Below are 72,089 nucleotides of genomic sequence, written 5' to 3'. Positions count from 1 at the left end.
CATTGTGCCCACTCACCTACATTCCAAATTCCACCAGCTGAGCACCCCAAAAAAACACAACCTTGAAATAAAACCAGCAATATTTAGAGCGAGGATGTGGCGTAACATCCTGTGCTGCCCCCTTTGGAACTGGGGAGCCGGGTTTGAGTCTCAGCATCAGTTCTCCTGTTCCTAAATAAATGTTTTAAATACATTGCAATTGTTAATGAAACAGAAACAAAATGACAAATGTACAATGCTTGCAAACAAACTCATGTCAGCAAAGAGGAAGAAAAGGGACATTTCAAAAACAGGGGCAGGAACACACACATCAGAACATGAGCCAAGGTAGGACACAATTAAAAATAGAGTTCCCCCAAACAATAGATAAACAATTAAAGTGTAAGGAAACTGTACTTGGCCGGTGCTCCTCAGCCAAGAACAAAAGTGAGGTATCGGCTGCAGGAACCAGTTAGGAGGTGGTAACGCGTCCCTTTATGATAATTTATTTCTCATCAGGACTCGTTTTAGGTCAATGAATCTTTTGACCCAGTTGAGAGACACCTTAGGACGAGATAGCTAATCAATATGTCAATCAATACCTCAATAATGTCATCAATATTTATCACGACAATACATTTCACTTTAGTCAAAGTCATTAATCAATTCAAGATTCTACCATGACCTTGCAGCCATGAATAACCACACCAGTTTAGTAGAATTGTATGAGTTTGATTCCCTATTGATTACAGATCTAAAAGCAGATACGTTAATCTCAACACCAAGAAACATATTAGCATAGTCACGATATGGCAACTTTGGAAAGAATTCATTACTGCGAGAATCATAAACATCAGAACATAACAAGGCGTGAACATAGATCAATTTAGCAGAGTGTCAATAACGCGTCAGTTCAACAAAGCATAGATTCGATTGTTTGTCTATTTGCGTCAGTTTAGTGAACACCTGTCCTAACCAATGATTAGCATTAGCATGTTGGGCTTCATGCAAAACAATTTAGAACACCAATTTGGAAAAACATCTAACTATGGTCTCTGTCAAAAGTAAGCAGTTGGTACCTAGAAAGGAAAAGCAAACAGACAAATCACAAATGTATTGTCATAATTACCCTCCAAAGTTTAGGTCAGCGCACAGGTTCAGTCTTCGTCTTCAGGACATCAGTCAAATCACCATCTGTCAGAACTCAGCTCCGTGGCAAAAGGGCACTTCCCTCATAAGGAGGTAAAGTGTAAAATGGACAAATCTAAGGGCGAGGATGGTTTTAAGTAAACCAACTTGTCACCAAACAGAGTGACAGAGTTTCTGGATAAAATCAATAGCATTCCCTAACCCACCTAAATGACTCCCCTGACATGGGTTTTTATCCCTTTTTCGTTGTACATTCCCCCAAAATTTTATTGGACATTTGTTATACCCCACTATCTTTAACCCATCAGAAAACACATTAGGTCACCTACTCTTTCACCCCATATTGATTTACAAGTCTCTGATTGGTTGTCCTGTTCGGTATCTTCAGAGGTGGCACGTCCGGTATGATTTCATCTTTCTGTAATTCTTTGCACATCTTTTGGTCAGTAGCTCCATTGTCTTCACCGGTTTGAATGACCTTGTACATTACATTAATCTACACTGTTTCATTTTGTTTTAACATTATTCTACAAGCAATGGAAAACTACATGGGAACGGATCTAGCATGGTTACATTCGTCTTCTAGTTTGAAGAAAAAAAGAAAAAGGTTGTGTCCTTTGTGAGTCAGCACACTGCAAGATAGGAAAAATACATTTAATATTAGAGCCAAGCAGTTAAACTTCGGCTCATGCTAACTTAAGGCCTATAAGGATTTCAGCATAAGTTCAAAAATGTAATCATTAATAATTAGTATAAATTTATTTGATATAATAGTAATACATAAACATTTTAGTCATCATTATTAATCCACGTATACATTGGCGGCCATTCCCCGTGGTCACATTTCAAGTGCACGTTTAAGCAAAATTATTATTATTACAGTTTCTATACAGCATTATCACACATTAATTCATAGACATTTCATGTTAATATAGATTATATAAGCTACGCTCTCTCAGTCCCTCCTCTGATGACGTTCGTCATCACACAAACCTTTCCCTTTTGACCTTTCACTTAATTTTTCACCTTGCGCATAATGCGCATTTCAACATCTTGTCCCTTGTGTGAACTCTCCCAAATTTCATGAAACATTTTCTCCCTTTCACTTTCTTCATTCTTTTTATTCCTCTTTGTCCAATTTCTTTTAAGTTTGTCATTGATTTTGCATGCCCCCCATAAACCTAATAAACAGGCCAGAACAATTAATAAACCCCCTAGTGTTTTTGCAAGTACCCCATTCCAAATGTTCCTAAACCAGCTCCCTACTCTGGCAATTCCTTTTCCCACTTTCTCCCACACTCCAGGTTCCTTCAAATCCTTCAAATCTGCACTATCTTTAGTCAGGTTAGTAAGCATACCTCTAATCTTTTTACTATTGTCAGGTATAAATGAGCAGCAATGACGCTCGTTGAGCATTTTGCAGACTCCGCCGCTCTTTGCTAAAAGAATGTCTAAAGCAAGCCGATTTTGAAGAGTCATAGCTCTTTCCGCAACAAGTTCAGTATCCATCAGGAGTATAGCCCCTGTAAAATTTGTCAGCATGTTATCCACAATAGTAGACAACTTTCGAATGTTTATGGAGTTTAAGATAATCCCTACTGAAGGAATTATGGCTCCAAATATGTCACCAACGACAGCAGCCGCTGTCTCTCGTTTTTGTCTAGCATGTTGTAATTCAGACGTTTTAGGTATTTGCTTTAAGTCATCAATCTGGTAAATCTTTGGGAAAACTATTCCCAAATAACATGTCCCATACCAACCCTTAGGGAGACGGTAATAAGCATTAAGTCCACAAATATAATAGATCCCAGGGATTGCTGGATCCTGTCCATTTAACATGAATGTCTATTTACTCTGAAACAAAAACACATGCCTGCATTCACTCGTTCCCACAAATAAAGTGTAATGTTCAGATTTTGGCCTATATATACAGAGCCTTCCTACATGTAATGCATCTATAGCTAGTTTGCCTTGCGCTTTTATTGCAGTGTAAGCATAATCATTTGCATATGTGTGTTTCTCTAACCCCTTTTCTAGTCGCTCTTTCAATGCTTTGCGTCTATCATCCGTGTGATCTAAGAAGCTTTTCTCTACAGGTTTCAATAAGCAAGTCAGATTGTTGCGGTGTGCAGAAGCTGTCCCAAATGTAAGCGTCGGTTCAAAGAAACCTCTAACTAATTTTATAGTATGCTCTTTAGCTAATTTGTTCAGAAACTCAATCACAGGCACAAAAGAAAACACTACATCCAAATTTGAATAAAACTATTGCACATGCTCTTGATTATAGAATCTTGTTAGTAGCAAACTACAGCTTATCCCGTATGTTAGTGGCAAGCTATGGTAGGTGACCCCTTCTTGCAGTGATGAAGGAATCTTTGTGCACACATAGCAGTTTTTCGCATCCATTGTTTCAACATACTCATTCAGCAAGTGATAGAAGACATTAGTGGAAAGTTCCCCTTTTGAGTTAGTTCCCTCATGCAGGTGTCTTGCATCCTGCTCAAACTTTTCCCACGGTGTTAGTGTTGTAGTTTCAGGTTTTGAAGCATTGTTAGTTGCTTTCTTATCCAACCACGGCATTCCCACAATCACTCCTAGAATTATTATCGCACACACAATACCTAGTATAAGACTTAACCAACCACACACTTTACCCTTTTTATTGCTACCTCTATTATAAGCCATGTCTGTAAAGAATCAGTTAGCAGAACAATAATCAACTTGAGGATGATATAAAAACTCTCTTTCTTGATTCAAAAGTCTCTTTTTCTCTGCGTGTATTTACAGCGTTTCACTCACTCCAGGACCCTTTTGTCAAATCAGGTTAGCAGCTTGTCATAATCAGGTTTTCAAAGTCAATTCCGATTTTCAGTGTCACATCCGGTAGTTTATAAGTCTCTTTCTTAGCTTTTCAGCTTTCTATTTTCCATTTCAATTTCAGTTTCAACACAGTCTCTTTCTCTGATTGAATTCAGGTACCGTAGTATTGACCTGGTACTTCTCGATCAAAACAGAAGGCTAAGAATTCTTGTTGCCATTGCGTACCTTCTGTTTGCGGTTCTCTTTCTTTTCAATCTGCGTTCGCTTTGCAATTCTCCTTCACTTAGGTCCTCTATTCGGGATGTATCAGTTTCTTCTGTTGTTGTTTCACCTGGTACGACCCTTTCTTTTGCAGCCTGCTTCTCTGGCCAGTTATCTCCATTATGCGTCTTTTTCCTGCTTGTCCTTTCAGGAAGCTGAACAGCACCCTCCTCTTGTGCTATGGTGTTTTCTCTTGATGGACCTGCAACTGGCTCCGGGGATGTCGGTGTACTTTGATCTCTCTCTACTATTTCTCCTTCTTCTTCTTCTGGATCTGTAACGGGTTCAAGCTCTAACCCGTATCCGTCTGCTTCTGGGAGAACCTCTCCTTGATTTAGTTCTCCTGCTGCCTCTACTGAGATAGGCACACTGTCACCTCTCTCGAACTTGTTTACTGTTTGAGGGACTAGGCTGTTCTCAGTGGGCTCTCCTACAGTCTCAGTTCCTCTTTGGCTATTTTCAGGCCCTGAGACTTCCTTCTCTGTAACTGTTGAGTCAGATACTTCAAGTTCCTCATCAGTTGGACACATTACCTTCTTTGTGTGACTGGCATGTATCCAGTTTGGAATGCCTGCACATTTCACAGCAGTGGTTGCTGTCAGTATTACTTGATATGGCCCCTTCCAGCGCGGCTCCAAACACAACTTTCTTACATGCTTCTTGACAACCACCCAGTCACCGGCTTGCAGGTTGTGACCTGGATCACTGATCGGTGGTAATGTGTTGGCCTCCACCTGGTGGGAAAAAGAGCGAACCACATCAGCCAAACCTTTGCAGTAGTCCAACACCATATCATCCATGATATTCACAAGAGCATTAGCAGGCACTGCAGGCAGCCTCATAGCTCTACCCATAAGGATCTCATGGGGTGATAGACCTGTCTTCTTATCAGGGGTGTTCCTCATCGACATCAGCACTAAGGGCAATGCATCTGGCCATTTCATATTGGTAGCTGCGCACATCTTTGCCATTCTCGACTTCAAGGTACCATTCATTTGTTCTACTAGTCCTGATGCTTCAGGGCCGTAGCTACAATGCAGTTTCTGTTCAATGTCTAATGCAGCACACAAGAGCTTAATCACCTCATTGTCGAAGTGTCTGCCCCTATCTGATTCTATAAAGACAAGGAAACCCGAACCTGGGTATTAGTTCCCTAAGCAGCAGCTTTGCAACTGTGAGACTGTCATTTCCACGTGTGGGGTAAGCTTCAATCCAGTGGCTGAAAACACACACAATCACCAACACATATTTCAATCCTCCACAAACAGGCATCTCAATGAAATCCATTTGCATCTTGCCAAATGGACCGCCAGCTCTCCCTATGTGGCTCAAAGTTACCACAATACCTTTCCTGGCATTCATCTGTTGACAGATGATGCACCTGTGACAAGTAACCTCTGCGGCATGTCTGAATTTTGGGTTAAACCAGTCAATTTGAATGACCTGATCATTGAATCTCTCCCAAGATGTGCCTGTCCATGATAAAGCCTTGCAAATTGCGATAAAAGACTGTTTGGCAAAACCAATTTCCCCTCCTCTGAAACCCATAAGTCGTCAGCTCTTTGTACACATGGCATTCTCTGCCAGGAGCGTTTCTCCTCTCTGCTACCACGACCCTGTAGTGTTTTGAGCTCATCTAGTGTATCAACCACCCTTAATTGAAAATTCAAGCATGTGTCATTTTCAGTTTGTGGTAACAATCCCCACTGATCCTTGAACGATATACAGTTCAATGTGCAAAACCTCGCGACTTGATCTGCATAGCCGTTTCCCATGGATACAAAGTCTTGTGACTTAGCATGAGCATTACATTTCACCACGGCAATTTCAAGAGGCAACTGAATCGCATGTAACAAATCCTTAATTTTTTCACCATTTTTCACAGGAGAACCAGAAGAGAGAGGTCATGAAACCTCTCTGTGACCAAAATTGCCCAAAATCATGTACAATTCCAAATCTGTATCTGCTGTCAGTATAGATAGTGACTTTCAGATTTTCAGCTGCGTGGCATGCCTTAGTAAGGGCAATTAGCTCTGCCACTTGTGCGGAATACACTCTCTCGAGCCAGGAAGCTTCAATGATACCAGCTATGGTACACACAGCGTAACCGGCTCTCAGCATTCCGACTGAGTCTCTCAAACAGGATCTATCAACAAACATAATACAGTAATTTTCTTTTAACTGCGTATCTTGAATATCAGGTCGGGGCTTGGTACATAGTTCTGTTACCTCAAGACAATCATGCTCCACTTCCTCTTCATTATTAATCTCAGTACTTTCAACTGGAAGTAGAGTTGCCGGGTTTAATACAGTACATCGCTTCAGTGAGACATTAGGCGACCCTAAAATAATTGTCTCATATTGTGTGAGTCGGGCATTTGTCATGTGCTGGGTTTTGGTTCGAGTTAACAGAATTTCAACTGAATGTGGAACTATTACTGTTAGGGGATGTCCCATCACTATGCCTTCACACTGCATGAGGCTTTGACCAACTGCTGCGACTGCGCGCAAACAACCCGGTAAGGCTGCTGTGACGGGGTCCAAGGTAGCTGAAAAATATGCTACAGGGCGGTTTGCACCTCCATGGACCTGTGTCAAGACAGACAAGAACAAGCATCACGTTCATGACAAAACAGTAGAAACTATTTTGTGTAATCAGGCATACCCAAAGCTGGTGCCCTGCACATGCACTCTCTAAATTCCATGAATGATTCAAGCTCTTCCTTGGATAAAGCTATGGTATATGGCTCATCCTTAATCTCTTTACCTGTCAGCTTTATCAAGGGTTTTGAGATAATCGAAAAGTTGGGTATCCACTGGCGACAGTAGCCCACCATTCCTAAAGACATCCTGACGTCTCTTTTTGTTGTTGGGGGGTTCATCTGCAAAATAGCTGTCACTCTTTCCTTTGATATTCTCCTGGACCCTTTCTCAATCAAGTGTCCTAAGTACTTCACCTCTTTCTGACAGTACTGCAGCTTCTTTGGCGATACTTTATGTCCGTTCTTTCCCAAATGGTTCAGTAAGGCAATTGTGTCATACTTATAGTCATCTTTTGTCCTGGACGCAATCAGTAAGTCGTCAATGTACTGTACTAGAGTCAAATTGAAAGCCAGTACTAAGGATTCTAAGTCCTTTTTCAATATCTGATTGAAGATGGACGGTGACTCAGAAAACCCTTGAGGAATTCTGCACCAACTGTACACCTTGTCCAGGAATTTGAAACTGAATAAAAACTGGCTGTCCTCATGAAGAGGCACCGAAAAGAAAGCTTGTGACAAGTCTACAACGGTGAACCATTCAGCATCACACGGAACCTGAAACATGATCACTGCTGGATTTGGCACTATGGGGCAACATTTTACCACAATCTCGTTTATTTTTCTCAAGTCCTGCACAATTCGAACCTTCCCACAAGGCTTTTTCAGACCCATTATCGGGGAATTACATGGGCTGCTCAATATTTCCTTCAGGACTCCTTGTTTTACAAAGTCCGCAATTATTTGTGACACCTGAATAAGGATATCTTGTGCCATGTGGTACTGCGGCACCTGGGGAAACACTGCATTTGGCTTTACTTGTACTTTGACTGGTTCCACTCCTTTTATCAGTCCCACTTCCTTTCCTGTCAAATCCCACACTTTCTCTGTCACCGTTCCCTGTAACTCGGCTGGTAAGTCAGTTACTGTAAGCATCAGGAATAAGGTTATCAAGGGGTAATCTTCATTCGCGGTTTCTGTTTCTAACTCTGAGAACTGACCATCTTCCCCTTCATCATCACTGTTTGTCTATACCTCAATTCCATCATTGGAACAGGTAATCGAGCATTTCGTTTTGCACAGTAAGTCTCTTCCCAGTAGGGACACAGGACTTGAATCGCAGACTACAAACTTATGCAGTCCCTGAAAGTTGCCAATCTCAACTTCGACCAGATCTGTAATCGGATTTGCCAAGTACTGGTTTGCTACTCCTACCACTCTTATGGCACGTCCTGAAAGTGGCAATTTTGGAACCTCTGCACTTCTGACTGTGGAGCATGTAGCTCCAGTATCAACCAAGAATGAAACCTTGTGACCCATTATCTTTCCCTCTACATAGGGTCCCCTCTGATCTACTTCTAGGGACGCTGCAAGTCTGCACTCTTCACTGTCTGAACTGTCATCCGACCATTCCTCATTCACTCCATCTTCACCACGCAATGGGAATTGCTGTACTGTATTATTTTGGCTCATCACTTGACCTGTGACCTGCTGAGGAAGCATCACCTGTTGCTGTCCCATTGGAGCCAATGGTAGTTGCATTTGCTGTCTAGGTACCATAGGAATCTGCTGTTGCACTTGCTGTATTTGCGCTGGTTGAACATGCAGCATTAGCATTTGCTGCATAGGCTGTAGCCCTTGCATCTGAACCATGTTATTTTGGAAGTTCGGATTTTGACTTCTCAATTTTGGACCTCTCATATTTTGTAATGTACCGACATTAGTGCTTTGTTTAACGACACCATCCTGCACCACATTTGGGCATTCTCACTTCCAATGCCCCACACCCCGCACGCGTGACATGGAGACATCTTTTTCATTCCTCGCGCATCATTTTGAATCACCACAGTGTTCAAGTCTGGACCGCGATTTACAAAACCTCGACCTCTCGGTTGTGCCTGAAACACACCATTCCCTTGCGGTTGCTGCTGTATCATCTGCTGAATTCCATTTCCCTGCATACCTGCCTGTGCAGCCCTTATCTGCATCACCATCACTTTCTCCTTTAGTTTTCTCTGTTTTAACTCAATCTCGTCACTACAGTACTTTGCGTACTGCAACACCTCATCAATCGGCTTAGCTTGCCAACAGATCAAATGATTCTTAATCATCTGGCTAACCTCTGGTCTCAGCCCTTCAACAAATCTGAAACCGAGATGGTTCATATCTTTCGGCTCAATAGTTTCAGTACCACTATTATGTTTGAACGCTTTTAACAACCTCTCATAGTAAGCATGGATCGATTCTTTAACCTCCTGTGAGGTCCGGTCGATTTTCTGCCAATCAGTCACTTTTGGCGACACTTTCTGCTTCAAAAACTCAATTACCTTGTGATATTACTTCATCACCTCCTCAGAGGTTGCTCCAGTCACCTTATCCCTTGCCGGCTCCTGTGTCGGCCAGTCTACCCCTCTTTTGCACTCAAGCCATAAGTCGGGCGGAACAATGATCTCAAACAAGGTATTTAAGTCTTCCCAGAGACACTTTGCAAGCTTCACAAACCTATCTGTTTGCTGATACCACTCTATCAGCTTCTCCCTCAACCTGGGATAATCATTTGTGAAAGATAGGATGTCTCCCCTGGACCACGGTACATGAATTAGAACCCCACCAGCTGTTTCTCTCATGGGTAACATCTTTACTGATTCCGTATTTGGTGAAGTTTTTGCTTTACTCGATCCCGGACTGTCACCTTTTTCCTTGTTTCTTTTCTTTGCCCATCTGCCTTCCCACTTTTCTAAAGCTCCCTAGATTTGCGCACTTTGCAATATTTCTTTTAAATGTGCTTTCATTCCGGCAGACCTCATATGCTCGAAGTCTTTTGAATCAAAGTCTAACCTGTAACTTCTTTTCAGATGTTTAGTATTCTCAGTATCAATATTGTATTCGTCTGCTAGGTTCGCTAATTTCTGATGTACCTTACCTACTTCTTTAGTGATTTTAGGGCACAGATATCTCAATTCTGCTTCTGTGTATGACTCTAATCGGTTTACCCCCATTGTTTCTTCTACTAATTCAGCAGCTTCCAAACCCAGTCTCACAAAGTTCAGGTACTCATCTCTTTGCAACCTTTCCGGTTCCACTTCAGTTACTGTAGTCTTTTGTGAAGCATAGGTCTTCTCTAACCATTCATTTAACTGTTGTACCGAAAAACTTTGCAGTGAAATGTTCCCTGCATGCATCATTGGTGACTGTGAAGCATTCGTACTTATTGTCTGTGGTGTTAGCACTCCTAGCCCTGCCTGTCTCATTGCCTCCAACGGTGCTTCAACCGGGTTAAGGTCTAACAAGGACCTTGGTCTTTCGACCGCTTGCTCTCCTGGGACCATTAACTGGGGAGTTCCTATGAACCCTCCTCTTATTACATCTTGGGTCATTACTCCCTGCTCACACATACCAGGCTTACCTTGCGCATACAATGGCACCGGTGGACCAACAGTAATTGGCAATGATATGGCAGCTAGTGTTTGACCTGGTCCCAAACCTCGTGGAGCAGCGACTCCAAAGGTCTGATCCACTGAAGCAGGGGCAGGTATTAATGGAGGTCCTGCTGCTGGGTTATATCCCGGTATCAGTTGTGGCTGCAGCTGGGGCAGCAATTGTGGAGTTGGCTCAATCTGCACTAACCTCAAATTTGTATGTATCGGGTCTGGCGGCACTATCAGATTTGTAGTAGTCTCTAGTACTGGGATGTCTGGATAGATTCTCTGTATCTGCGGTGGAGGTTGCAACTGTATCTGCATGTCTGGTGCAGTGGGTACACTGACACCATTCTGTATCGAACCCGTATCACTAGTCTGTGCTGTATTGGTAACTCCCTTCTCTTGCTTCTGGTTCCCAGGATCCGCACTAGTGCTCGGGACATTGTCGCTTACCGCATAAGGTGGCGGGCGATCATGCAATAGCTGATTTAGAAATTCTTTGTTATCTGAATCATCTTCTTCTTCCCAAGATCTCTTAGTTTCTTTAGGCTTACTAGAGTCTTTGTCTGTTTTACATGTGGCTTTCTTTCCCTGCGTCTCATCTCCCTGTGTTATTGCTGGGAACGATTTTAATCCGTCAACTATTCCCCGTCTCCACATTTTGCTCTCATTATCCCACCTAGCTTCCGCTGGAGTCTTTTCTGCCCTTTTCATTCTTCTTTGGAACTTCTCTTGTCTCTGTTTTAGAGCCATTAAATCCCAAATTGCTAAAGCCTCATACTGAGCTGGCCTCGGAGGTGGTTTCTGTACACTTAACATCCACCTTAAATTCTCTAGAACACTCGTATTGAACGTCCCGTGTTCTGGGAACGCCAAACATCCCTCTTTTTCTGTCAATTTGCGCCACTGTTTCATCCATAAACAAGGCGCAACACCTTTTTCCTCCATGACAATGTAGGCTGGAGTTCCCTCAGGCGGTGTAGGCTCCCCTTCACTCGCCATAATGTATGTGTCTCCTTTCAGAGCACTCTTAAAAGCTTTAACAAATTTCATCTTTACGTCTTTCTTTTGTTTGTATTTAATCAAGAAGTGACTTTAGTTCCCAGGACACTCTTCACCCACCTTTTTCAACCTATTGCCTCTCACGGACGGCAGCCAATCCGTGCGCGACCCCTCTCGACAACTGACCTATCTCAGCGCGGCACCACTGACGTCACACTCACACACTGCAGCTGACAAAGTCTCGCGGCTCGTCCGCCCCTCACTGGAGCCACACCAAACTAATGCAAAAATTACTGTGAGCACCTTAACAACAGCAACAACACAAATTTGCCGGTTTACTACAGGAAGGGTACACATTCGCTTCAGAACTTTACAGAGATTTCACTTGAAGCCTTGGCCGCTACTCTCTCCTTTTCAGTTCCCGCATACGCAAGCAGAATTCGACCTGCAAATCCTACTCTCGACTTGTCAATGGTTTGCTCCAGTGCACTTTAGAACTTGCCAAATCTCCATCGAAGGTTTTCACACATACAATTTTGACTCAAACTCGACTTGTCAACCACGCCCGATTGACTAAAACAACATTTACCTGGCCTAGATACACACAAACTTCCCAAATCACCTGCAAAATGCATAAGCTGAGCAAGTGCAAATCCTACATCACACATGCTAAACGCCGAGAACATTCCCAACTCACTTAGGCAGGCGCCGAGATCCCGGGAAAGTCATGGTGAATTTAGAAACATATCATACCTTCAATTTGCATTATCTCAGAAAAACAGTCTAAACAATAATTCTCCGTCCTAGGGCCCCCAAAGGGCCAAACCGTCGCTCTGCTACCAGAACTGGTAACGCGTCCCTTTTTGATAATTTATTTCACATCAGGACTCGTTTTAGGCCACTGAATCTTTTGACCCAGTTGAGAGACACCTTAGGACGAGATAGCTAATCAACATGTCAATCAATACGTCAATAATGTCATCAATATTTATCACGACAATACATTTCACTTTAGTCAAAGTCATTAATCAATTCAAGATTCTACCATGACCTTGCAGCCATGAATAACCACACCAGTTTAGTAGAATTTTATGAGTTTTATTCCCTATTGATTACAAATCTAAAAGCAGATACGTTAGTCTCAACACCAAGAAACATAATAGCATAGTCACGATATGGCAACTTTGGTAAAATTTCATTAATGCGAGAATCACAAACATCAGAACATAACAAGGCGTGAACATAGATCAATTTACGCATCAGTTCAACAAAGCATAGATTCAGTTGTTTGTCTATTTGCGTCAGTTTAGTGAACACCTGTCCTAACCACTAATTAGCATTAGCATGTTGGGCTTCATGCAAAACAATTTAGAACACCAATTTGGAAAAACATCTAACTATGGTCTCTGTCAAAAGTGAGCAGTTGGTACCTAGAAAGGAAAAGCAAACGGACAAATCACAAATGTATGGTCATAATTACCCTCCAAAGTTTAGGTCAGCGCACAGGTTCAGTCTTCGTCTTCAGCACATCAGTCAAATTGCCATCTGTCAGAACTCAGCTCCGTGGCAAAAGGGCACTTCCCTCATAAGGAGGTAAAGTGTAAAATGGACAAATCTAAGGGCGAGGATGGTTTTAAGTAAACCAACAAGTCACCAAACAGAGTGACAGTGTTTCTGGATAAAATCAATAGCATTCCCTAACCCACCTAAATGACTCCCCGTGACATGGGTTTTTATCCCTTTTTTGTTGTACATTCCCCCAAAATTTTATTGGACATTTGTTATACCCCACTATCTTTAACCTATCAGAAAACACATTAGGTCACCTACTCTTTCACCCCATATTGATTTACAAGTCTCTGATTGGTTGTCCTGTTCGGTATCTTCAGAGGTGGTACGTCCGGTATTATTTCATCTTTCTGTAATTCTTTGCACATCTTTTGGCCAGTAGCTCCATTGTCTTCACCGGTTTGAATGACCTTGTACATTACATTAATCTACACTGTTTCATTTTGTTTTAACATTATTCTACAAGCAATGGAAAATTGCATGGGAACGGATCTAGCATGGTTACATTTGTCTTCTAGTTTGAAGAAAAAAAGAAAAAGGTTGTGTCCTTTGTGAGTCAGCACTCTGCAAGATAGGAAAAATACATTTAATATGAGAGCCAAGCAGTTAAACTTCGGCTCATGCTAACTTAAGGCCTATAAGGATTTAAGCATAAATTCAATAATGTAATCATTAATAATTAGTATAAATTTATTTGATATAATAGTAATACATAAACATTTTAGTCATCATTATTAATCCACGTATACATTGGCGGCCATTCCCCGTGGTCACATTTCAAGTGCACGTTTAATAAGCAAAATTATTATTATTACAGTTTCTATGCAGCATTATCACACATTAATTCATAGACATTTCATGTTAATATAGATTATATAAGCTACGCTCTCTCAGAGGCATCAAGAAGAATGACACTGCATTTAACCTAGGGTAAGCAGCCAGCTGGATCAAAGTCCCTTTACTGAATACAGCCGGTCTTGTAGACAGTGCATGTGTGCTGCCCAGGGTTGACCTAAAAAAGTAAGCCAAGCCACATATGCAATGCAGAATAATAAAATGATAACATTATACTCTGTCTGGGCTTAAAATGAACAGGCCGACCTCTGCAGCAAGCCATTCAGAAAGGGCAGGGCAGTATGTATATGAGGGTGAAATCTACTGACAATCTGTGTGGTCTACAAATGGTGAGTTCACCTGTGAAACTGTCTTGTTTTTGTGCATTCATGGGCGAGGCAGGCAATCTGAGGTCCGTCCGATTTTGCGCTTCACCATAAGTTTGCAAATGATGGAATATGCCTGGATGTCCATTGCAGGTGGCAATGATTCACAACTCCCACTTCCTCTTGGGTATCCAGTCATAGCTCTGGTCATGGATCACTTACAAGGCACAGGGATCAGTGTGTGGAGGAGATAGGAGCACCCCCCATCCTCTCCTCTGGGCTTTGTAACAAGCCTGATTGCAAGTACCAGATAAAATCCTTTCTCTGGAATACCAGGTACCCTTGTGAGGTGGTTGATCAAGTGGGATGGGGCACAGCAAATTTCTAGCTTGCGGTTTCTGACACTAAGGGCCATATGTATAAAGTATTTTTCCAGCGCAAACGGCCCAATTTGGAAAACCTGGCAGTTTGTGACTGGAAAAATTATTTTTCAAATGTACAGATTGCGATTCAGTAAAATCACAATTTGCATTTCCAATTCGGTATTTGGAAGGGAAGTATTTTGGGCATCCCTTCCAAATAACAAATCAATATGGTATGTATTACTGTTTTGCATTCGGATTCCAGTTGCAAAACGGAAATACTTTACCACCATTTTAGAAGTGGTAGTAATCCATTTGCAAATGGGAAGCGGTCCCCAGGTACCCTTTCCTCCGTGAGAATGTTGTGAAAATATTTTTAAGAGCAAGAAGAGGTTCCACTCACCACTGCCTACTCCTAAAAAATGAAATTTTAAGTTTCAGTTTTTCTATTTAAACAGTCCGATATTCCCTTAAGGAATAAAAAAAAAAAGATAGCTTTCTTAAAAAGCCATCACAGACAAGGTGGTCTGCTGACCTCAGCCCCTTCCCTGTGAGGCCTGCGATTCTCAATGGAACGCAAATTGTGACCTACCTAAACAATATTAATTAGGCAGGTTCGTTTGTTACATGGTAGGAATCGCTATTTTGGAAAAAATGTATACATTAGGAATACTGATTTTCTAATTGTGATTCCGAGACAATCGCAATTTGGAAATCAGTATTCCTAATGTTTGTACTTCTGGCCCTATGTTCTTGCTACACTGATTTGGATTTTCTGGTTGCCAGGCTGTGTTTCCTCAGTAGAATAGCAGCTGCTGTGATAAGGGAGGCACACCAGTTATGTGTTGTTTTTTGTCCTGGCTTTCATTTGGCACTGCTTCCATTGCTGATGTGGGCTGTGGTGGCAATGCCAGTTGCTCTGTTTGCACCCTGTCAAGAGGAAGTATTGAGGGGGTTTATTATTGCCGTCCAGAAGTCTACTCATGTGTCTTTCTTCAGACAGATATAGACTGCGAGGTAGCCATGATGTTAGGGTAGATCTTTACTGAGTAAGTAATTGAACAAGGAAAGGGATGAAGAAGTAAGGGTCGGATTACTTATGGGCAGTCTTCATTACTCTGATTCTCCCTTCCTGTCCCAATTTTAATGTTAGGACAGCGTTTACCTGTGGTCCTGAGTGATAGCTTCAGTACTGGTAGGAAGTGTTGTTGGTGAGATGACTCTTTACAGACCCCAAAGGGATGGTATCTATTTTAGGGGCAATAAAGAAAAATCATGATTATTTGGAAACGCAAGCTGCTTTGGCAAAGGGATCTTGTCTTTTTGGAGGTATTCCCACCTCACAGAGTGCATACTGGGACAAGGAAGTGAGAATCATTGTATTGAAGATTGCCAATAAGTAATCCAACCATTATCTATCGTTTGTTACTTCTGCATTCCAATTAAGGACTTAAAATGCCTACAGCAGTTTAAATGAATCATATTTTAGGATGTGTTTGTAATGCTAATTCATGAGAAGTTGCCATTTACAAAGCAACACTTACTAGCCCATGCAATCAATGGAAACTATTAGGTGATTGCCTACTTATCTGGGAAACAGGCAATGCATGCTGTTGGTAAAGGAGGATTGTTTGTTGCAGCTGCATAGGAAATCTATGTCTTATATCAAAGTTCTATTTAGATAAATTTTACTAGGTGTTTCTTACCATAATGCAGTTTTTGAAAATTGCTTTTAGGATCAATGCTTATTTACCTCAGTGTGGGCAAATTCTGTATTACATCACATTCGCATCATTTAACTGCATTACAAAGCAACAATTCCTCTATGGTTGCACAGTATTAAACACCGCAATGCTTTAATTTGCAAGACGTTAATTGATTGATTTGTGGAGGTCCTGTTGCACCAAAAAGTCACTGGTAGGACCTTAATCAGTGGATAGGCTCCCATAACATGAGCCTCCAGGCCATAGCACTGATTATAATTTAGAGTTGTGTCAGGATTCACTGAGTTAATTTCATGATGAATTCATTAAATGTGGTACATTTCGAATGTTGTTTACATTTTCATCAGTGGCAAAAGTATCCACCTCAGAACATAAAAAATGTAGCACTTTCATCCCTTTTAATTTCTTTGACAAATCTCCTGTCCAGACCTAGGCCCTCATTATGACATTGGCAGTAAATACTGCTTAGCGTTGCGGTGACGGCTGCCAACATACCGTCGCGGAGGCGAACATCCGTCCGCCATATTATGACACACACACACTAAACCGACAAAATACTGCCACAAACACATATCCGCCAGACCAATGGTCAGTGTTAAACTGTCTGTACGAACATTACGATTATACCAATAAAACAACGCCCACCACATTATAACCCATGAATCAGCACAGCGGACATTCAATGGCAGTAAACCATTGGCGGTACACACTAGCGCAGTCAGAATGGCTAACCAAATACAAAACATAACATTGGCCAAAACTAAAATCACACACCTTATACTGATACACACACACCTACATTACCCACAACCCTTTACAAACACGAAAAGTGGCCAAGAGATAGCCATGCAAATCACAGCAACAACTACACTCACCACAAACACCCATCCATCCGCCACGCACCCCACACTTCACCACATTATTCAACACCCATTGCACAACATACACCACACAACACCCATGTCCACACAAAGGCACCCCTGTTTCACAGATGAGGAGTTGTGGGTCATGGTGGAGGAAATAGTTAGGGTAGAGTCACAGCTGTCTGGAGCACAGGTACAGTAAATCTCCATTGCCAGAAAGATGGAGCTATGACGGAGAATTGTGGACAGGGTGAATGCCATGGGACAGCATCGAAGAACAAGGGACGACATCAGGAAGAGGTGGAACGACCAACGGGGGAAGGTACATTCAATGTCAGCGTATGTTCCACGCACCAGCTTGCCATCCAGAGGACTGGCGGTGGACCCCCATCTCCTCCCCAAAAGCTGACAGCATGAGAGGAGCAAGTCTTGGCAATACTGCATCCTGAGGGACTCACTGGAGTAGCCGGAGGACTGGACACTGGTAAGTCAATATTTACAACCTATTACCCCAATACCTAAATGCCATCTCACCCCCTCACCCTGACTCCCATCACTCCACTCCACCCCACACAGTGCACCTACACATTTGACTAACCCCAATGCCAAGCCCTGCATGTACACCCACCACCAATGCATGCACAGCATGGAGAACAAACAATCCCACAATACATCACCATACACAAACAAAGGTGGTGGGGCAACAGAAACGATATAGGGGAAGCTAGGGATGTAGCATATGTCACAGACATGAAGCATAATACATCACTTACATCCCCACATGTGCCCCAGCTAATCCCAGCGGCAAGGAGGTGCCACAACTATCCAGTCCCCCAACAGAAGATGCTCCCAGTAATGACAGTAACTCTGGACCTCAGGATCTGGATGAACTACCTTGCCCATCAGGGACCACTGGTCAGTCGGCCACCCCAGCCCACTCCCAGTCCACCACAGAGCCTCCACCCTCAGTATCCAACACCACAGCACCCACCCAACGTCTCCACACCTCTGTCCCCAGGACATGTCAATCAGCAGTGTGCCACCTGTACAGTGACCCCGGTCCACACCTCACAGCCAAGACAATCAGGGTTCTGGGGTCAGTGGGCATATCGTTCAGTGGACAGAGGCACAGAGGGACAGAGACACTTGCAAATGCGGCTCTGTGCCAGGGGGAGGACAGGCCCAGGGAACCACCTGTCCAGAAGGCACTCACTAATGCCCTGGGGGCTTACCAACAATCCCAGGACAAGATGGGCCAGATTCTTAACATCATGCAGGCGATCCAGCGGCTGCAGGAGGTACACCATCAGGAGATCAGGAAAGATTTGCAGGCCCTCAACACCACCATGATCTCCATAGCAGGGGTGCCGGCAGATATGGCCAACATCATGAGGGAATATACAGCACACCAGCAGGCCCCTCACACTAGCCAGTCAACTGAACAGCCTACCACATCTGCTGCAGCTAGTGGACAGGAGGCCCTGCCACAGGACCCACAGGCCCCAGCACACCTCCCCCTGCAGAAGGTGAACCACCCCGCAAATGTTTCCTGAGACCCAAACAGATGCCAGAGACACTTGCCAAGACCAAGACCACCGCCAGGAAATGAGACCCTCCTGAATGCCCCCCTTGCATTCCACTGTCTCACCATGTCCACTTTGAAATGCCATTGCTCCCCTTCCTCTGGACCCTTGGACACTGGACCTCTGCTCCAAACAGACTGGGCCAATACCCTGGACTTACCTACCATCACCCCATTCCATTACACTATTCCTTCTATAAATGTCACTATAATAGACACCCTTCAACACAACTTGAGTGATAGTGCTTTATGTGATGAAAATGTGCAATTATGTTAACAGTGAAATCTTGTGCAATTGACATGAACTTTACTATAGTATTCAAATAATGAGCTATAGCTGTCTGTGGTCATCACATCAGTACACAGCTGTAATAACACCAATATCTGCAAATTAAGAAGCCATAGGTGACAGTCAGTTGAGATGCAAAGGAAGTGACTGCCATCCTGCTACAGCCACACTGAAAACATAATTAGAGGAATGGTCAGTTCAATTGTGTCATTGGAAGTACTGCCGTATTACTGATGTTCTGTTGTCCACATCCTCATCCTCTGCCTCCTCATCCTCAATGTCCTCAGTGTCCACTGCTGCCACAGGGGCATTTCCAATCTCCTCTTCCTGCAGATAAGGCACATGTCGTCTGAGGGCCAGGCTGTGCAACATGCAGCATACTACAACTATCTAGCAGACCTTCTCAGGGTAGTAGCACAGGTCAGATGAAGGCATCTGAACCTGGCCTTCAGGAGGCCGAAGGTACGTTCTATTTCTGTCTGGTTCACCCATGTGCATCATTATACTGATTCTCAACCCCTGTCCTGCATTCCTCACAGGGGCCAGGAGCCACGACAAGTTTGGGTAGCCAGAGTCACCTGCAAGAATTGAGACACAAACATTAGCCTTACACAATGGTATGGGGGATGACTCCAGAAGGCATGCACTGACATATTTTGGGTGGGGACTCAGACTCACCTATTAGCCACACCCTGTGCCTCTGTAATTGTGCCATCACATTTGGGATGCTGCTATTCCTCGGGACGAAGCGTCATACACTGATCCAGGATACTTGGCAGTGACGTGGGAGATGTACTGGTCCGCCAGGCACACCATTTGCACATTGAGTGAGTGGAAACTGTTCCGATTCCTGAACACCTCTTCATTGTGGCGGGGGGACAAATGCAATATGTGTTCCGTCAATTGCCCCAATAATATTAGGAATATGTCCCATTGCATAGAATACAGCCTTCACAGTGGCCAAATCTTCCACTTGGGGTAAAGCTATGTAGCTGCACATGTGTTTGAGCAAGGCAGACAAAAACCTTGCCAGCACTTGAGAACATTGGCTGTGACATTCCTGCTGCCAATCCCACTGTGACTTGGAAAGAACCAGTTGCCAGGAAATGGATCACTGATAGAACTTGCACAAGAGGGGGGAAACCCAGTGGGATGACGGATAGCTGATATCAGATCAGGCTCCAACTCAGTACATAGCTTTGTGATTGCGGCCCTGTCCAGTCTCTAGGTCAGTATTATATGCCTGTCCTCCAGTGTAGCCAAGTCAACAAGGGGTCTGTACACAGGGTCTTGTCTCCTCCTATTCCTCCACAGAGGTAAGTATCTAAGGGGCACAAGAGTGAGAAGGGTGTCACAAACTGAACAATTGAACCACCACCCCAGTGTAACTGAGCATGTATGTAATTGGACAATGTGAATGGCAATGTATGTACAATTCACAGCACTGACGCAGTTTCCAATTTCTGATTGTTGTCCATCACCATAAAATGTCGACCGCCTGTCCTGTAAATATGGACAGGTGGAAGTGATGTAACTCTGCCGGCGTTGGGCGTCATGGCAGAAGGCGTTCTTGCACCACCGTGCTATTCCTCATTGGCTAAAATGGGACTCTATGGAGTACAGTGTCCAATGGGGATCACTGGCTGTGGTGACGGTGTACACCGCCGTGGACATGACTGCCATTTTCTATCTATAACCTCACTTGATTCTTGACTTTCCATAGGACAAAACCTACACTGCGTGTGCTGCTGTAATCTGTGTCTGGATCCTGCCATGGCCCGTGTGACAGGGGAAAGGGCCCCTGCCTTCACTTCAGAGGAGTTAGATCATCTGGCGGATGGGGTCCTACCCTTGTAGGTACAGCTATATGGGCCTCCAGACCAACAGGTGAGTACACCATGGGGACGATGAATGCAACAAGGTTGCATGGAGATGTGTGTGCTGGCAGTGTGTCATTTGGGTGGGGGGTATGTCTGGTAGTACTGTACATGCAGGGCTCTGGGTGATGTGTGTGCCAATGGAGATGGAAATGTAATTTGTGGGCCATATGTGTGACAGGCTGGATTGTATAGGTAATGGTGTTCTCCTGTCTGTATTACCTCTGCAGGTCAGCGCACATCAGAAGAAGGGATTGTGGCGTGCCATCGCCAAGGAGATGCGGACCCTGGGGTTCTACAGCAGGCAGAGCACCCACTGCAGGAAAAGGTGGGAGGATCTGAGACGCTGGGCCCTGGAAGACTGCAGAGGCCCAGCTGGGATTGGCCTCCCAATGAGGACGGGGTGCCCGTCAGAACCTGACCCCCGTGATGGCCCACATACTGGCGGTGGCCTACCCAGAGCTGGATGGGTGCTTAAGAGCAGCACAGCAGCCACAAGGGGTGAGTACAGTGAGCGTGACAACCATTTTTGTTGCCTGGCATGGGATCCTGGTGGTGAGTTTCAGTTAGTGGGTGCCCCTTAATGCCAGCTCAGACATTGCTGCGTGGTCCAGCTCAAGGTAAATGGGTGTATAGTAAAATATTGTAACCTAGCTAGGTGGCATTCCATATCAGACAGGGCTTAGTGGGTCCCAGGAGGGGTGCAGTTGGCAGTGGTTGGCTCACATCTTGCTGTGGGACCTAGCCAATGGAATGCCACTGCGATGCTTAGTGCTTAATCCTGATCCCTGTGTGTGATGGTAATGTGTATTCCATCTGTGGTGTTGGTGCTGTAATTGACCCAGTGCTCCCTTTCTCCCTCCCCCCTTTTTTCTTCTGTCATCCTGTCCATGTGTGCATTAGCATCATCTGGCAGAGGAGCAGGGGCACCGGTGACTGAGGGAGCTGCATCCCATAGGACCCAGGAGGCATAGTCCATCGACGCCTAGGGGACCAGTGGGACGGAGGGCGAGGGGAACGCCACAGCAGAGACAGGAGGTGACAACACTGACTCTGATTCCTCCTCCGATGGGAGCTCCCTGGTGGTGGTGGACACCTTTGGAACCACCCCAACTACAGGTACACTTGCCACCCCTGTACCAGCACCACCCTCCCAGTAGCCCCCCACCGAGCTGCCCATGCCTGTTTCCTCAGGAGGGTGGGCATCAACTTCGCCCCGGGCACCTCAGGCCCTGCCCCAGTGAGCCCTGCTGCTCTCAGTGAGGAGGCTATTGATCTCCTGAGATCCATCTCTGTAGGGCAGTCAACCATAGTAAATGCCATCCAGGGGATGGCATCCCAGATGCAGCCTTGCAATGCATACCTGGAGGGCATCCACAGTGGGTTGGCGGCCCTACAGAGATCTTTTCAGGCTCTGGCCTCCTCTCCGCTGGCAGCCAGTGTCCCTGTTCCTACTGTCCCCACTCTAACTACCACTTCCCCAGTCCCCTCAACCTTAACCCATCGCATGCACACATACAGGCAAGCATGCACACAAAACATCACATAAGAGTAGCACAGTCAAACACATGCAGCACACTTCAGGCCACAAGCACTCACACATGCAACAGACAGTTGCACACACAACAACATCCACTGCCTCCACTGTCTCCACCTCCTCCTCCTCCTCTCTCACAGTCACATCCGCACTCACACCTGCATGCACTGCTTCAGCAGCCACCACCACCATCACCACATCAAGCAGCAAACACACCTCACTTGCAGACACCTCCACAACATCCATCCATGTGTCCCCTTTGTCCTTTCCCACCCTGTCTGCACCCTCCTAAGAGACACAAATGCACACACTGAGACTTCCAACAGCCATCCACCTCACACATGCACACTGCCCATGCACCTGCACCCAAGTCCAGCAGATGAACACCTCCCACAACCACTCCTTCAACCTCCACTCCCATCCCTCCTCCCACATCCCACCCCAACATCCCTAAGAAGCTTTCCTTGCATATCTTGACCTCTTCCCTCCCACAACACCCCCCCCCATCCTGCCTGTAAGTGCAGGGTCCCAACGACCTAGCAGAGCACCTCAGCCAAACAGTCTTCCACTGCTCCCATCAAATCATCAGCTACTGGCACAAAGGGGCCCCAGAGTGTGGCGGCTGCAACTCCTACTGTGAGCACACCTCCGCCGCAGAAAGGGAGCACTAGGGTAGTGAAAACCAAGGGACATGAGACTGGGACAGTAGTGGCACCTCCTAGTCCTGGAGGCAAGGACACAAGTGACATGTCAAAGGCCAAGGGGACCCATCACAAGAGGGGACACATGGGTCCCTCTCCACTACCAAAGAAAGGGAAAGTTCCAACTACACCACCACCAAAGAAAGGGAAGGTTCCCACTCCACCACCAAAGAGAGGCAAGAGGCACCCTCCACCAGCAGTGAGCAAGGAGCCCTCACCTCCAGCAGAGGCACAGCAGCCCTCACCTCCAGCAGAGGCCATTTAGGCCACCCTCCAGGGACTGTTGTTCAAGGAGCCTCCTCCAGAACCAGTGGGCATGTTCCCCACTTTAGAGACTGTGGCCTTCCACTCCCCACCAGAGAGAATTGGGCAAGGAGCCCCCTCCAGAACCAGTGGGCATGTTCCCCACTGCCTTACACTCCCCACCAGAGAGAATTGGACAAGGAGCCCCCTCCACAACCAGTGGGCATGTTCCCCACTTCAGTGACTGTGGCCTTACACTCCCGAGCAGAGACAATTGGGCAAGGAGCCCCCTCCAGAACCAGTGGGCATGTTCCCCACTTGAGTGACTGTGGCCTTACACTCCCCACCAGAGACAATTGGGCAAGGAACCCACTCCAGTCAGTGGGCATGTTCCCCACTTCAGCTGAGATGATCCCCACCCCTTACCTTCGCCTGTGGTTCCTGCCCATTTCCAACATGATGCCCCTGCACAGTGTATTTCGGATTGTGCCAGGTGTCAAGTTGGGGCTTGGACTGTGCCCTGTGGTCATGTGGGCCTTTTGTACATTGGACTGGCCACTGGCCCATTCTGGACATTGACACCTGCATTTGCTTCCGAATGGACAATGTGGTGGCTGTTGGCATCAAATTACAGTGTTCATTAATTCTCAATGTGGTCCTTGTTTTAATTATACGTGGGTCCTGTGACATTGCTTTTACTCTGCAGCTGGCTCTGTGTATGGTGTGTGTGTGTGAATGGTGTGTGTTGTGCGTGTGTGTGTCACTCTCCTTTTCCTCTCTGCCTCCCTTGTGTGCTATACCGCTGTACTCACTGTTTTTGTGACGCTGGTGTTCCAGGAGGGCCATAGCATAGAAGAGAATCGGGAAGACTTGAAGTTCTGGTTCCATGGTGGCGACAGCCTCCTCTGTGTCCCTGAAGCTGAGTCTTTTGTCCTGTGTGCAGTGTTTCCGCCAGGCTTTTGATGGTGTTGGTACCGCCCTGGCGGTTTGCTCTGTCATAATATGGTGTGTGGTACCTTGACTTCTGCCTGGCTGTTGATGGCTACCGCCAGAGGTCAGTGGTGTTAACGCCCTGGCGGTTGGTGTGGTACATTGGCTGTCTATGGGAGGTATCACCGCCATGGTCATAATTTGGCAGTAATTACTGCCAGGCTGTTGGTGGTATTACTGCCACTTTAACAGTCACCGCCGATGTCATAATGAGGGCCATAGTGCTTACAAGGCTGTGACTGGAGGAAGGGGGGGGCGCACGGAGGGCAGGAGTGGAGAAAGAGGGATGAGGGAAGAGTGGGCTCCGGTAGACGAGGTACATATTTCATGCAATTCCTATGAACATTTTTAGTGTTCCTTGGGGAAAACAGACTGTCTTACCACTGGTGACTGATAAGAGATTAATGAGAACCCTCGGGCTGTGAGAGGCAGCCCTGACAAGGTGCCTCCAGGCTCATTCTTGAATTATAAGGGCATTTCCATAGTGAAAGGGTGGAGTATAAAGTCGGGAAGGGGCATAAACTAGAAGAAAGCTTTCCTTGAAGGCAGATATAACAAGCATTGGCTAACACAGGCATTCACAAATGCTATTCACCTGTTTTGCATGCACAAATGCTGTTTATCAGAATAAAGTGTGCTAGATAGGCTTACGCAATGCTTAGAAACAAGTTGCGAAAAATTATCGCTTTCTGTATAGATCACACAGGAGATAATACATTTCACACAGCTTGATGGTTGAGTGTATTTCTAGGTGTAAAAAAGTCCTTCTTGCATGCCAGCAAAAGCAATATTTGAAAGGTGGAATGCCATAAGCATGACGTGAGAGGCTAATACTCCTCTGGGAGTTGGCCAAAGCCCACTTTATGTATATATTAAAGAATGTTATTGTCAATCTCTAGAACAGCTCAAAGCCAATTCTTTGCAATAAAGCGCTGCATTGCTTAATGTGTAATAAAAGACACCCAGGCTGCTGCATAAGAAGGCTGCCTAGTCTTGTTTTCACTTCACACCACCCTACGCTTCCTGCTCCTTAATTTCATTCTTGCAGGATCTTTTCATTCCTGTATTTCCCTTGGTCTCTATTTTCCTGCCTTTCCATCTCTCAATTTTCTGACTTTCTCCCTATCTGTGGGTCAAAGTATGATGATAAAAAAGGAGTCCTAGTCCCCAAACAATGAATGTCAGTCCCCACCACCAGAAATGGGCAAAGGAAATTAAGCACTGCAAAAGTGGGAATGGGGCAGGAAAAAGAGGAAGAACTAAAGAGAGGCGAGTAACCAGGGCAAAGTGATGTTCCACCCAGTGTACTCCTTTGTGGCAAGATTTAAACAAGAGCTGCTGTGGTTAAAGAAGTATAGTCAATAACACTGATTACTTCTGCCAAAAACTGACAAACATGGTGATGTTTTTGGAAGTGACTTTGGGGCATATTTACTAGAAATTAGCATAGGACAGCACCTCAAGCCTTTTTACTGCGCTGTCCCACGCCAATACGCAAGGGTAGAATTGCACCGTATTTTCAAAATACGAGCATTTCTGCCCTTTCCCCTTGCACTTGTGCATCATTTTCTGCCTAGTGCCAATGCAGGCACCCTTGCACCATAATGCAAGGGTGTCTGGGTTGTTGGCAGGATTGTTTTTGTGCAGGAGAAAGCACCTTCCTTCCTCCACAAAAAAAATCTATGGAGGCATTTTCCTCTTTCTATTTGTCCTGCATTATGCAGCACAAATAGAAAGAGGAAACAACAAGGAGACATAAAGGTATTTCTCCTTGTTGCGCCTCCCCTAGAGAGATGTACAGTTTCAATGCATTCCCAGGTTTACAGATTCTTGTAAAACTTGTAATGCATCAAAAACCATGGGTGTTGTGTGGGAACACCCACCACAACACCCATGGAGTGCCTTCCTGATGCAGTGTACGGCAATGCAGTGACTTGCGCTGTGTTGCCTTCCACCATATCTACGAGGCTTTGACAGCCACGCAAAGTGGCTTGCATGCCCTCGTAGATATGGGTCTGCACCCTGTGCTGCCAGCGCATTATAAAAAGTGATGGCACCAGCCACGCAAGGGGCTTGAAAATATGACCCACAGTTTCATAATGCATATGTTTATAAATTGGCAACAAAAGGTAGGGGGACAGCAAGACTGAAGCAAGAAAACTTAAGGAAATGCATCACAGGCCACCCTGATGCTGGTCCTCAGTTTCATGGCAGTTCTGGCAGCCACAATACCCACTGTTTTGCTATGGCTCAGATTAATTATTCCATCAATTTTGTAGTACTGTTTATTTAGTGTGTCCCCGTACTCTGAAACTGCCATAAGGAGGTAAGAATGCGCTACACAGAACATTTCGCCTTAGTTGTTAGCATTAGATAAACACTCTGGAAAATACATTCTTCTGAAACAGACCCAAAAAAATCACAATTGTTTTAAAATAAGGTCTCCTACAACTGTCCTATTTTTTTTATGTGTGGAAACTCCACAGTCGTAAAGATAATACTAATAAAATACCTGTTTGCAATGCACTAGATTTTCCCCATGGAAAAACCACTTAACCTCCCCCCATCCCTCCCATACACAATGTGGAGGTGTTCCATTCCCCTTTCCTCCATGGAAGAGCAGTTACATCCTCTCTTGGCTGAAGTTAAATATCAAACCATTTGCTTGGTGGAGAGGGTTTGCAGAAGAGTGAAGTTAAATATCCAACCATTTTCTTGGTGGAGAGGGTTTGGAGAAAAGTTTACGAATGCCAACAAACCGACAAGTTTGTAGGCGTTCACAAACCTTAATGTAAGCTACACCCCGAACCTTGAACTCTGCATCCACTGTGTGGAATTACTATTGCGTTATTGTATGCAGAAGTGACGTACAATTACACAACCGTCAACACAATATTGTAAGACATCCGTTTGTTTACAGTTGTTAGGAGTAAATGGAGCCATATTTGGTTAAAAAAAACATATTTATGCGGCCATAATTGGCTAAGTGAAAGGTGCCCAGTATTTATATTCTTGCAATCTAATCAAAGGGATGGCTGAAATTGACAGGTCTGTAAGCTTTAACATTAACCAGTGCACAGATCTAACTAAACATTGCAGTCTACAAATGAGGACATTCGAGGAATTAAAAAGATGTTATATTGTTAATTAGTGAATTTGAGACTACGTTGACATTGCATGGTCGGGAATTCTATTTCGTGGAAAATTAAATGATAACAAACTTCACACCCATTCGTTTTTTCAAATACTTTCACCTAATGTGACTCATGTTTTTATCGATTCAGTTTTCACCAATTGCTCGCTAATCAATTATTGTATAAGAATAACTGAGCATGCACAGAAAACGAATGCATATTTCTTTCTTTTCTGAAAAACGTATGTTTCATGTGCAAATGCGCATAGAGCAAGATGAACCTGAAAATGTTTGTGAATCAAGTGCCCAATTTGCACCCACCTGTGCGGTAACCGAGCATGGTTAATGTGCTCCCGGGCTGGGTACTATTGCGAAAAAGGACTGTTTGCAAAAATTAGTTTCATTGAGAGTGCATACCCGATTCATTTTGAAAATACATTTTTGATTTGTTTCTGCTAGGATCAAGGGCAAACCAGGGCTCCAGAACATTAAACTAAATGGTTTGTCCGAGATTTGTGAATCTTAAACTTTCTAATGTCCTTTCTCAATTTCTGGGTGTTTCTCTGATTTGAAGTAAATTCCCTTCTGCATTCTCACTTTGCATATGCATTGCTTTGAATATAGGGTGTACATCAAAGGTCCAGGAGGGGCAGATCAGTGTCCGAATTTTGGACGTCCGATGACTATGTAAATGAGTTTCATTTAGAATGATTAGAAATGAATGTAGCTAATGCATATACTGTGTGAAGTCACACAAGCAACCTTTACACAGTCGTTGAAAATCCAGCACAATTTGCCCAAATAGGGTGACCAACGGTCCCGCAGACTCAAGCCAATTTTGTTTATGTCACGGTTTTTAGAGGGGGTCGACTGAAAATAGTGCGAGGCAGTTTTTAAGATGTTCCGCAGGGCTAGTTAACAGTTGTCATAAGTAAGCAAATTAATTAACAGCTATGATGCTCGTTTTGAAAAATCATATTATATTTATTTTCGAAGTGACTTTTCTGAGTTCTGATTTTGATTAGACCTGTAATTCTGCGATGCTCTGTTGATGTAAAAATGTAGTCCTTCTATTTTTGCACAATGTCCCGTTTTTTGGTGCTTAAGATCTGGTCACCCTGTTGCTATGTCCGAAGTTGCCTTTCTTCTGTACGCAAGCTCATTTTAATGTGTTGTATTGCAGAATTTAAATCGGTATTTACACACCGGAAGAAGGCCCGGGTGAACGGAGAACTAGTAAGCCCTTTGGAAGTGCATGGGTGGAGCGGAGGGGATCGGCAGTACAGCGCGCCAATCTATCGCCATTACTCTCCACGGATTCGCAGCAGTTCATAATGGGAGCTGTCCAAGTGCTGATCTTGTTTCAGGCCCGTTCTGAGCTACAGTGCTAATTCGCAAAGCTCTTTTGGATGACATGCATACTAAATCGAATAATATTTTTTTCAGGTTTTCAAAAATAGTGCATAATATATTTTTGCCATAAATAGTATAGAAAGGAATTCACAAACCTTTTCAAAGATTCCCCACATTCATATTATGTTCGAAATCTTAAATAAATGCTTCTGGCAGTAGGTAGGTCCAGGTGACGTGCACATGAATCAAAGACCTTTTAAACAATTCTTTACAAAAACCTTCACAAGTTTACTGCTGGTTGAAGACATTTAACAACCAGAGACTCAATAACCATATTGCTTAAACAGAGTTCCAGTTGCACAATCCTTACTTCAAATTGCCAAATTATTTCCTAACGCAATATTGATTATGGAAGACATCTCATAACAGATGGTGTTATTGTGTTCCTGTGCAATCTAAGATGTTTCCGACCATTGTATAAATCACACAGGAGCTCATACGTTGTCTCGCAGTTTTTAAGAGGTAATACTGAATCCAATAATTGCAGACACTAGAGGGTGTGGTACATGTAGGGTGCCATATTATCCCCCAGTTACGAGTTTTGCTGCTGCATAATCGTTTTTTGCACACTATTTACAATGTATTTCCTCCTTCCAAACAATTTTCCCCATTCGCAGTTCACCAATTTTCTTTCAGGTGAAATGTGACCGGTTTTTCCAGCTCAGTTTGTGAACCTAATTTAGGTGCAAATATACGATTGTTCCCGAATCACGATTGCAACCGGACCGGAATAAATAATTCATACAATTATACCTATCACAATAGAAAACTCAAATTATATTATTTTCTCCTTTACTGTAAAGTTAGACTACATAATGTCCCTGGATAGTGCAGACAACAGGAAGAGGAAAGCAAGATAAGACAATGAGTTGAGTGTACTCGATAGTGGTGCTGGAACACTTTTTAGAATGGACTGAAACCATGAATGTTACATCATTGAAGTTATAGAGACCGTGAAAAATCCAACTAAAAAAAACAAATGAGCCATGCCAATTTAGCAGAACAGTGTAAGGCAGGGGTGGCTCCTCCATAAGGGCAGAGGAGTGTCACCCCCCTTGCCAGCAGCAGCAGCTACAAAACCTTTCAAAGAAAAGGATAATAAACTATCTTTAACATCCTTTTCTTTGAAAGAGGCAGGGCCACGGGGGTGACGTGCACTGCACTTCCCCTCACTGTGCGTGTGTGTTTGGCTGGCCGTCTCGCACCGGACAAACAAACATGCGCAGTAGGCTCTCTCAAGCTCTTGAGAGAGCCTGCACAGGCTCCCAGTCTGCCTGGGAGCGCCCTGGCTGGGCACAGGTAAGTTAAAAAAAAAAAATACAATTAATTCCTCCCGTGACCTCCCCCCCCGTGCGTGCTTCCAGGAATCTCTGTGAGCCGCATCTAGTGTAAGGGTGTGGTACGAAGCCAGTAGTGCATTTTGAGCAATGGTCACAAATATATTAGAAAAAGCATGGTCTAGTAGCACAGTGACATTTACAGAAAACACATTTTCTATTGAAATAGCAACAAAATTCACACTAATGTGCAGTTTTACTGATAAAACTATACAGTAAACAAACCATAATGTGTGGAAATCAGCTTCCAGCAAATATTTATCATTCTCAAATCACCATATAAAGTGCAATTCCTATTAAAATATTTGCTTCCATCACACTTTAGAATTAGGAAACAAATTACTTTATGTGTGCTTTCCTAACTTCTGATATGGTTTGAAATATTTGGACAGTTCATTTGCAGGTATTTAAATGTTGTTGTGTATTACAGAAAATAACTGCTTTCAGCCGATCCTTTCACACTCCCTTTACCCCAGCAAGACTGTCACATAGTTCACTTTACAACATCCTCTCACTTTGGAGTCAGAGAAAGAAAAGTAAGGACCAATCTCTATGTCACAAGAATAAGCAGCAATTTGTCAAAACACATACCCTGACATTTGGCCATGGTCTTTGAACTCATAAGAAATGTGACAAGATACAAAACAAAAATGCAAAGGCAACTTTATTCCTCAGATTCACCACACCCAACTTTCTATTACTAAAAGTGCTTTCTATTTGTACTAATTGTATTTGGTGATTTCTGGAATGCTCCCATTTTATTTCCATTTTTGGTGTTTTGAGGCCAAATCACAAAGGCATATAAGGGCACATAAACAGTGCAAGAAGAGAACAACCTATGTACTCTAATATACCTTTATAAAAATACCCTATTTGATTGCAGCAGAACATAGTAAACACTGCAATCATCTACATCTGCATCTAGAACACTTAAAGCCCGGGTGGAATTTTTCTTCAGTCTGTTCCTGCAATTTATTATAAAAAAAATGATGATGTGAATAGATCTGAGAGCCTACATTTAAATATATGAGTAAAACACTCATGGCTTGGTTTGCAAAGTAATGTTTGCAAAAGTAAAAAATCTGTGCAGTTTCTTAACTTATGTGGATTCACAAAAAATCCCACGAGTACTCCTGAAATATACAGAGGAATTACAAAGAGCACTCAAGCTTCACAAAACCAAGTATTTTGCACATTTAACATTAGTTTCTCCATAGGAAAATATTTGCACCTAAGGTAATGGCTTTCTATATACCCCATTAAATATGTGGCATTCTTATTACTTCCCACCTTGACAAAAGCACTTAGGACCACTTGTATGAAGTGGGTTGCATTTAGATTTACCTCATGAATGGTTTGAGACCCATTGGGAATCGCTAAAATCACAGGAATGGTGGCCTGCTGGGGTCAGAACATCACCATGATTGTGATTGCTTTTAAACAAAGCAATCTTTTTTGAAAATGTAGCCCATTTTCCTTAAAGGAACACAGGATGTGTTTAAAAAAAAAAAATGAAAAGTTTTTTTTTCATTTTTTAACAGAAGGTAGCGATCCGTGGGACCACTGCCTGCTATTAAAAATGCTTTACATTGGCCAAAGGGTAAGAGGTCTCTTGGGCACCCCATTTAGTTTGCGAATGGATTAGCATCAATTTGAAGCTGTCTGTATATTGTGAATGTTTTGTGACCGCATTCTGATCACAAAACATTCACACATACAACTATGATTCAATATTAGGAAGGGATGCCCTAAACATGCCCCTTCCTAATTTCAAATCGCAAACCCAGTTTGCGATTCAGTTATAGATTACTGAAACACAAATAGGGCTTTGTACATTCCAAAAAGCCTTTCTGCATTCACAAATGGGCCAATTCTGTGAATCTGCCCATTTGCGAAGGGCAAAAAGGTTTGTACATGCAGCCCATATTTCTTTTGTCATTTACAACATTTATATGTGTGTGCATATGTAGAGCACATATGTAGGGTGGGAAACCTTTAAAATGTTTGGGAGAATGCACAAACCTATCAGTTGATTTTGTAGTATGTGGTGCTACAATGGGGCTGGATTACTTCTTCCATTCCAACATAGCACATGTAAACCAGGATGCTGGAAGATCCCACATTTCAGCACAGTCTGGAAACACGCATCAAACAATATTTTGATGATAATGAGTATCCACTTGCCTCTCTGTTGGTCGAGGGGGAAGCCTTTAAAGTCTCTCCTAGGGGATTTGGCATTCAGGCAACACAAGGTGCACATAGAGTGTTACTTGACGCTCTGCACAACATTGAAATCAATATACATCTTCAGGGAGACACAAACAAGCATGTGCAGGAACAGGAATCACTCCTCAAGCTCCAAAAACAACACACCGTCTATGTAGAGAAGTTGAGATGCCTTGACCATGCATCTTACAGAGCTGAAACTCACAACAAGGGAAATAAAGCCAGTAGACTGTTGGTGCATATGAATAAACCCCCTCACTCCCACACCATACTTAAATCTATCAGGGACAAGCAGGGTCACCTGGCGCATTCACAGGGGGCTATCAATGAGACTTTTGACTAGTATTAACACGGTCTGTAACAAGAACGTGTCAATCCCTCGTTCAAAGCTACAGATACAGCTCCCCTTTCTGGCCCTTGGACTGCAAACTGCAAGGGACTTACCCATCATGAACGTTAGGTCACAGGAAGCACACAGTACTGATGGGATCCCTACTGAATTTTACTCAACATTTTCCTCTCAGCTGTCGTAGAGGTTGGTGGCACTGTTTACAAGTGCATATAAAGGGGGCCTCCTGTCACCCAAGGACTATTGAGGCTCTTGTTACCTCTATCCCTAACCCAGTGCACAACTCTTTGATATGGCATCATACCACCCACTTTCTACTCTTGATGCTGAATACAACATTCTTACAAACTTTTAGCTACCAGAATACTCCTTGAACTCCTGAACCTTGTCCACATTGATGGGTGTGGTTTTATCCCGGGCCCTAGGATGTCCCTTAACATATTGTGTCTATATTCAATCTTTGACTACGCACCCCAACACCAACCTAAACTGCCTTCATTCCCTTAGACTTAGAAAAGGCATTTGACTCCCATAACTGGAGTTATATGCTATCGGTCCTGAGTAAATATGGCTTTGTATGATCTGTTGTCAGACCTGTCAGCCTTAGGGTGGTCTTTCCCCAAACGTTTTGCCTGGTTGCCTCACATTTTTGCTGTATCTTTTTGTTGGCCTTAGAACTCTGAACACTTTACCACTGCTGACCAGTGCTAAAGTGCATGTGCTTCTTCCCTTATTGGTGTATAACAGTTGGCATATTTAATTTACTCGTAAGTCCCTTGTAAAGTGGTATACCAGATACCCATGGCCTGTAAATTAAATGGTGCTAGTGTGTCTGCCACACTGACGGTGCCACTCACTTAAGTAACCCTTTAAACATGTCTCAAGCCTGCCACTGCAGATGCTGTGTGTGCAGTTTCACTGCCACTTTGACTTGGCATTTAAAAGGCATTGCCAAGCCTTAAACTCCACGTTTATTACATATGTCACCCCTAAGGTAGGCCCTACATTGCCCATAGTACAGGGTGCCATGTAAGTAAAAGGCAGGATGTGTACTTTTAAGTTTTACATGTCTTGGTAGTGAAAAACTCCCAAAGTTGATTTCACTTCTGTGAGGCCACTCATCTCATAGGCCAGCATTGGGAATTCCTTTATAAACTTTTACGCTCTAATTCCGGATCAGAAAGGAGTAGCTACATCATGTCTTGCATCATTGAAATGGTAATGATAAATCCTCTTTACTGGTAAAGTCAGATTTAATTTTTTATTTTTATTTTGCCACTTTTAGGAAGTGGGGATTTCTCAGCTCTCACTGCTCTGTGTGCCTTGCAGCCTGTCTCCAATACATGTCTGGGGTGGATGACAGCTACACTTTGTGCATTCCCTCTAGACAGCCACAAACACCAGAAGGGTAGGTGTGTCTCAGCACTCATCTACATTCTGATGGCCCTACCGGGCTGACATTTACATCTGAATAGGGAGTGCCTGTCCCCACACAGACGACTAATTACTCCTTCTGATAGTCTGGAAGCAGGGCTAGGAAGAAAGGACCCCTGTGCCCTTCAAAGACCCTTCTTTGAAGTCACCACCACTTCAAAGGCAGCTTTGAGTATGAGAACTGGGTCTGTGACCCCAACAAACCCTACGCCGACGACACTCAACTGATACTTTCCCTCACCAAGGACCCCACCAGCGCCAAGACCAACCTGCAAGATGGAATGAAAGACGTCGCAGATTGGATGAAACTCAGCCGTCTGAAACTGAACTCATACAAAACGGAAGTCCTCATCCTAGGTAACACCCCGACCGCCTGGGACGACTCCTGGTGGCCCACGGCCCTTGGCACCGCACCGACCCCCTCAGACCACGCACGCAACCTCGGCTTCATCTTGGACCCACTTCTCACCATGACCAAACAAGTCAACGCCGTATCATCCTCCTGCTTCCTCACCCTCCGCATGCTCCGAAAGATCTTCCGTTGGATCCCCGCCGACACCAGAAAGACCGTGACCCACGCCCTCGTCACGAGCCGCCTGGACTACGGCAATACCCTATACGCAGGAACCACCGCTAAACTCCAGAAACGTCTGCAACGAATTCAAAACGCCTCCGCCCGCCTCATCCTAAACATACCCCGCAACAGCCACATCTCCGCACACCTGAGACACCTGCACTGGCTTCCCGTCAGCAAAAGGATGTCCTTCCGTCTCCTCACCCACATACACAAAGCCCTCCACAACAAGGGACCAGAATACCTCAACTGTCGCCTCAGCTTCTACGCTCCCACCCGTCTTCTCCGCTCCACCAGCCTCGCTCTCGCCGCCGTCCCTCGCATCCGCCGCTCTACGGCGGGTGGGAGGTCCTTCTCCTACCTGGCGGCCAAGACTTGGAACACCCTCCCCACCATCCTCAGGACCACCCAGGACCACTCCGCATTCCGGAGACTACTCAAGACCTGGCTCTTCGAGCAGCAGTAACCCCTTCCCCCTAGCGCCTTGAGACCCGCACGGGTGAGTAGCGCGCTTTATAAATGTTAATGATTTGATTTGATTTGAACAAATCAGTACACTACCAGACCTGCGAAGAGCTGTGCTTGGAGTAAGGACTGCTGTGATACAAGGAGTGCCACACTGCTGCACTGCTTTCCAAGAAGGACTGCTCTCTGCCTTGATGAGCTACCCTGCTGCCTGCTGATCTTTGCCCGGGTAAGGAAGGACTGGACTGGTTCATCTGACCCAGAGTGACTCCAAAGGGTTGCTGGCTTGCCCCCTGTTCTCCTAAAGTCTGAGGAACATCAAAGACTGCCTGAAGCTCTGTTTTTGCTGCTGGTCTCTGCCAGCTGTGAGTGCTACCCTTGCCTGTGATGCCAATCCAGTCCTGGGTCCTTGGAAGTGGATTTGCAGATGCCGTTTCTGCAAGAACCAATGCATCCAAGCCTTTGCGCCTCTCAGAACAGAAGCAGTGCTCTCCAACACCGACGCACTGCCGGCTGGATGTATAACCTGACTGCAAGGTTCAATGCATTCATCTCAACAGAGTTTGACCCCGACATGGGACCCGACTGCAAGGTTCGACACCAACACATCCACCCGACTGTGCGGATCAGAACCAAAGCATTGCTTCTGCATCATCCTCGATGTTGACACTTGCCCCATCCAAGGTATATTTTGAGTGGGCTTTGCCCTCCATCATTGTTGGCCTGAACTTTCGATTCATTCCAGTCTAGCACAACCTCAAATTATCTTTTAGCACTGTTGACTTCTAAGCACTATTTTTGGTTTATTCTTTAAAAATTCATATGTTAACTTCTACTGATTGGCTTTTCGACATGGTGGTCTTATTTTACTCAGATAAATATGCTCTATTTTTCTAAACCTGTGTGGAGTCTTTTTGTTGTATTTTCATTGTGTTGCACAAATAATTTACAAATTGCCTCTTTAGATAAGCTTGACTTCACCATGCAATGCTACCAGAGAGTGAGCACAGGTTAACTCTAGGTGTGTATCTAGCTTACCCTGACTAGACGTGGTGGTTCTTGCTTGTACAGGGTGCATACTCTGACAACCAGAAACCTCTGAGTGACTTGGCACAGCAGTCCTATTTTCAATTCTTTCAGCATCCTTCCAGGGTTTATGCCTCTTCCCATTGGGACCAGCTACATGACCAGGCCACTCTCCTACACTATTCTAGACTACTGAAGTTCTATTCTGGCATCTCCATCACAAATATGCACATTCTCTACATTCATGACCCCCAACTAACTCTCGGGCTCATACATACAGGGAGTCCTGATGATGATGGTGTTAGTTCCAGGGCTGTTGACTAGTTAGGAGAACCCGTTTAATTGTATTTAACTGTGGTTTCTGGGCTGCCCATTTATAAAGTTCTGTGATACACAATTATTATATCACACAAGTGTCACTTTTTTGAGCACCGAGCACATATACTTTTTTAACTCACTGAACATTGTTATTTATTTATTGTTAATTGAATATATGTAAATGCATATGAATATCAAATCAAAAACATGAGTCAACGAATCCTATGATAATCGTTTGTCTATTAGGGGGCTTTGTTTCTTCTTACTAAAGTATTACATGGTGGGACACAGAGAACCATGCAGAGACACATGATTTAATCAAAGCAATTAGCTCACATCTCCTCGACTCACTTCACTTTGCTGGTGTTCATATTTACAAATTACTGACAATGTCCTCAATCAAATGATTATGTCCTATGTGATGGAGGTCGAAATGCATCAGTTGCACAAATAAAAGATAGAGAAGTATGTGATCCATACAGGAAATTTACCAAGTATTTTAAATGAAGGCATATTACTTATACAAACTCTCTTTGGGATCGTTGGAACGCAGACACCTCCCTCTGGGACTTGATTTGTTGAAAAGAAGAAATACCTTAATAAGTACTGAATAACTCTCTGTGCTAACTAATGGGACACCATGATCTGATGTTTGTACTGACTTTGACTTTTGTGTGAGTCATTCTGGCCCTCATTACAACCCTGGCGGTCAGTGTCAAAGCGGCGGTAACACTGTCAACAGGCCGGCGGTAAAAAAAATGGAATCATGACCACGGCAGAAACCGCCAACATAGACAGCCACTTTAACACTCCAACCGCCACGTCGGTAGCAACAAACACCGCAGCGGTCATCACCAACAGACAGGCGGAAGACAATGTACCGCCCACCGTATTACAAGGCACCAATTCGCCAGCTTTTCCAGGGCGGTACCAACAGCATCAAAAGCACGGCGGAAACTGAACAACGAAGGGGAACCACTCACCTCTTGACAATCCATGAAGAACCAGGATGCCATGGAGCCCGAATTGCAGATCCTCCCCATGTTGGTGTATCTACTAATACACCACAAAGTAGAAAGAAGGCAGCGGTGGTGACGACGGTGAGTACTGCACCTAGCACACAGGGGAGGGGAGGAGGGAAAAGAGAGTGACACACACACACGTGGCACGCAACACCCCTACCCCTACCCTCACCCACAACAACATACACACAAACACATCCAACAACAATACAGATACACCGGTCACCCCCTGGAAGAACGCAAGGACAAAAGGAAATGAGTCTAACCAGTGTTATATTGGAACATTCAGATATATCAAGAGAAAAGCAAATAATCAGTATATACAAATATTTACATTATGTACACAAGGCTGTACACTATCCCTTGTAAATGTCCGTGGACCAGTGGTCCCAAAAAGCATGGGCGAAGCCCACACATGACACCTGCCTCAAAATCGGAGAGAACACTGCCGGGGCATCAGGTCAAAAACACGCAGGCACCTCAGGGGCAAGGGGAGGGGGCCACCTCAGCCAGAAGATGGTACAACACCACTTCTCCTCGAGGGGGCTCCATGCCCACTGCTTGGTCCTGGGGAGTGCAAAGCCACAGTCTCTCAAGTCCCACAAGTGGGTGGGTTGCACACTGCTTGGTCCTGGAGAGTGCAGAGCCACAGTCTCTCAAGTCTCACAAGTGGGTGGGTTGCCCACTGCTTGGTCCTGGGGAGTACAAAGCCACAGTCTCTCAAGTCTCACAAGTGGGTGGCTTGCCCACTGCTTGGACATGGGGAGTGCAAAGCCACAGTCTCTCAAGTGGATGCCTTTCTCTACTGGGTCTGGAGGGGGCTTTGTGCCCAGAGTGCTTCATCCTGCCAAGGATTGGGTGAGTGGATGCCTTTCTCCACTGGTTCTGGAGGGGGCTTTGTGCCCAGAGTGCTTCATCCTGCCAAGGATTGGGTGATGCCTTTCTCCACTGGTTCTGGAGGGGGCTTTGTGCCCAGAGTGCTTCATCCTGCCAAGGATTGGGTGAGTGGATGCCTTTCTCCACTGGTTCTGGATGGGGCTTTGTGCCCAGAGTGCTTCATCCAGCCAAGGATTGGGCGATTGGATGTATCTCTCCACTGGTTCTGGAGGGGACTTTGTGCCCAGTAATGCTGCACCTGGGGTGTGGCAGTTAACATCCTCTCACCTGGGTGTCTGAGCCACGCGATGTACCTGGAACAGATAGCATGCTACTCCATTGAGGCAGAGCCACAATCCATCCTGCGGTGACTTAGGCTGCCAACTGCTGGTCGTGCCAGTGCTGGAGGTGGTGCCTCAAGTGACGTGTCCAGGGTCCAGGACGTCACCGGCAGACTCGAACGGCTGCCCACTGGTGATGCTGCTGACGTCCGACAGAGTGGAACCGGCTGGGCACGTGGCGGTGCAGATGGTGGTGCAGGTGGCGGTGGCTGAGGCGGAGATGCTGCCGGTGCTGGCCGTGGTGCAAGTGTCTGTTGTGATAGAGGGAGACACCATACCGTCTCCGGCAGCCTCGGGTGGCTGATCCTTGGGGAGGATGCTGCAGCCTGACGTTGTGGCAGCGGCGGTGCAGGTGGTGGGCCAGGTGGCAGTGCAGGTGGTGGTCGTTGCAGCAGTGGTGACTGGGGTACAGTTTGCTGGCATCCCTGGCAAAATGGTGGTCATCAGCCCCTCACCAGGAGGCATCGTGCCCTGAGGTGACTTTCCCTTTGTCTTGTGGCCCTTCCCCACCTTGGCAGTCGCTACTGGAACCTTGGCACTGTCCTCTCTGTGTTTGGGCAAGGCCTCGCTGGGTGGTTGGTGCGACGTTCCCTGCTGGAAGCTGGCCCCTTTTTGACCTTGGCAGGTGGCGGAATAGGGTGGTCCTTCACATCTGTAGGTGGCACACTGGCAGCTCTGACGGGTGCCCCCTTCGATCCACCCCGACTTGCACGGATCACAGCAGACGCAGATGTGGTGGCTGAGGTGCTGGGCTGGGATCTAGACATCCTGGCCTCAGGGGACGGATGGGGGGGAGGCGTAGGGAAGAGGTTCAAGGTAGCTAGGAAAAGTTTTTTAGACACCATGGGACTGGAAGACGGAGGGGGTGTGGGAGTGGAAGAAGAGGTAGTGATTGTAGGAGGTGTACGTCTGCTGAGTTTGGGTGAAGGTGCATGGGCTGGAGGCTGTTGTGAGGTGGATGGCTGTTGAGTGGGTTTGTGCCTGTGTTTGTGTACTTTGGGAGGAGGGCTCACAGACACACTGGGAGAGGACACAGGGGACGTGTGAATGGTAGTGGGGATGGTGATTGCACGTGAGCGGTGTGTTGTGATGGGTGTGCTGGTGATGGAGGCAGTGGCTGATGATGTAGTGCATGCAGGTGTGAGTGGAGACGAGACTGGGAGGGAGGTGGTGGACATGGAGGAGGGGGACACAGTGGAGGAAGTGGATGTTGGTATGTATGCATGGGTATGGTGCTTGTGTGAGTGCCTGTGTGATGTGTGGTGCTTATGTTTTCCTGAGCCACTTTTGTTTGTTGATGTGTGTGCATGCCGGTCTGATGGTGTGCTTGGGATAGGCTGAGGTAGAGGGGATTAGGTCTGGGTAGTGGAAGTTGGAGGGGGAGACTGGACACAGGGACAATGGCTGCCATCAGTGCTGAGGCCAGAGCCTGGAATGCTCTCTGTCGGGCCGCCACGCCAGAATGAATGCCCTCCAGGTATGCATTTGTTTGCTGCAAATGCCTCTCAACACCCTGGATGGCATTCAGAATGGTTGACTGTCCAACAGTGAAGGATCTCAGGAGGTCAATAGCCTCCTCACTGAGGGCAGCAGGGCTGACTGGGGCAGGGCCTGAGGTGCCTGGGGTAAAGGAGATGCCCACCCTCTTGGGTGAACAGGCACGGGAAACACGCTGAGGGGCTGCTGGGAGGGAGGTGCTGGTGGGTGGCGGTGGCTGTATCTGTTGTTGGGGTGGGCACAGAGGTGTCCGCCACCGCCAGGAAGCTTCCATCAGAGGAGGAGTCGCTGTCACTAGCATCCCCTCCTGTCCCCGTCGTGGAGCTCCCCTCGCCCTCCATCCCACTGGTGCCTTCACCCTCTGTGGATTCACCCTCCTGGGCCATGTGGGATGCAGCTCCCTCCGTCGCCGGTGCCTCTGCTCCTCCGCCAGATGATGCTAATGCACACAAGGACAGGGTGACAAAACAAGAAAGGGGGGAAAGACAGAGGACACACATGGTCAATGCCAGCAACACCACTACCGTTGGCGGACACAACACACACAGAGCTGCCCTGTGCACCAGGCCTTGCCAAATCAGTCACTATGGTAGTCACCACCCCATGGGGTACAATGCCTAACACCAACATATGCACACCTGACACGCACGGGACCCTGCACACTAGTAGCTGTCCAATTGTACCATTGGGGTAGGGGTGCTTTTGACCCTGCAAACAAGGGAGCTACCCTGGCATGACCGTCCTGGCTAAGGGGCACCCACAGCCATCACCACCCATCCAGATCCCTCCTAAACTGCACAGAGTCAGCTTTATGACACTGTACTCACTCCTTGTGGCTGCTGTGATGCGCTCAAGCACCCATCCAACTCTGGATGGCCCACACCAGGATGCTGAACATCAGGGGGGTCATGGTGCGATGGGCACCCCTTCCACGTTTGGAGGCCAGCCCCAGCTAGGCCTCCGCCATCTTCTTGCTCCAGCGGCACAGGTCCTCCCATCTCTTGTGGCAGTGGGTGCTCCGTCTCTGATAGACCCCCAGGGTCCGCACTTCCTTGGCGGTGGCACGCCAAATACCCTTCTTCTGGTGGGCGCTGACCTAGCGGAAAAGTACAGGAGGAAAGGAAATTACTCACCCATCCGGACCGTCATACTCATTGCCCACCAGTTCCCACCCATGCCCTGATGCACATACACTGACCATCCTCACATGCAGCCCTCAGCCCCCCTCAACATGTGGCTTCCATCCACACCACTCCAAACAGGCATTGCCCACGCATCATGCTCACAGTGTACTCACCTGTTTGTCTGGAGGACCGTAGAGTAGCGTGTACTGGGGGAGGACCCCATCCACCAGTTTGTCCAACTCTTCTGCAGTGAAGGCAGGGGCCCTTTCCCCAGACACATGAGCCATTGCCGCTTCCAGACTCAGGTTACAGCAGCACTTGCGGTGTAGGTCCTCTCCTGTTGATGGTCAGGTTTCAAGTGAGTGAACAGATAGAAAATGGCGGCCACGTCCGCGGCTGTGCCTACTGTCACCACTGGCGTACATGGCCATTGACTCCTGGAACCCATAGGGTCCAATGATAACCAATGCTGAGTTGCGCGGCGGTCTTCGACTGCCTACCGCAACGCTGCACAACGCCAGCACAGTTACCTCATTTCCCCTTGTCCTTCCTCACAAGTCAGGCAGCCGCCAATTCAGGGGTGCACATGGCATGGCACCTAACTGCGTCACAGCACATATTGGCACATATACGGACTAACTATTTCACACACGGATTTACTAACATTATTGCAGACACAGTTGTGCTACCTATGTGGTAAATGACCCTCGGCCCACCGTTCTCCTCCATAGGCTACAACCGCTGGAGCAGATGATAAGATGGCGGCATCCTCCGGTGTACAGACCCCTGGTGGACCTGTCGAGAATGAAAGGCAGACACATCATAATCACATACAGACTTGACCGTGCCACAGTCCAAGACTTGTGTGCCCAATTGGAGCAAGACCTGATGTCATCTATCTGGCAGCCCACAGGTATTCCCCCTCTAGTGCAGGTCCTGTCAGTGCTCCATTTTCTGGCAAGTGGCTCCTTTCAAACTACAGTGGCCATGGCATCTGGGATGTCTCAGCCAATGTTTTCTAACGTGTTGACCAGAGTTTTGTCGGCCCTGCTGAAACACATGCACAGCTACATTGTGTTCCCTCAGGTGGAGGATTTGCCCACAGTGAAAGCTGACTTCTATGCCCTGGGACATATCCCCAACATCATTGGTGCCATTGATGGTGGCATTTGTCCCCCCTCGCAGAAATGAACAAGTGTACAGAAATAGAAAAAGCTACCATTCAATGAATATGCAAATGTTGTGTTTGGCGGACCAGTACATCTCCCATGTGAATGCCAAGTATCCTGGCTCTGTGCATGACGCCTATATCTTGTAGAATAGCAGTATCCCTTATGTGATGGGCCAACTCCAGAGGCACCGGTTGTGGCTAATAGGTGAGCCCAAGGTCCCCACACAGTATGAGTAGGTGTCTGGGTGTGGGGTAGTCCCTAAGGGTTAGTGTGTGTCTAACAGGTATCCCTCGAAATTTGCAGGTGGCTCTGGTTACCCCAACCTCTCATGGCTACTGACCCCAGTGAGGAATGCCAGGGCAAGGGCAGAGGACCGCTATAATGAGGCACATGGCCGAACTAGGCGTATTATTGAGAGGACGTTTTTTCCTCCTGAAGGCCAGATTCTGGTGCCTCCATCTAACAGGTAGCTCCCTATACTATTCACCAAAGAAAGTGTGCCAGATAATCGTGGCATGCTGCATGTTGCACAACCTGGCATTGAGATGCCAGGTGCCTTTTCTGCAGGAGGATGAGCCTGTTGATGGTCTTGTGGCAGTGGTGGAGCCTGTGGACAGTCAGGAAGAGGAGGCAGAAGAAGAAGATATTGACAACAGAACTAACATCATCATGCAGTACTTCCAGTGACACACAGGTAAGAGACTGTAACTCCTCCTCACATGTCAGAATACTGCAGAGCATTGTACATGTCAGCCTCTTCACCTCTGTCTATGGACACTGACTATCTCCTTTCGATTGGCTTTTTGTAGATCTGGGTACCACATTCTGCCTTCTGCTATATGTACTGCTGCTCAACAACTGTCATACATTGGTATGAGTAAATGAACACTTACATTGCTATTTATTGCTAATGTTGTAATACATTTGTGAAAGATCAGACTGACTCCATATTGGTTTGAGAATAAAGGGTGTTTGTTTAGGGACAAATGAGTATGAGGGTATGTGCAAGGGGCTAGGGTGATGGTGGAGAAAGGTCCATAGTGGAGTCCAGTCTCTTGGTATCACAGGTGCATTGTCCAATGAGGCATAGGAAGGGGAGTAATGGCAGTTCAAGTTGGACAGGGTGACACAGATGGACAGAAGGGTGACAATCAGGAGAGTCCTATTTCCTGGCGGGGTCTTGGCAATGTTCTCTGTCTTCTGCCTGAATCGCAGGGACCGTTGTGCGGGGTGGTTTTCCTTCTGCAGGGGATGGGTTGCTGGTGGCCTGTTCTTCCTGTGGCGGTGCCTCCTGTCCACTAGCGCCGGCGGAGGTGGAAGGCTGTTCCTCAGTTTGGCTAGTGTCAGGGGCCCTTTGTTGTGCCACTGCCTCCCTCATGGTCTTGCCCATGTCAGCCAGCACCCCTGCTATGGTGACCAGGATGGTGTAGATTTTGGTGAGGTCATCCCTGATCCCCATGTAGTGTCCCTCCTGCAGCCGCTGGGTCTCCTGAAACTTGGCCTGTACCGTGCCCCTGGTCTCCTGGGAATGGTGGTATGCTCCCATGATGCTGGAGAGTGCCTCATGGAGAGTGGGTCCCCCTGTCACACAGCAGTCCTCCCAGCTGCCCTGTTGTCCTGTGCCTCTGTCCCCTTAACCGTGTGCCCACTGCCACTGACCCCAGGTCCCTGATCGTCCTGGGTTAGTGGGGTTGCCTGGGGTCCCTTTAGTGGTGGACACACTGCTGATTGACGTGTCCTGGGGACAGCGGCATTGGACCGCTGGGTGGGTGCTGTGCTGGTGTTTCCTGAGGGGGGAGGTTCTGTGGTGGTTTGGGACTGTGGCAGGGGAACCGACTGTCCAGAGGTCCCAGATGGGCCAGGCTGGTCATTGTGATCCAGGCATGCAGAGCTGCTGTCATCACTGTGGGCCTCTTCTGTGGGGGGACTGGATATGGGTGGCACCTACTGTCTGGTGACGTTGGGTAGGGGGTCCTGTTGGGATGTAAATGCATTGTTATTGTATCTGTGTGTCCCATCTTGTGCAATGCGTGTGTTCTCCTGTATTAATGTGCTTGCACTGTCGCCTTGGCCTTGTGTGATTGGTGATTATGTGGGCTGGGTGAGTCTCTCTACTGGGCATGCTGTGGTGATGGGTGTCCATGCAGGTCTGTGATGGGGGTCCATGCATTAGTGTTGCATGCAGGGCTTGGTATTGGGATGTGTGGGTTGTGATTGTGGGGTATATGTGAGGTGTTGGAGTGACCGGTGTGAGGGTAGGGGTAGGAGTTTGTGATGGCATGCAGGTAGGGTGGAGGATATAATAGTAAAGATTTGACTTACCAGAGTCCAGTCCTCCTGCTACTCCTGCGAGGCCCTCAGGATGCATGATCGCCAAGACTTGCTCTTCCCATGTTGTTAGCTGTGGGGGAGGAGGTGAGGGTCCACCGCCATTCCTCTGTACAGCAATCTGGTGTCTTGAAACCATGGTACGTACCTTCCCCCGTAGGTCGTTCCACCTCTTCCTGATGTCATCTCTGGTTCTGGGATGATGTCCAACTGCATTGACCCTGTCAGCGATTCTCCGCCATAGCTCCATCTTCCTTGCAATGGAGGTCTGCTGCACCTGTGATCCCAATAGCTGTGGGTCTACCCGGATGATTTCCTCCACCATGACCCTCAGCTCCTCCTCAGAAAACCTGGGGTGTCTTTGAGGAGCCATGACGTGGTGTGAATGATGTGTGGGGTGATGTGTTGGGGTGTGTGCTGTGAGGGGCGTGCATGGTGTATTTGTGATGGTATTCGGTGCCTCTGGATGATGGTGTGGTCTTTGCTTTTCTCTCTCTCTGCTTGTTCACATTTTTTCGCTGTAAGGGGTTGTGAGTAATGTGGGTGTGTGTTTTATATTGGATTGGATGTGTGAGTGTGGTGTGTGCATGTGTGTCAGGTGTGTGAATTTTGAATTTTCCAATGTGGTTGTGTTTTGTAAGTGTGTGTGTATTTTGAGCGCTGTGGTGTGTACCGCCAATGGTTTACCGTGGTTGAAATACTGCTGCGTTGATTCGTGGGTCGTGATACTGTGGGCGTATTCCTATTGACATGACGGTGTGGGTTTTGCTATCGCCAGTTTATCACTGTCCTTTGGTCTGGCGTACTTGTGTGGGTGTCTGTATTGTGGCGGATTTCTCTGTGTGGGTCATAATACAGGTAGAGGAATACCGCCACAGTCACGATATGTTGGCGGCCGTTGGCACAGCGGTAAGCGGGATTTTCCGCAAGGGTTGTAATGAGGGCCACTGTGTCTAATTTTTGTATGTCATATATTTATGTAAATTTATGCTTACAGTTTGTGGTGTTCTTAATCACTAATTAATTTCTGAAGTAACACAAAGCAACTTATCAATGGACATTGTTTCAATTCCTTGTATATGATTTTAGTTAATGCTTGATTTGTGGCTATCGGGTTGTCTTTTTATTCTGTTTTTAGTATATTGATCCCTTCACCCATGAGCCTTAACATGATCAAACCCCATTTTGTTCAAGATTGAAGGGAAGTGAGCCAGTCTTCAATACTACAGTTTGATATGGCTTCATCATTAAAGGTGTTTTGGCAGGTGTTCCAATACTGAATGTCGAATCTGAGTTGCCATAGGTGTCCTGATCAGCGCAGGTGACCAACCAAGGTGTCTTCAAAGTGGTCAAGAAAGGTGAAACGTTTTCTTCAATGTTTTGGAAGAACAGGAGTCTACTAATAAATTATAACGTTTGGTTACTTCAGGGGTAGGGTCAAAGGCTATGACCCCTAACCATTTTTTTTTCAAATACAAATTGGCTGTTTGCCGTGTATTCTGAGCTAAGAGTTGTTTTCAGGAGGTGTCACCAAGTAGCTTGGTTAAACTAAAACAGGCACCTTTGATTTTATATAGCTGGGAATATTTCTCTGATTGTATGGTTTATGGTGTGTACAAAATCTATAACTACTTTCAAAGGGGAGTATTTGTTCATTTTTTGATGAATTATGGATAGTAAACTATGGTCTCTAGTACTTTGCTTGTTAGGGAGTAGTCTGAAAACTAATGGCAGATATTGGTATTCCCTATGCATTGTATACATATGGTTAAAGGGTAAGTGTCATGTTGTAAATGTACCATCAATCAACCAAATGGGTAATTGTGCTAAAATGAGGAGATTATTTGCTGTGAAGAAAATTATTATCAGTTTATCATTGTTTAGATTTCTACATAAAATAGATTCTTCTTTAGGGTGGGTGAGGGGGAAATCTATGATAGTAAAGATTCTGGCATTTGATATCATAGATTGATGGTGCTAGCTGCTGGTATTGCTTGCCTCTGTACTCTTCTTTTTCTTGATTTTGTTTGTTCCAGGTTGAGAATTCCTGGTAATTGACTAATGACTTGGGTAGGAATTCAGTGGGCATATACCTTGAAAGTGCTGTAGTGCTCACTGAGGCTTCGTTAAGGTTCTGAACTACACATTGTACTTTTACTCTGCCGTGGATGGTCATGGTCTTACATTTTCTGTGGTGTTGTTTAATAGGGATGGCCCTTCCACAGCATCTGTTAGGGTAATATTTGGCGCTATTTGAAGCAGTATTTGAAGCAGAGTTATTCTTACTGTAAGCATAAACCTTTTTGAGAAGCAGTAAAGCTTGACCCAGTTGTTATTTAAGGTTATTTGAAATCCTATGCTTACAAACTTTGCTAGATAAAGAGTCATTTGAGGTGAGCAAATCTAGAGTGTCACTGGTGTTGCAGTGTGCTTCTTACTGGAGCTGCTCTCCACCTAAGCTTGGGAACTACCCAAAGTTCTCTCTTCTTTTTTGCATAATTTATGCATCACTCTAACTCTGAAAGGGTTTCGTTTTGACTTATATTCGGTTCTCCCTTGTACCTGGATAAAACCAAACTCCTCTGAAGAGCTGTAATGATAGTGAAACATGTGTCAGGGGTTGCTTTTACTCAGGTTGGCTTGGATGGTGTTTTACCAGCTCAAAGCTGTAATATTGTGCCTGGAGTGGTGAATGGCTTTTGTCGTTTTACAGTTCAGCAGGGATGGCACTGTGTCAATCCTACGCTTAGATATGTTGCTGTACAAATGGCAAAAGACTTTGTCATTGTGTAGCTCAGCGTGGATAGCACTGTGCTAATCCTGTGCTTAAAAACTTTGCTAGATAAACAGACATTTGAGGTCAGCAAATCTAGAGTGTCACTGAAGTTGCAGGGTACCTCTTACTGGAGCTGCTCTCCACCTATACGTGGGAACTACCCAGAGTTCTCCCTTTTTTTTTGTGTGCATAATTTATGCATCACTCTAACCCTGAAAGGGTTTTGTTTTGACTCATACAGGGTGTTCCCTTGTGCCTGGACCAAGTCAAACTCCTCTGAAAAGCTATAAAGATAACACAACATGTGTCAATCGTTGCTTTTACTCCTTCTGGGTTGGTTTGGGTGCCGTTTTACCAGTCCAAAGCTGTACATTTGTACCTAGAGTGGTGAATGGCTTTTGTCATTTTACAGCTTGGCAAGGATGGCACTGTGTCAAATCTATGCTTAAAGATTTTGCTATACAAATGGCAAACTATATAGTCCTGGTCTAGTTCTGTGTGGATAGCACTGTACTAATCCTATGCTTAAAGAATTTGCTAAAGAAACAGACATTTGAGGTGAGCAAATCTAGAGTGTTGCTGGTGTGGCAGGGTACTCCTTACTGGAGCGTCTCTCCTCCTAAACTTGGAAACTACCCAGAGTTCTCTCTTCTTTTTTCCATAATTTCTGCGTCACTCCATCCCTGAAAGGATTTTGTTTTGAGATAGAATATATATATATATATGTATATATATACATATATATATATATATACATATATATATATATACGAATAAATAAATATAAAAACAAAGGTTTCAAGGATGTTATAGTTAGGAAATAGAATTTTTAAAAAGCATAGAAATACACCGAAAAAAACAGAGGTGACAGGGATATTATACTTAGGCTCACATTGTAAGTGTACGAACCATAGAAATTCACCACTTCTAGTTACAGTTATCTCAAGTAACTATAACTCACACCCTAGCCATGCATAAATTTTTCATCAAAAATTCTACTGCAAATATTACATAGATATTATCAATGATGTTAGCTGAAGAAACTATAAGTTGTGCCGGAAAGTAACTTTAGGCAACAAGTTATAGTTTCTTAACATGAGTATAACTATAGGTATAACTATAACTGGTGAATTTCTATGAGTTTATATGGGGAAACGTCAACCTAACTGTAACATCCCTGTAACCTGTGTTTTTTTCAGTGAATATATATGTGTGTGTGTTTAAATGTACATATATATATATCTACACACATACACATATGTACATACACACAAATATGTATATATATATATATATATATTTATATATATATATATATATATATTATCATGACTATTATTTTAGCCTTTGCACCATACTAACCCAAGTGAGTGCGCAGAGGCCTTCATCTGCCCTTGACTATGCAAGGTCCTTGACCTGTCTTGTGTCCTGGAGGGAAACATCAAGCATGGCCACATAATGGACATACTACTGTCTCTGTGTATAGCATATGAAACGGTTGTGGCAGCATATTATGTTTTTTAAATTGATAGTGTGATCAGACCCCCCTTCTGTGTCATAACCTGAAGTCTGTACTTTCTGCCGGAGGACCTGAAAGTCTATTTCATTCCTAGAACCATGTTTGCCTTCTCAGAGAGGAAGGAGTCTTCCTGGTCCTGCAGTTGGACACAATGTCGAGGATAAGAAGCTAAGAATGTCCTGAATACTGAGGGATACCTTGAGAACCTCCTCACTGCCTGAGAGCGAAAGCAGGAGTGCCACGTGTTGCAAAGGGTTTCCCGGATTTCTCAGGAAAGTGCTTTGTGGCAACCACCACAAGCGCTCATGGATGACTGCGGATCTGGACTGCAACTGCCTTGGTTACTGCACCAGCTTAATCAGTGCCGCAAATGGCCTGCTTCAATGCTGGCCACATAGCCTAGTCTAGGCTAGCTCAATTTTCTTTAAGGTGCAGGCTGAAGCAGCCAGACCGGCACACTCCCACAGGGTCCCCTAAGACTGCCTTCAATTGCTGTAAGCCTCCGTCTGTGGGAGGATGGCATGGCCATCTCCATGTTGGGTGAGCTTGCAAGACTAACTCATTACCAGCAACACCACTAGGGGTGTTAATTAAAGACACATTTGAACTGAGGGCACATTTGGCTTATGGGGCACCAAACTCTGTACCTGACCCTGCTTCATGCTTTTACCTTAATTGCTGGGGGGACAAGCTTTTTGAGGGACTCTCAGGGGGAAATAGCACAAGGGGGTATCAGTGGGTATGGGGTCACAAGGGAGATTCATAACTGGAATCACTGCTCTCCTTAGTGGATTGAATTGTGTATTATTTAGTACTGCTGTGAGATTAAACAGTATGTTCTTTTGGAAAAAGACAAGCACTGTCCTGGACATTAAGGTTAGTGTGTTGGTTGACAGTTGATTTGAAAGCTTCAAGAAGTCGACTGCTCACACTCGCCACCCTGAAAATCAAGTGCAGAAAGGGTTATATTTGGCCCCGTTTGCTAAATCATGGACGGACAGACCCCAGAATCCCAGTGGCAAACAAACTCAAACACCAACAATGGAGCATAGTAGCCCAGCAAACAGGGTGTGGCACAAGATAGATAGACAGACGGATCGATAGATAGATAGAGAGATAGATAGATAGATAGATAGATAGATAGATAGATAGATAGATAGATAGATAGATAGATAGATAGATAGATAGATAGATAGATAGATAGATAGATAGATAGATAGATAGATAGATAGATAGATAGATAGATAGATAGATAGATAGATAGATAGATAGATAGATAGATAGCAGACTAGCATGTTCTGGAAGCCTACCACAGCTTACAGTCTGCTACATGCTCTCTGAAGCCACCCTGACCCCTTCATGTGGAGTATATCATTTGGGGAACTTCTGAGCGAAAAGGAGAACTGCAATACAGAAAGTGCCTTTTTGAGGAAGCAAAAAACTATGGTACAGAAATTCTGTGAAAACTCTGTGGACTCTTAAAAAAGCTGTGGATTGTGTGAAATATAAAAGTAGGAATGCCTTACTCTTTCAAAGAAGAGATCTAGAGAAGAAAGATGAGGAAGAAGACATTAGAATGATAGCAGTAGTTCTAGAGAGGTTAGGAATGTGATCCAATAAATTGGAACAACCTCAACAGTGCCTCCACTTTGGGTAAGGTATTGGGATATACACCTGACATCACTTCAGAAGAGTGTGCTCCCTTAGGAACATTTTGATGTCATTATATCATTATAAAGATTGAGTCTAGACTTTGTGACCTTTAGGTATTTTCTACCCTGCAGGAGGTGCAAAACATGAGGAGGAAGAAATATATGGGCCATCTATAGCAAATATACCAAGATCCAGGTACCAGGAGCATCACACAATTCCTTTCACGTACTTCGCAATATGTAGTGCATGTAATTGAATGCTTGTGCAATAGATATGCAAAGAGCATAATACACCGAGCTATGAAAATAATTCTTGAACACATGGGAGCCATTGATAATGATCCACAGTACCCTAGGGCTAGACTCTTTAAGGACATGCATTTCAATGATAGGAATACGCTTTCATACTATGCTACAGAACAGATCCCCCGTAGTATAAAAGGTGGCAAAAGGGTAGAAGGATAGAATCCAAGTACATAGTTGATTTAGAAATGAAGGGCCCACAAGGATGGACCATGGAAGAGGAACTGAGTACACCTTTAGGTGCTGACTAAATATATCCTATGTGAAATGTAACCATTAGCCCACTGCCTTTTGATGAGATAGTTTTAACCTGCATATATATTTTTTATTCTAAGAGGAACGAAAGGGAATCTCGTTCTGAGATGTGATGAAGCCAATGAGCCAGAGCCCCTACCTATTTTTCCACTGCACACCAGGATGATGGAGTACAGCCAGAGATAAGGGTTTCCACTTTTCACTTTCTAGCTATGAGAGGGGCCTTTTGCTTAGTTTAACTTTTTTTCTGTACTGGGACAACAACAGCATCGGTGACTCTTCCTTGGTATATGTCTTGCCCATTAGGGCATGATTTCATTTTGTTTGAATAACGCATGCAGGGATGTGGCCAGTCTGTATTTATATGTTAACAATTTCAGCATCCTTTGGCTCATAAGAATTGGATTGAACCCACTAGGGCGTTACGAACCACCTGGAGTGTTTTTTGACAAGAATACAATGGTCTCCCTTTGGGAGAGAGTGACCAGACCAACACGCGTTCTTATAAGTGTGTAAAAGGCCGCTTTATTGGAACAGGTGCCCCTAAACCTACCCCGCCTGGCCTTTGCCTTACAAAACTAAAGCCTCACTAAACATCAATTCACCTGTCCCCACCCCTCCCCCTCCCCTACCCGATCCCTCCCCCCTTTCTTCTCGTCCTGTCTCCTCCTTCCTCTTGTCTCCTTTCTTTCCCCGTCCCCTCCTCTTCTTTGAACCTGTCCGCTAATGAGCAGTCCCCTGCCTGTCCCTGTCTAATTAATACTCCTTCCCGTCCTAATATCTGACCTGCCCTGCCAACTCCGTCCTCCACCCGAGTTTTTACTAGCTGCCCTGCAGCTGTCCCCGCTGGGCCTGCACCTGTCCAAAGCGACACCCTAACCACCATATGAGGCACCTGCTCCAACAAGAACAACCCTATCCATTGGGAGGGAGGGCGGGAGAAAGCAAAACCCCGTAGAGCCTAGACTAACGTCCCAGCCACCAGGTCACCTTACGAAATGGTGGCTGGGGACACAAAATGTCCGCTTAAATAGGCCTCCCACCCCTCCCTTGACTGGCACCCCGGACGCCCAACCGCGTCGCGGGTCGTGCCACCTCGCCCAAAGACCCCGGGGGGGAACTCCTCGTGCCTTGTCCTCCCCCCGAGGCCCCATTGGGAGAGAGTGACCAGACCAACACGCGTTCTTATATGTGTGTAAAAGGCCGCTTTATTGGAACAGGTGCCCATAAACCTACCCCGCCTGGCCTTTGCCTTACAAAACTAAAGCCTCACTAGACATCAATTCACCTGTCCCCACCCCTCCCCCTCCCCTACCCGATCCCTCCCCCCTTTCTTCTCGTCCTGTCTCCTCCTTCCTCTTGTCTCCTTTCTTTCCCCGTCCCCTCCTCTTCTTTGAACCTGTCCGCTAATGAGCAGTCCCCTGCCTGTCCCTGTCTAATTAATACTCCTTCCCGTCCTAATATCTGACCTGCCCTGCCAACTCCGTCCTCCACCCGAGTTTTTACTAGCTGCCCTGCAGCTGTCCCCGCCACCAGAAAAGACCCTGACTTTTCTGCCCCCCCTCTAGGGCTCCTTGAACAACTGCTTCAACTGCTCTTTCACCTGCAATAAGTACAATTCCATTCCTATGAATGATAAGTGTACCCCATCATCCCTAAAAAATTCAGCATCCTCAAATTTTAAATCAAGGTGCTCTAAAAACGTTACCCCTTTCCCGACGCAAAATCCTTTCATCTCTTTGTTCAACTTCCGCCTGGCTCTCTCAATAGCCCCAGGCTTCCTCGCTCCCCTCCATACCCTACGCGGGACAAATGCTGTGAAAACTACATGACATCCTCTCCACTGCTCCAACAGAACTTGCAAGTCTCCCTTCATCCTTTTTAACAAATTTAAACCCGTTGTACGAACTAAATCGTTTTCTCCTAAATGAATAAGCAGCACGTCCGGACAATGTGCCCTGCCCCTTAAACTTTGAAGCCTTGGCAACAGCTCCTCCCATAGCATACCCCCTTTTCCTATCCATTTGATCCTGTAACGCGACGAATCCAACCCCAAGTTATCTCCAATGGACGTTCTCTGCGCTTGCCGTTGTGCCCACTTTATAAATGAATGTCCAATGAGCCATAGCTCCAGGAACTCAGCTTCCGGCCCCAGTACCACACCTGAAAAAGAAAAACAATCATGAACCCATTCACAGCACATGTTATAGCTTTTAACCGTCCCAACCCCGCGCGTAGCGCCGAAAACAGTCCGATTTCCACCTTCCCAGGGCCATCAATTCCTCTCTCTTCCACCCCTTGTTCCCTGCCTCAGTGGCCACCCCGATTCTAAAGGAGTGTGTGCCAAATTCCCTTGGCTCCAAGCCAATCCTGGCCAAACCCTTTCTCAAAACCGCCAATAGTTGGGCCGCGGACACCCACTTACCATCCGCATGACAAAAAACTGGACCTTCTGATGACTTAGCCTTTTCCCTCAACCGGTTCCCCAAAAAGACCGGACAAACGCACCTGATCGGATAGGGCCTCAAGTATACTGTAACCCCTGTCCCTTTTTGATCTGTCTTTGAATACCTTACATGTAACGCCAAATTTTCCTGCCTACTCTGTACCTCATCCCATCTGATCCCCCGTCTGTCCTGTAACCCCAGCAACTCTGACACCCGAAACGCTCCGAAAAACAACCACGACATCAAAGTTCTGAATATTAACGTCTCATAAGCATCATAACATATCTCTCCCAACGCCGGCAGCAATATTTTTAAAGTTGCCACTGATATCGGTCGCCGCACGCGTCTCGCCGACCCCAACGATTTTTCCCAACCCTGGAGGATCCTCAATCCTAATTCACCCGCCGAAGGTGGGTAGCCCCATACCAACTTACCCATGAACCCGAGCGCCGACAGCTTACCCGAAATCGTGACCCTGCTCTGGCCTTTTCCAATTAAATCCATGATAAATTGGACCACATCTTCAATTATGTCCTCCTGCCTTACCCGCCGACGCGCCCCCGACTGCAGGAACTCACTCCAAGCTTTTGCATACGCTCGTCGAGTAGACGGAGCCAACGAGTTCATAACCAGCTGTAACATCCGCGCTCGCCTACTGTCCAAAGCACCTCTGGCATGCGAATTCTCCTCAATTCGACACCCGTGGTCAATCCATGGAAACGCTGCCACTGCGAACGAGACAAAGCATCCGCTATGTCATTATTCGCCCCTGGCACATGCAGCGCTCTAAAATATATATCGTGGCGCAAGCACAGAAGAACGAATGCCCGCATCAACTGCAATACCCCCGCTTCGCGCGCCGACTGTCGATTCACCATCTGCACCACTGCCATATTATCGACCCTAAACAGCACCCGCGAGTGACGAAGCTCCTCGCCCCATAACCAAACCGCCACTATCAGCGGGAAAAGTTCCAAAAATGCAATACTCCGACCCCCATCCTTCCATTCCTTTGGCCATTCCTCCGCACACCAACGACCCTCCCAGAACACACCGGACCCATAGGCCCCCGCCGCATCTGAAAACATCTGTACATCCCAGTCGCAATTGTCCCACCTCTTCAAAGGAATACCGTTAAAAGATTCCAGAAACTGCGCCCACATCCGCAAATCCTCTCTCACTCCCACTTTCAACCGCACGTGATGATGCGGGAGTGCGTGTCCCGACAGTGCCAATGACAGTCGTCTGCAAAAAATCCTGCCCGCGCGCACCACCCTACACGCAAAGTTTAAGTGTCCCAACAGCACCTGAACCTCCTTCACTGTAACCTTGTTCTTGCTCACCATTTTTTGGATCCGCTCCACCATGTCTGCTTTTTTGTTGATCGGCAATCTGGCCAATCCTGCCACCGTGTCCAATTCTATACCCAAAAACGACAGTGCCGTAGTTGGCCCCACTGTCTTTTCGGAAGCCAGGGGCACTCCCAGGTCTCCCATGAGATCCTTAAAGCCGCTCAGCACCGCCGCACAGAGCGTGCTGTCCGCCGGCGCAGCAAAGAAAAAATCATCCAAATAATGTGTCACCCATTTGTGACCCGTCTTCCTTTGAAATATCCACTGGAGAGCCGTACTAAATTGCTCAAACAGCGCACACGAGCTGGAGCAACCCATGGGCAACGCCTTATCAACATACCAATTCCCCTTGAACTGGATGCCCAACAAACCAAAATCATCCGGATGTACCGGCAGCAATCTAAATGCAGACTTCACGTCTGTTTTTGCCATCAGAGCACCTGCTCCCAACTGTTCAATCATCTCAACCGCCACATCTACGGACGCATATGACACTTTAGTGACTTCCACTGGGATGAAATCGTTAACCGACGTACCTTCCGGCCACGACAAATGATGAATGAGCCTAAACTGCCCCTCTTCCTTTTTGGGCACCACCCCAATGGGGGACACCATGAGATTCTCCAAAGGCCATTCTGAAAAGGGGCCTGCCATGCGACCCTCTCGCACTTCCTTGTCCAGTTTATCCTGTACCAGCTCCTCTTTCCCGCGCACTGATTTTAAATTTTCCGCCCATCTCCGCTCCCGTGGCCCGCGATAGCCCAGCCTAAACCCAAATCGAAAACCCAACACCAGAAACTGCGCTACTTTCGGCTTATCGTAAGTCACTAAATACCTCTCTAAGCGATCCACGTTAACCGGCGTACGAGCCCTTCCCCGCCACCCCTTGTCGCTGACGCAGTCCTTCACGTGCACCATAATTGTTGCTCTGGCCCCCACTCTGTCCCCCCCCCGAGGCTGCGGCATTTTGCTGGCCTCCACACAACGTGACTGGGTGTCTACCCGCACACTTGGAGCACTCGTGCCGAAACTTGCAGTACCCCCTGATACAGAGTCCTTTGTTATAATCCCAGCAAGCTCCTGTACGCCCCGACCCGGCGTTGGTGGACCTGGCTGGGCTGTCGCCTCCGGACCCCACCCCTTGGGTGGGGCGGTCACGAAAGGGCCGATAAATTATAGGCAAACCACTGGCCGTAAAGACCGTCTTGCCAAACTTTGCTGGACCCATGGTGTGTTGCCACAGATCGGCATCGATTTCTCCCCACTGCGCCTCGGAGTCCGCCGCCATACGCGCCCTAAATTCTTCATCGTACTGCCGCCAGGCATAACCACCGTAGTTAAGTTGTGCCTTCCGAATAATGTCCATATATTTAAACAACGCCACCGACCGTTCCGGAAACCGCTCGCAATAAACACTGGCGAAAATCAGAAAGGCGGCCGTCCAATTCTCAATGGTAACCGGCACTTTCGGTCGCTTTGAAAGCTCCCACTCCTCCTCTTTCGAGCCTTCCTTCGCCCTGACCTCCCTGTGCAGCAATTTAAGGATCTCAATATATTCCCCTTTCCATATCTTTTCCTTCGTGGCCATCGTTAAATGCGCCCCGAGTGGCTTCGCCGTTCCCATATATGGTAGCCTGACCCGTTTCGACGCCGGTTCTTTCTCCTTCTCTTCCTTCGCCTTCCCTGTTTTATCCCTTTCATCTCCTCTCTCTTCCCCAGCTGCGACCCCTTCTCCCGCCCCCGCACTGTCCGTGGACACCCCCATGTCCTGTACATATACACCTTTTACTAAACGAACCGACTCCTCTCGCGCCTCCGACGCCACCGATACCATTGACACCGCCGACATCTTACCTGGAGACAAAAGCGGGGGCCGCTCCTGAACCTTCCGCTGTTCTCCTCTCCCTGCCTCCTGCGACGCCTTTAACCGCCTCGACACCTGTAAAGACTTACGGACAGGGTTAGCCACTCCCCGCCCGCTCCTCTCCCACCATTCGCTCTCACTCTCACTATTCCGCAGCTCCCCTTCCTCCAGGCTCACATCAGACATCCTATCCCCCCGACAAGCCCTTTCAGCACTCCTTTCCCGCTCTTACCACAACCACGCGCACCACCCGCATAATCACTGTCATACCCCCATGTCTTTATCGAGCCCAGACGTTGCTCCTCCCAGGCTGCGGTGCCAGGGGGCGTATCACCCACACCACCACACAGCCTCGAAAAAGCGTCTGCAGCCCTCCCTCGCCGACCACGCCGTCCTGTTGACGTCATCTGGTTAGCCGCCCTAGGGCTACCCTTCTCTTCTTCCCAGGGTAGTAGAGCCGCCCCATGCTCCCCTGAGTCATCTCCGTCGAAATCCAGTGGACCAAGTTCGAAAAGGTCTGGTGTGCCAGGAAACAACCCCCTTTCTATCCCTAAACTCTCACCCAGCTGTAGGCCCCCTACTTCTCCTTCCACACTACTGCCTTCCTCCTCCTGTGACGGGCTCCCACCCCGGGGCACAAAAACCCGCCCATGTGCCCTGGATCCCATTGCCGATGAAGGGCCCTCGCTGGCTGACTCAGCATCGCCCTCCCCCCCCGGGCCCCCTTCCTCATCGCTGCTGCTCCACACCAACATTGTTGGCCATCTTTTGGAAATCGGGACCTTGGGGTCCCTTTGCTCCTCGTTACCCACCATTCCGTTTTTACCCTCCTCTCCCCCTTTTCTCCCAGGCCGCCCACGTGCTGTCACGGCCCCTTTTTTATTAATATAGCTTGTGCCGCTCGCTGCCCCCTCCCCGTGGCCTCTGAGGTGCCCCTGCTGCCCCCTTTCTTCTTTTAAGTTAAATTGGGGAGCGGCGCCATGCCGCGCCCCATAACAGCGCACTATTGGGCCGCGCCGGGGCTTCAAAACGCCCGCGCGAGCCCTCTTCCCTTGCCGAGCCTTCGGGGAAGCCCTAGGGGCTTCCCCAGCCAAGCCGCTCCTTCTACCCCGCCCTCGGCCCGCCCTGCTGCTCATGCGATCCGCCTCCTCCCCCGCCCGTCCCCCGAGGGCACTCACCTTTTCTCTGCCCGTCGCACGCGGCGGGGAACACGCCGCTACCGCTGCGGCCACGCCGGACGAGGCCCGGCGCACCGGGCGCCCAGCCCCGCAAGCTTCTGGCGCCACTAGATCCAGGCGGCCTGCTTCTTTCAGCAGCGCCAACGCCTGTCGCACTTTGGGATCCATGCTACAGGTAAGATCCCTCCCTCCTTTTTTTTTTTTTTTTTTTTTTAGGATATTTTTAGGCTATTTTAATGGCGTTGGTGGGATCCGAACCCCAGGTAACCTGCTGAACCAAAGGTACTTGACCTTGCCACTGCGCTATAGCGCCTGGATAATGCTACTCGGCCTCGTGCAAACACCGCCCCGCCTGCGGCCCAGCAGCTCTCTGACTATCCGCTATCTACTCCTCCCTCAACCCTCTGTATACTCCTAAACTCTCTTTCCTCACTACTAAAACTCGCGTGTCCTCACACTAAACGCAATCCCAACCAGAAAGCAAAACCCCGTAGAGCCTAGACTAACGTCTCAGCCACCAGGTCACCTTACGAAATGGTGGCTGGGGACACAAAATGTCCGCTTAAATAGGCCCCCCACCCCTCCCTTGACTGGCACCCCGGACGCCCAACCACGTCGCGGGTCGTGCCACCTCGCCCAAAGACCCCGGGGGGGAACTCCTCGTGCCTCGTCCTCCCCCCGAGGCCCCATTGCGTGTACGCTCGCATTGGTCCTGTGATTGTTGGTTCTGCGACACGCTTCCTTCTGTATATACCTAAATGATAATCTTTGCTCTGATTGGTAGGACTGGATCCTTGATATGATTTGTCTTTATGCCACTATTTCATTGTTTAGGGATGTTTATGTTCAAATCATTTTTATGGGGGGCATTGAAATAATCAGCTAGAATTTATTTTGCGTATTTCGCATGTGCCTGTATTATTTTTTAGAACAGTTGATTGTGTATCACTGCATATTTTGCAGATGTTCAACAGACTAGACCATGATCAGAGTTAGAATATAATAAGCTGGCACCCATGTTTACATTTTAGTCCGTCTTTTATTTTATGCACTTTATGCTGTAAGTGGGTTCACTGCTAGTCTTGAAATAAAGGCATTTGTAGCAGAAAAGCGTCTGACGTTTCTACTGAATAAACTACACTTGGAATCGCAACTGCCCTGAGTGAGCCCTGTTCATATTTGTTAGTTGATGGACTACTTTGCAATTAACTGACACGCTGTTCCGGTCTAGCGCTCAACCCCCGTGAGGCAGAGGTTGCGATGGGAGTCAGATTTCGGTGACTTACTTCCACCAAGCGGTGCTGTGGCATGTATTGGTACCAAGGCCGGCTTTAGCGCTGGTGTCGCCATGTGCGCCAATCTAGTTTGGCGCTCACCACCCCATGACCACTTCCTCGGATTCCCTCACTATCACCAGGTAAATGTGCCCTCATCTCTCCTTAGCCCCCCTTTCACATAATTTCATTTGCTTTAAAGTGCTGGCAAAGGCTAGCTTTACAAATCCACAAAGTTATCCACATTAAATATAGGGGCATATTTATACTCTGTTTGTGCCGGATTCGTGTAATTTTTTTTACGTAAATCTGGTGCAAACTTAACTCCATATTTATATTTTGGCGCTAGACCAGTCTAGCGCCAAATTTATGGAGTTTGAGACATTTATTTACCGTGGAAACCTACCTTGCGTTAATGAGATGCAAGGTAGGCGTTCCAGGGCAAAAAATGACTCTAAGGCCTTGCACCTTATTTATACTCCTGTGCAAAAATGACGCACAGGAGGGGGAGGACCATAAAAAATGACTCTATACCAGTTTAGAGTCATTTTTTAACGCCTGGGTCAGGGCAGGCGTTAAGGGACCTGTGGGCTAATTTCCATGGTCTCCGACCATGGAAGCAGTCCACAGGTGCCCTTCCCTGCCCCCTGGGACACCATCTGCCACCCTCGCCCACTCCTGGAGGACACCCATGGATGGGGAGACCCACCTACGGGAAGTAGAGGTAAGTATTTTTTATTTTAGTTTGTTAAGTGGCATAGGGGGGCCTAACTTGGGCCCCCCTTCATGCCATTGTGCCCAATAGCCATGCCCAGGGGACAGAAGTCCCCTGGGCATGGCCACTGGGCAGGGGGGCATGACTCCTGTCTTTGCTAAGACAGGAGTCATTTCCATGGGGGTTGTACGTCAAAAAATTACGCTAGTCAGGTTTGAGTCAATATGTTTTACTCTAACCTGACTTGCACCATTCTTTGACGTACAACCCCCATTCTTCCCTACTCCTCCGCTGTCCGGTTAGAGTAATTCATTTTGACGCTAACCAGGCCGCAGCGCCACCTAACGTAATTCCATAAATAAGGCACCCGGCTGTCGCATTGGAATGGCGTTAGCCGGCGGTAAACTTTTTGACGCAAATCTGTGCTAGCGCTGATTTGCGTCAAAAAGTATTAATATGGGCCACAGCTCTTTCTTTGCAGCAGGCACATTAACCCTCTACACTACTTTATATAGAGTCAAAGCTGCCTCTGGACAAACTCCATCTCTCTCCCTAGCAGGAACATTAATCACAAGAGGTAGCTTGTCATTTTAATTGTTTCCTGAAGGCTGGACGCACACTGGCCCAGATTTATACTAGCTTTGCGCTGAATTAGTGTCATTATTTTACGCTAATTCAGCTTAAACCTAACTCTATATTTATACTTTGGCGCTAGACCCGTCTAGCGCCAAAGTCATGGAGTTAAAATCATTTTTTGCTAGTGGGAATCTACCTTGCGTCAATGAGATGCAAGGTAGGTGTTCCCTTTTGCAAAAAATGACTCTAAGGCCCAGGCGCCTTATTTATCCACCGGTGCAAAAATGATACACGGGAGGGAGGTGGGCCGACATAATGGCGCTAAACTTGCTTAGCGCCATTATTTAACACCTGGGTCAGGGAAGGCGTTAAGGGACCTATGGGCCCATTTCCATGGTGGAACACCGTGGACTAATTTCACAGGTGCCCTCCCCAGGCCCAAGGACACCCCCACCCACACTAGAGGTACAGCGGAGAATGGGGGACCCCATCCAAGGTAAGTGTAAGTAAGTAGAGGTAAGTATTTAGCATTCTTTTTTAAAATGCTACTGGGGCCCTGAAATGGGACCCCACATGGCACTGGGTGCAATGCCATGCCCAGGGTACCCTTGTCCCCTCTGCTTGCCATTGGGGTGGTGGGCATGACTCCTGGCTTTTATAAGATAGGAGTCACGTGGTATGGTAGGTTTTGCGTCAAGAAATGACACTGAGCTGGTTAAAGTAATCACTTTTTACTCTAACCAGCCTAATGTAATTTTTTGGTGCAAAACCCCCTTCTCCCATACCACCACCCCCACCCAACTAACGTAATTTTCCTTGATGTTAGCCCACCCTTTGCGCCAGATTGCACCATGCCATAAATAAAACACCTGCCCGGCGTCTTAGAATGGTGCTAGCCGGCGGTGAACTTTTTCAAGCAAAACTGTGTTAGCGCAGTTTTGTATGAAAAGTATAAATATGGGCAAGAGTGCTTTTAAATCGCAAGTTTCTAAGTTATAGCTAAACAAAGCGCCCCCTGGCGTCAGCGCCCCCCAATTTAGGTCAGTACCCGGTGTGGCAGCACCACTCGCACCGCCCTAAAGCCAGCCCTTGATGGGTACAGATCGTTGAATAGTGATCACTGGTGACAGGTACATCCACCCAGCCAATGCATATCTTTTAAACCATAATTCCTTCACAGGTGAGTGTCCATTCAAATTATAGTGGTTCAAATACTGGTCAGACTGGATGTGTCATAGACGTTTTGATCTCTTGAGTGTAAAAGATGCACAAGACCATTTTTAGGACAAAGTGTCAAATAAACCAACAAGGTCGACATGGTCCCAACTTCAGAGTGAATAAAGTACCACAAACAAAACAATCAATCAATATGGAAATTCAAAAATCTCATAGAGCCACATACTAAATATGTAGAGTAAAAAAAAAAATAGAGCTAGGTCTCATTGGATCAGACCGTCTGCAGTCACCGGGAACATGAATGAATGCCAGAGGCCTGTGGTCTGATCCATAAAGACCTAGCTTTGCTGAGTGACTCTAGACATTTAGGATGTGACTCTATGATATATATATATATATATATATATATGTATATATATATATATATATAATTCACTGTAAAAAACAAAGGTTACAGGGGTGGTACAGTTAGGAAATAGAATTTCAAAAAATATTAGCAATTCACACAAAAAAACATAGGTTACAGAGACATTATAGTAACATCCTTATTTTATACACACCACTTCATAGAAATTCAGCAATTATAGTTAGACATATGTCAAGAAACTATAACTCATGCCCTATGGTAACTATAACTTGTGCCACCACCATGTACAGTTTCCTCATCAAAAATCCTATTGTAACTGTTGCAAAGATATGATCAATGATATCATAGAAGATGTCCTGACTGATGTAATATGTAGAGTAATTAGTGCATGGCAAGGTAATCTGAACAGGAGCTTGTCAAAAAGCTTTCAAAGAAGCCATGTGCATAGCACCTGTACTCAAAGCCCCTGACTTCTCCAAGCAATTCATCGTGCAAATAGATGTTTCAGAGCATGGTATAGGGGCAGTCCTAGCACAGCTAAATGATGAGGACGTGGACTAACCAGCAGCCTGCATCAGCAGGTGGTTACTTCCATGGGAACAGGGATGGAGTGCCATTGATGCCATACCTGTTGGGACTCATTCCCTGGTTCAGATAGACCACAGTCCCCTCAGATGGCTCTTGCAGATGAGGGGTGAAAATCCCAAACTGTTGAGGTCATCCATCTCCCAACAGAAAATGGACTTTAAGGTCAGACCACGTCAATGCGGATGGCCTCTCTAGGTTTTTCCACCTTAGTGAAGAGATCTTCCAAGGGGTTGGATAGTTCTGCCCACTTTCTGCTGGGCAGGGACAAGTGTTAGTCCCGAGAGCCTACAGTGGTCTTCCCCCCAACATTTTCCTGCCTCCCTCCATTTTCTGATCTTGTTTTTGCTGGTTTTAGGACTCTGTGCACTTTACCAGTGCTAACCAGTGCTAAAGTGCTTGTGCTCTCTCATCTGAATCATGGTAACATTGACTTAACCCCTATTGGAATATTTAATTTACTTTCAAGTCCTAGGAATGTGCAGGACTGATGCCCAGGGCCTGTCAATTAAATGCTACTTGTGGGCATGCAGAACTGATTTTGCCACCCACTTAAGTAGCCCTTTAACCATGTCTCAGACCTGCCATTGCAGAACCTCTGTGTTCCTTTATACAATGCCAGGTAAACCTCTTGCCAGGCTTAAAGCTTCCCTTTTTGTACAAATGTCGCCCCTAAATTAAGTCCTATATGACCAACAAAGGAGGGTTCAATGCATTTAAAAGATAGGGTATGCAACACTAAGTTTTACATGCCCTGTTCCTGAAAAACACCCACATTCATTTTTCACTGCTACAAGGCCTAGGTCTCCCATAGGATAACATTAGGATTACCTTATTACATTCTATAAGTATAATTCCCAATCTGAACAAGATAGGTTTGTTGAGTCTGGTGTCTTTGGACTCCCAATTATAAATCACAACTTATGGTAAATTCAGATTTTAAGTTGCAGGTCTAAAAATGCCACTTTTAGAAACTAGGGGCCATATTTATACTTTTTGACGCCAAACTGCGCTAACGCAGTTTTGCGCCCAAAAAATTAGCGCCGGCTAACGCCATTCTGAAGCGCCATGCGGGCGCCGTATTTATTCAATGACGTTAGCCGGCGTTAGCCGCCGGCGCTGTCTGGTGTGCGTTAAAAAAAACGACGTACACCAGGCAGCGCCGGCGTAGGGGGAAAATGGCGTATGGGCGTCCACAAATGGTGCAAGTCAGGCTGAGGCAAAAAAATCGCCACAACCCGATTTGCGCCATTTTTTTACGACGCCCATCCCCCATTGAAATGACTCCTGTCTTAGCAAAGACAGGAGTCATGCCCCCTTGCCCAATGGCCATGCCCAGGGGACTTCTGTCCCCTGGGCATGGTCATTGGTCATAGTGGCATGTAGGGGGGCACAAATCAGGCCCCCCTATGCCACAAAAAAAAAAAAAAAATACTTACCTGAACTTACCTTAATGTCCCTGGGGTGGGTCCCTCCATCCTTGGGTGTCCTCCTGGGGTGGGCAAGGGTGGCAGGGGGTGTCCCTGGGGGCAGGGGAGGGCACCTCTAGGCTCATTCTGAGCCCACAGGTCCCTTAACGCCTGCCCTGACCCAGGCGCTAAAATCCGGCGCTAATGCGGGTTTTTTAGACCCGCCCACTCCCGGGCGTCATTTTTGCCCAGGAGTATAAATACGACGCATATGCATCGGAGTCATTTTTTAAGATGGGAACGCCTACCTTGCATATCATTAACGCAAGGAAGGTGTTCACGCAAAAAAATGACGCTAACTCCATGAACTTTGGCGCTAGACGCGTCTAACGCCAAAGTAAAAATATGGAGTTAGTTTTGCGTCGAATTTGCGTCGAAAAAAACGACGCAAATTTGGCGCAAACGGAGTATAAATATGCCCCTAGGTGTTTTCCTTACCTAAACCATTCTGTGCCTTCTACATGTTTCAAATACACTTACAGGGTGGATGACAGCTGGGCTTTGTGCATTCCCTCCAAACAGCCACACACAAAGAGAGCTTAGGTGTGCCTGATGGGCCATTCACTTCCTGATGGGCCATCACCAGGCTGATGGGTCTTCCTAGGCTGGATGGGAGGTAGAAGCTGACACTTGCACTTGAAAAGGGCAGGGCCTATCCCCCACACAAAGAGCTGCATACACCCTGTAGTGTGTCTGGAGCCAGGACAGGAAGGGCAGGCACCTTGTGCACTTCAAAGTTATTCTTTGAAGTCCCTCCCACTTGGTATAAGTGCTGGAGCCCTCACATCACCAACTCAGTATACATCTGGACCTGTGGATACTCTGCCAGGAAGAACGATTGCTGTGCTGCTACAAGGGCTGTCACTCTGCTGAGCTGCTACTCTTCCGGACTTCTGCTTTGCTGACCTGACCTGCTGCCCTCTTACCTGGGAGTGAGAAGGACTGGACCTACATCTCTCCATCCCAGAACTAAAGTGACTCCAAACGTTTGCTGGCTTTTCTCCTATTTTCTGAAGTGTCAGAGACACAAAAGACTCCCAAAACTCATGCTACAGCTCCTGGACCCATCGTTAACCAGCTCCTTGCCCCTAAGTGGTGCCTCTCGTGTCCTGCAACCTTGAAAGTGGTTTTGTGGCTCCTGAAAACAAGATTTTGGGCTCTTTGCAACTGCAAACAGGCCCGCTTGTACCCGCTTCACCCCATCTAGCTCGGCCAGATAGTCCCTCTTTATGTTTCTAAGCACTATATTGCATTTTAATCCTTAAAAATTCATACCTCAACTTCTACTTATTTGATTTTTGTTGTTTTGTTGTTTTGGTCTTATTTTATTCTCAAAATTAAGCTCTATTAATCTAACCAGGTGTGGTGTCTTTTGTGTCATATTTTCACTGTTTTACTGTTTGAAGCGCTGCACAAATACTTTACTTATTGCTTCTTAAGTTAAGCACGACTGCGCTGTGCCAGGCTACCAGAGGGAGAGCACAGGTTAACAGGGTGCACATATATATTCACTTAAAAAGCCAAAGGTTGGATCGAAGCCAAGATGGCACCCAGGACGGACGCTCCTTGAAGAGCTCAATAGCGGCCTCCGCCAAAATATCCTTTGTTCACTAGTTCCCCCTTCGAGACATACTGAATTAGAAGAGAGGGGTCCCCCACCCTCACCCCTTCTTTGTGGGGTCCCCGGCCGGTGGAGTGTGAGATGACTAGGGCGCTCCTCTGCGGTCCCCGGGGAGGCTTGGTGGGCCCGGACTGGGAGACTTTCCCGCCGTGAGTGAGGCTGTGAGGGCGAGGTGCATCGGAGGAGAAGGATGGGCGAGGTTGGGCCCGTTTGCGGGACTCCCGGCCGGGGCACCCCTGGAGTGCCTGGTGCCAGGGGCTGGTTGGAGGTCCGCTGTCGACGTGGAGGGCCGGGGCGGTGAGACGTGGCTCCTGCGCGCTACTATCACTGAAATCGGACCTCCGGTGCCAGAGCTATGGCAGCGGAGGAGCAGAGAGGGCAGTATGCCCTGGATGGAAGAAAGGCCAGAGCGAGGGCCCGTGGATTGAGAGATCTGTTCCCGAGGCCCCCGGAGGCGCTGGATGTGGGGAGACTGACTGGCCCTTGAAAATATGCTCCGGGGGGCCGAGGTGGTACGGCGTGACCCCCCATACTTCCCCCTTGGATTTTGGGCGCTCTGAGAGGCCGGTTCCCCCCCCGGTTTCCTGCTTGCGGCTGGACGCAGTGGTCTGCGCCCTGCCGGAGGGCTACTGAGAGGTTGGTGAGCTAGGGGGGCTTGTTGTGGAGGTCTCCCAATGGCACAAGATAAGGAGCCTAAACAGTACTGACAGGGCAAAATGGATTGTTACACCAAGTTGGTGACCCCCCCCGATGGCGGTGACGGATCCCTTGGTGGCCCTGGACAATAATGCACTTCTCTCGGCGATTCAGGCGTCCAGGGGGCTCTGGAGGAGCGAATGGGCGAGGTCCATTCGGAGGTCTCCCTGCTCAGACAAGACCTCCGTAAAGTGGCAGAGCGAGTCACGTCTGCGGAGTCACTCATATCCGAAATGGAGGATACAGTTAGGGACCTGAGGAAAGAGGTGTCAGAGATCAAAGTCCTTCACAAGGATGTAATGTGGCGGTTGGAGGATGCTGAAAACCGAGCATGATACAATAATCTCTGCTTTGTGGGCTTTGCAGAGGGGCTTGAAGGGGCTGATATGAATCGTTTTTTGGAGCAGTGGCTCAGGAGAGTCCTCCTGCCTGAAAAGGTTTCTGCCTGCTTTGTGATTGAAAGTGCCCACAGGGTGTTCGGAGGGAGGCCCCCGCCTGGGGCGCCCCATAGGCCTGTGATAGCCCGTTTTCTGAACTATGAGGACCGAGATATGATCCTAATGGAAGTACGTAGAATGGGGGAGGTCCGGCATGACAACTCTAAGGTCCTGGTCTTCCTTGAGTACACTGGAGAAGTACAGAAACAACGCTGTACCTTTGACCCAGTTAAAGCCAGGCTTTGTGGTCTTCAGCTCCAGTACATGCTCCTCTTTCCCGCCAAACTAAAGGTCCTGTTACAGGGGAAGACTTTCTTTTTTCAGTCACTGGAAGAGGTCTGGGGATGGATTGAGGAGTGTCCCCAGCTCTCTAGGAAAGAGAGTGGAGAGACTGAGAAGGGACCCCGGTAGAGGGAGGGTGAGAGACCCAAGGATTGGTCCCTCCCGATGTGCAGAGGAAGGCGGAGACAGAGAACCGGCAGAGACACGCCGTGGCGCCTTCCCCGGCGGGCGGCAAGGGAATCGGACACTACTGACTTGGAGGGTAATCGTAGCGCAAGCACTCGGGGGAGCAGTGGAGATACAGCTGCGGACTTGCTGATGCCTGAGGGTCGATCGAACCCAGGGGGGAGTCCCCTCACCTGCTATTGGAAGCTATTGACAATATGGAGGCAGAGAAAGAGGTCTCAGAGGCTCAGAGGTCCGGAGGGGTAGCTCTATGAATGGAGGCCAGAGGAGCGTGGAGAGATGCTACCGTTTTCCTCCCCCCACCAGTCTCTTAAGACTAAGGGGGTTGTGATAAGGGGTTGCATACGAGAGAAACAAGGCTTTCTCGTCTGAACACTAAACAGCTGGATTCCCACCTGTTTAGGTGGCACATTCCCCCCTTTAAACACATTATTCAAGTTTGCATTGTTGGGAGGGTAGGGTGAGGGAGGAGGGGGCTACAGACCTCTTGACTCTTGTGGGGTAGGGGTGTGGAGATGTGCACTCACAGGGGCCAAAGGGAGGTGGGGAGGGGGTGGGATGGGGTTCTGTTATAAGAAGGTTTGTTTCACTATTGCTGTCATGTTACACATTTAACCCACAGACACAAATAGTTGAGCATTGTATGACTGGAGAGGTTGTTCCTCTATCCCCTCTTTCAAGCTCCTGGAGGTCCGAGTGGCCGCAGAGCTTAGCTACGATGATTAGATGTTTCAGATGGGCCACATGAGAGAAGCTAGGGCAATGCCCTCCGAAAATGAACAGGGCTTTACTATCCTCTCCTGGAATGTGAATGGCCTGGGGGACAAGGTTAAGCGCGGACTAGTGTCCCAATTCATTAAAAGACAGAAACCAGATATGGTACTCCTCCAAGAGACTCATCTCAGGGGTACGAGGTGTGCTTTTCTGAGCAGGGGCACGTATGTAGTGCTGGCACATGCAGGATACACGTCTGGCTCCAGGGGAGTAGCGATCCTGATCCGTCGGTCCCCTCCCTTTCATGTCATCCACCGATGGGAGGACCCTGATGGTAGATATGTAGGTGTGGAGGGGTTCTGGGGACGGAGAGAGGTCCTGGTGATGAGTGTGTATGCCCCACCGAGACTCCACGGCCCCCTCCTGGAGCAGGTAGCAAAGATCATGTCCTCTTCTCCACTTAACATACTGGGAGGAGATTTTAATGATGTGATGGAAACAGGTGTGGATAGATCAGGGGTGGGACATCTGTGAGCCCTGCTACCCCCCTGTATGAATTCGTTGCAGCACTGGGGTTGTCGGACCTGTGGAGACCGACGCATCCAACGGACAGAAAGTACTCATATTTCCCTGGGGCTCATAGGCTTTTCTCCCATTTAGACTATATTTTTGCCCCGGCGGGAGAGGTAGGCAAAATACACCAAGCTGAATACCTGGCAAGGGGGCTGTTGAATCACTCCCCTTTGATGGTGCATCTGGGTGGAAGACTGAAGGGGCGCATAGGGTGGAGGATGTGTGCTTGGGATCTACAGGACTGTGAGGAGGTGAAGGGACTTAGGGTGGATACTGACCTATATTTTAAAGAAAACCTGGGGTCAGTCGGCTCTGCGGTGGTGTTGTGGAAGGCTTACAAGACATTGCACAAAATCTAGTAGCTCAGAAAAGGCGAAGAGCCTATGAACAGCTGAGTAATATGGAAGGCAAACTCCTAGAATTAGAGGGAGCGGTAGTGCAGAAGCCTACATCACTGCTCCCTCGTCAACTAGAGTTGGCGAAAGCTGAATATCGAGCGACAGCAGAGGAAAGGGCTAGGAATCACCTGCAGGTGGTCCAATACAGGCTATACGAGACTGGGGACAAAGCCGGGAAATTATTGGCCTGGCTCGGGAGGAAGGAAAGGGAGGCTAGAAGGATAAAAGAGGTGGAGTCACAAGACGGGACCAGGTTGTCCGTTGACAAAGATATCACAGAGGCCTTTGCTTGTTAATATAGAGACTTCTACAGAGCAAGACCATTAGAAAATGCCGACTGCATCACAGAATATCTGGACAGTATAGATGTTACTGTTTTGAATGTATAGGGACGGGAAGGAATAGAGGGAGACATTACATTAGATGAGATCACAGCAGCACTGACGAGGCTTAGATCGGACAAAGTCCCAGGCCCAAATGGGTTTCCGGCGGAGATCTTTAAGAGATTTCGCGTTGTATTAGCGCCCCATCTCCTAAATATGTTTTTGCAGGCTCATGAGCAGGGAGTCCTCCCCCTGGACTTAAGGAGGGCTCAGATAGCAGTGATATATACAGGGAGTGCAGAATTATTAGGCAAATGAGTATTTTGACCACATCATCCTCTTTATGCATGTTGTCTTACTCCAAGCTGTATAGGCTCGAAAGCCTACTACCAATTAAGCATATTAGGTGATGTGCATCTCTGTAATGAGAAGGGGTGTGGTCTAATGACATCAACACCCTATATCAGGTGTGCATAATTATTAGGCAACTTCCTTTCCTTTGGCAAAATGGGTCAAAAGAAGGACTTGACAGGCTCAGAAAAGTCAAAAATAGTGAGATATCTTGCAGAGGGATGCAGCACTCTTAAAATTGCAAAGCTTCTGAAGCGTGATCATCGAACAATCAAGCGTTTCATTCAAAATAGTCAACAGGGTCGCAAGAAGCGTGTGGAAAAACCAAGGCGCAAAATAACTGCCCATGAACTGAGAAAAGTCAAGCGTGCAGCTGCCACAATGCCACTTGCCACCAGTTTGGCCATATTTCAGAGCTGCAACATCACTGGAGTGCCCAAAAGCACAAGGTGTGCAATACTCAGAGACATGGCCAAGGTAAGAAAGGCTGAAAGACGACCACCACTGAACAAGACACACAAGCTGAAACGTCAAGACTGGGCCAAGAAATATCTCAAGACTGATTTTTCTAAGGTTTTATGGACTGATGAAATGAGAGTGAGTCTTGATGGGCCAGATGGATGGGCCCGTGGCTGGATTGGTAAAGGGCAGAGAGCTCCAGTCCGACTCAGACGCCAGCAAGGTGGAGGTGGAGTACTGGTTTGGGCTGGTATCATCAAAGATGAGCTTGTGGGGCCTTTTCGGGTTGAGGATGGAGTCAAGCTCAACTCCCAGTCCTACTGCCAGTTCCTGGAAGACACCTTCTTCAAGCAGTGGTACAGGAAGAAGTCTGCATCCTTCAAGAAAAACATGATTTTCATGCAGGACAATGCTCCATCACACGCGTCCAAGTACTCCACAGCGTGGCTGGCAAGAAAGGGTATAAAAGAAGGAAATCTAATGACATGGCCTCCTTGTTCACCTGATCTGAACCCCATTGAGAACCTGTGGTCCATCATCAAATGTGAGATTTACAAGGAGGGAAAACAGTACACCTCTCTGAACAGTGTCTGGGAGGCTGTGGTTGCTGCTGCACGCAATGTTGATGGTGAACAGATCAAAACACTGACAGAATCCATGGATGGCAGGCTTTTGAGTGTCCTTGCAAAGAAAGGTGGCTATATTGGTCACTGATTTGTTTTTGTTTTGTTTTTGAATGTCAGAAATGTATATTTGTGAATGTTGAGATGTTATATTGGTTTCACTGGTAATGATAAATAATTGAAATGGGTATATATTTTTTTTTGTTAAGTTGCCTAATAATTATGCACAGTGATAGTCACCTGCACACACAGATATCCCCCTAACATAGCTAAAACTAAAAACAAACTAAAAACTACTTCCAAAAATATTCAGTTTTGATATTAATGAGTTTTTTGGGTTCATTGAGAACATGGTTGTTGTTCAATAATAAAATTAATCCTCAAAAATACAACTTGCCTAATAATTCTGCACTCCCTGTAAAGAGGGGAGACCCAAATGGCGGTGTGCGTCATACAGACCGAAATCTCTGCTAAACGTGGAAGTGAACGTTTTGGCCACAGTGCTGGCAACTCGCATGATAGGTGTTATCCCACTATTAGTTCACATGGACCAGACTGGCTTGATGCCTGGCCGCTCCACACGACATAACCTGAGGTGAGCGCATGTGTGGCTGGCCACCTTCATGGGTCGGCTTGAACTTCACCTGTTTCTAGCCCTAGATGGGGAGAAGGCCTTTGATTCGGTGCACTGGCCCTTCCTGGAAGCTACGCTAACACGATTTGGTTTCGGTCCAAAATATAGAGGGTGGGTGCGTCTGCTTTACTGCGACCCGGTGGCGAGGGTAAACGGAGTCCTCTCCTCTGAATTCCCCATTGCACGGGACACGAGACAGGGATGTCTAAGAGAGCTAATAGACGATAGGGTGGCATAGGCGTATCACTAAAGAGAACCCACTGTGGGAGGGGGGCTGGTTGCGGGAAATTAAGAAATTGGAAGGTTTCGAATGCTGGGACCAGATTGGCATTTCAAAAGTTGGGGACGTGATGGAGGATG

This window comes from Pleurodeles waltl, chromosome 2_1, assembly GCF_031143425.1.
Source record: "Pleurodeles waltl isolate 20211129_DDA chromosome 2_1, aPleWal1.hap1.20221129, whole genome shotgun sequence".
NCBI classification, from domain to species: Eukaryota; Metazoa; Chordata; class Amphibia; order Caudata; family Salamandridae; genus Pleurodeles; species Pleurodeles waltl.
The sequence above is the reverse complement of the archived record's forward strand: the minus strand, read 5'-3'. Positions refer to the sequence as shown.